Source organism: Aythya ferina (assembly GCF_964211825.1).
Source record: "Aythya ferina genome assembly, chromosome: 6".
In the NCBI taxonomy this organism is placed as follows: domain Eukaryota; kingdom Metazoa; phylum Chordata; class Aves; order Anseriformes; family Anatidae; genus Aythya; species Aythya ferina.
Genome location: NC_140303.1, coordinates 20,198,679 through 20,270,767, shown reverse-complemented (window position 1 = coordinate 20,270,767; position 72,089 = coordinate 20,198,679). Strand labels below are relative to the sequence as shown.

At 37.6% G+C, this 72,089-nt stretch overlaps 1 long non-coding RNA gene across 1 annotated transcript; it reads right to left on the bottom strand.

Moving 5' to 3' along the window:
- Positions 1-15,741: 15,741 nt before the first annotated feature.
- Positions 15,742-59,498, bottom strand: LOC311438832. Its single transcript, XR_014694349.1, has 7 exons — positions 59,419-59,498; positions 58,666-58,862; positions 58,496-58,561; positions 20,219-20,397; positions 19,982-20,097; positions 18,596-18,647; positions 15,742-15,812 (listed from the first exon to the last, which is right to left on the bottom strand). It is a non-coding gene; the product is annotated as an uncharacterized lncRNA (long non-coding RNA).
- Between the last annotated feature and the right edge of the window lie 12,591 nt (positions 59,499-72,089).

Sequence of the window (72,089 nt, the reverse complement as noted above, 5' to 3'; positions counted from 1 at the left end):
AAGGTTTTATCATAGGAAATGCTGCATGCCAGGAAAGGTACGCAGCTCACTGTTGGGTACCACTTCTTTCCTTTCATCTTTTTCTACCTCATTTGCAATATGAGCACCCCGCCTCAGCCCCCCCTTCTCATCTGGCAAGGCGGCTGTGGTGTGCAGTGGTTTTGGGCAAGGGTATGGGGGCCAAGCCGCAGCACCACTCCCTGCTCGGATGGAAACCCAGAACAATCAGGTCCTTAATGTGCTACAACCCATTTGCCTAGCCACATTTTTGACTTTCCGTAAATAACGTGCTAAACGGAAAAAAGAAGATACCATTTTTCCTTCTTTCCCCCGAGTTACTGATAACAAAACAAGTTCCTTCCCTTACAGTTTGTGCATATAAATGTGATTAATGTAAAAAAAAAAAAAAAAAAAAAAAAAAAAAAAAAGTGCCAAAATCTCTTTCTCTCTCTCTCTTTTTTTAAAGCATTGCCCTTTTCAAAACAAGGGGAAATTCAGTATAGTTTCAGTGCCACAGTGATCAAACAGTGTCACATCACTATGGCAATTGCTGCCCAGGCCAGGAATACAGATCAGCTTTAATTGTGCAACGCCTTATTGCTGGTGCATGTCAATCAGAACCTATGAATTGAGAAAAATTTGCTCTGTTCATTCTGTTAAATGATGTATCCAATTAAACCTGTTAGAATTCATGATCTTCAGTCAAGGTTAAATGAAAGTAGTTACTCCTGTCAGCTAGGTGATTAAATGCTGCCTACATCAGGCACATTTATGTGCAAAATTAAAATTTTGGTATAAAGCATGAATCTTTATGCATGCCAGTTAATTATCTTGCGGTTCCTCCATTTATTAAATGCCCACTGCATTTCTTCTTAATCATCAGCTTCCTTTCAAAACTTATTTCATCCTCTACACTATACCAAATTTCAATGTTTAAAATGAAACGCTTTCTCAGTGAAAACTTCCTCTTTTCAAAGGTTTGGCTGTTGCTACATTACTGAAGATGGCCATTAACAGTTTTTTGAGTCATTATGCAGAAGGCCGACTTGTGTTGTTTTGTTCTGCTCCGAGAGCACGCGATAGGAGCCCCCAGAGCTGCCGCCAGCCATCCCCTCCTTCACAGAACTCTGAGTTTTGCTGCATGTCAGCCAACTTCAGCACACAGCCGGGCAGCAGGAAATCGAGCAGCGGTCACACTCCTCCAGCTGCCTCACGCTGGAATGGAAGGGCGAGGAGACAGCAGGGTGTGGGCACCCACAGGCACTGGGTCCCTGCTCCAGCACAGCTGGGGCCAGCCCACAGACACCAGAGCCACCATGACGTGGGCTCCAAGGGCTGGCCCCTGCCTGCTGCCAGCCTTCACCTGCATTCCCTTCGGTTTGGCAATGTGATGTGTCCCGTTTGCCCTAGGTAGCTACCATATTGCAATATCATACTTTAATTAGAAGGAAAATAATGTGTTGCATGCTTAAAATTAAATTAAATTGCATATTTATATTTATAAGACACAGTATTGGCAGGACCTAAATGCTGTATGAATTGAGGAACCAGAATACAGGTGTATTATAGTGATTTCTAGCTGAAACAGTTGCTACAAAAGCATACGAAACAGAGCAGCACCAAATGTTAATTTAATACCCTAAGACAAGGCTCTGTGCTCATACAAGCACAATTTCACATATTCTATGTGAGCATTTATCCCCTTTCATTATGAAAAGGTATTAAGAACCTTTGTTACAAACAAGCAACATAAAAATGTCATACCACTTCATGACTACTAATGAATAATATCATTTAAAACAGACTGGGAAATAAACTAGTATAACACATTCAACTAAACTAGTACTATAAATATGCACAAAGTTGTTATTAAAGATAAATGCACACAGTAATTTTCTACTTGTAGGTTTTACAGGTATAATTTTGAATCACATGATATTTTTTAAAACACATCACAGAGATGGGAGCCAACAGAAAGCCTGACTGGCAGTGATTCCCCATGATCAATATGTGATGTCTCCATCTGTCTTTGAGGGCCCACATAAATTACCCCGTGGCAGCGTGAACCTGCAAGATGGGTGATGCGATTGTTGCGTTCAGGGTCACAACAGGCAGTGCCCAATCAGGTGAGGTTTCCCCTGTGGCACTGTGGTAGAGCGGCCGCATTCACAGAGCTGGACAGGGGCCAGCGGGTGCCCCGGGCAGTGTGGCCAGGGGCATGGTGAACCAAGCTCCCCTCAAATCCCCGCTCCTGTGGAGCAGCTCATTTTCTCGCTGTTCTGTGAGTTTTTTAGTGGCTGGGATCAGGTCAGCAGCATGGAGAGGCCATGCACAGATTGGCCTTGCCCGTGGGCCTCCCTGGGAATCCACAGAGCAGGGAGCATCAGTGCCTGCTCTCGCCTTTCCGCTGGCAGCAGCCTCCTCTCTGAGCCCTGGGCAGCAGCAAGTGAATGAGCTTTCTTCTCTTGCTCCCATCAGCTGCAGATAACAGAAAAGCAGGTATTATTTTCCTTTTCTGTTCAGCAACTGTAAGCCCAATCTCTCTAGATACCTCGACAAAAGAGGAATAAAAGGCAACCTTCACTGTCAGAGAGAATAATTCCTCCGGGCCTCTTGCAGGAGATGGTGTTGCACCAGGAAGGTAGATGCACAATAAGCCTCTTTGGAGGTTGCTGGGATGTCTACTGCTGAACTGCTTCAACCTGCTTGGACCATCTAGAATTTAGATGGTCCTGCTCTTCTTTCTCCAAGTATTCTCTCACTCTGATCCTTTAAAACCAGGTATCATAAGCTGTGAACACCAGGCCCAATGTACCATAACGTTACCTCATGAAAAGATACCAGCAGGACAATTTATTTCTACTCAAAAAAAACCCAACAATTTCCCCATCTAAAAATTGCGATTGTTAGGCTAGCATCCCATTGAGATGAGAGGAGAAAAGAGCTGCAGCATCAGGTTGTGTCTCAAATTTTAAGGAAGGCGAGCTGCACTGATTTACCCTCAGCACACTGCTTTATATCTGTAAGAGCAAAACATTTCTTTTTAGTGGTGATTAAATTGTGCAGAAACTGACTGACACTGATAAGGCAAACACTGCAGTCTGCTTAAACAGACTGAGAGCTGCACATCAAAGGCTGCTTGGTCACAAGAATGTAAGTGTACACACACAGGTTTATTTGATTTCACAGGCAATTTTATCTTTGATATACATATAAGGCAATATACAAAGATAAAATAAAATTGGCATTGAATTATCTATTTTTAGTAGATAGATTTACAAAGAATTTGTGGTTTAGATTATAGTCATTTTCAGGCAAAACTTAGAAAGTAATTAAACATTTTATCCATTAATTTGTATTTGTTGTTTTGCATTGTGCAGCTGAAACAAAACTAAAAACTATGGAATGGAAGGATTTTTTTTTTTTCCCCTGAATATTATAAATGAATAGAACAAGGGTTGTTAATGTTTGTCATTTTCCTTATCTGTACACATGAATATGTTATATGCTCATTTCCATTGCAAATAGAACATCAGAATGATCATTGCAAACTGAAATATACTGTACATTTCATTACTTCATTTCTTTGAAAATACCACTAACAAAAATAATCAATTGCTAGTATTCTTGTACTAAAGCTTTGCAACTCAATGAAAATTGACTGGATTAATGGCGTCTGTCCAGAATAAAGCAGGCACCATACTCTGGAGGGTCATTATTATTCACTGCTGGAGAAAAGTCAGCCTATGGAGCCCTGAATCATGACAAGGCAACTGTGCAAGGCACTGCACATCCATGCAGTTGCTCAGTTTCTGGCACACCTTTCCTCCGCCCTCCTCACGTGTAATGCAACAACATGAGGGCAGAGAGGAGACATGACTCCCTACTACAGCCACATCTGTGAGCAAACTTTGAAGAGGGAGAAGATCTGTTTGACTTAAAGGATAAGGCCTTCATAAGAACATACGTGCATGAGCTAGTTGTGAATGTATTCCGATTCACAACTAGGAGGTTTTTATCCGTCTTAGCAGCGAGGTTCTGGAGATGCATTCCTACAGCAGCTGTAGGGCATGAGATGCCTCCCCAGGGTTAGGGAGAAACTTGTTTTGGTTCAGAATTGGATTGTAGGCATGACTGGCAGCGATTCCCCGTGAACAATATGTGATATCTCCATCTGTCTTTGAGGGTCCACATAAATTACCCTGTGGCGGTGTGAACCTGCTTTCTGTCCACTACTCTGTTTACTGCAAAATGTCTCATTCTCATTTGGTCATAGAGAGTTTAAAAATGTACCAATGAATTAAAAAATATAGCAAGATACAGTTTCTAGTCCAAAATGGATCTTTTGTTATAGAAAATGGAACCAGAGGAAGAAAGAGGCATAAGAGCAAGGATTAGTTCAGAGCTCAGAATGACATTGCATGATACAGTAAAAAATTGCTCTAGATGGAAGGAGGACAGGGACTGTTCACAACATGATGAAGCTCTGTCAGTCAGAAAACAAAAATAATGTAGAATAACTGCACAGGAATAAAATCATAGGAGATACAACAGGAAGGTAAACTGCATCCTTCTGAACTGAGTGGAACTCACAACCATGTACGCTTCGTCTTACTGCTAATGGGACAAAAGGTCATACCCTGAAAACCCTTACTTATGCAAGTAATCCCACTAAAATCAATGGTAACCCATGACTGTAATGACTGCTTCCTTGTCTCCGTTAGGGATTGCAAGGTCAGGTCCATTTTCTGTGCAATATTGGATGAATGGTAGAAAATCAATAGCTCTATTGAGACTTCTTCTTCTGGAGTAAAAATAAACCTGGATCATTTTAAGTTCAAATGCTCATTGTTCCTGGGTGTTCTTATAAATTCCTTTTGAAAACAAAATGGCCAAATCAAAATGGAGCGAAATGCTCACCTTTTTGGTGCATTTTACAGCTTGTTTTTATAACCAACTTTGTAATGCTGTAAAGGGCAAAGGCAACTTCATCATTTCTTTGTATTTTTTCTGTATCAATTAAAATTGACATAAGCTCAAGTTTGCAGTTTTATAATATTTCTATTTAAGCAATTCCCTATGTTCAAGTGACTCGGGGAGAGGTGGAAGAAAGAGAATTGCAGAGCCTGTTGTTTCAGGAGTATTGCTATATTATGGAAAATGTCCTGGTCTTTTTTTTGCAACAGAGAATTCAAAGGAAGGAGTTTCTTTTTTAATGAAAAGATTTTAGTGCAGTTGTAGAAATAAAACTCGTTGTGGAGTATTGCTTTGGTACCATGGAAAAATTTACTCAATCCTGTTCACATTGCAGGTTATTATTGTACTTGAGGGACTGTGGAGCACCTTCAGCTATTGTTTATTTTAAAATGCCTAAACCTATCTTGGTATTTTTGTTCTTAGTTTACTAATAATCTACAATTATACCTACTTGTGATTGTGTACAAATTGACTTTTCATACTGAAATATGCTAAATCTCTGTGTTTAGATGCGTTATACTTCACTCATGGTGGGTGACAAGGAAATAATGATTAATCCAAGGCATACCAAAAAGTATTCTAAGCTTTTTCTAATAGCTCCAAGTTTGTCTCAGCAAGCAATGGTGAGCCCTCGTTGACTTGAATGGAAGTTTAAGACCTATTTAATTATGGTGTAGATGCGAAGTGGTCAGCCTCATGTCTGGCATGAAGAGTAGGCTGTGTCAAACAGTAGTTACAAAAGAGGTAAACTCACAGAAAATAATGGCTAATTCCTCTAACCTTGATTATTATCAAAAGAGCTTAGAAATGTAAAGTCTGCCATTTAAGAAAATGAATTAATGAATAGGAATAGGCGTGTTTTCTCTCATAGAGAGTTCTTTAAAATTTTGGAGAAAAATTCTGCTTTCACAGAATGCTAAACCTGAAACACTTGGTTGACCTAGTTCAAATATTTTTTCCCAATACATTTTCCCATGTATTACGTGAAGTATGAGTCCAGCTTAATGGGAATTTTGGATGAGCAGGAAATAAAACTGCTTTGGTGCCCAGGGTTCATCTGAGGCGGTTGCATTATTCTTGAGTCCCATATGTAAGTATGGACTTCTAGGATTCCAGCACACCTATATTTATTGGTATTCTGGGGAGCAAATCCAAGGATGTATTCATTTGTCACACCCTTTTACCTAACTCTTCACAGTGTGTTTTCCACCTGCTGTGTGACACATCAGCCATAACTTCTTCCGGTCTTGCACCACTGATTGTAGTTTGACTCTATGACTGCTAGCAGCATTATTCACAAAGCTATGTAAAACAATAAACTGTTCTAACACATTTTAGCTAATAATGTATACTTTTCAGATACACCACACTTGCACTTTTTTCATAGCTGTATTGTTTACACAACAAGTTTAGTAGTACTAACATTCTTAGTAGTATGAAAAATGTAACTGAAAATCCAGGAGAAAAATTGGGACCATTAAAACCTCACACAAGCACAGCACAATACTACATCAAGTGATCCTCAGTGTCTTCATTGCATCCCTAATTTACTTCATTGTTTTGGTTGTTTTGTTTTTAATGCAAAAAAAAAAAAAAAAAAAAAAAAAAAAACACCACTAACCCAGAACAGTGAACAACATGATACAGTGTTTTTTAACTAACTGTACTGAATACCGTGTAAGAACAAAAATATTCCAGTTCTTGGAACAGTATAAAAATTAGGCATCAAAACAGGTCAGAGACTTACATATATCTTTTTGATGTGCTCATATGATAGGAGAGCAGATTGATAAAGGACAGAAGAAATGCTAAATATGCACCATGACAAACAGTGAAAAATTAAGTATTATAACTAACATTAATTACACTCTAGTAAGATGAATAGGCTGCTCATCATTAATGAGAATGTACACCTTTGTCTAAGTTTCACATCTACCTGTGATAAATGTGCTAATGGCGATAAAATACATCATAGTAACATTTGAATTAACAGCACGCTAATAGATTGACATACAAGTATGAATAAAGCATTTAATCATAAACACTGTACCACACCCAATGGCAAATTTTCTTTTATGCTTTTATCAAGCAAAATGGATAAACATTACAATCTTGTTTTAGTTTATGCTGAGATAATCTAACAGTATGACCCCACGCTAACCCAATATTTGCAGTCCAAATTTTTAGATACTTACAGAGAGTTTTGGGAGACATTCAGTCAGTTTAGCTGAACTGTAAGGGGAACTTCTGAATAGAAAGGGTGGGGCTGGATCTCAGTACAAACTACTCACTGACTCTTGTCCATGAGTCAGGGATGGAATATTCAAGCAATCTTCATGACAGACCAACTTCAACACCTATTAGAAGACTGGCTTTAATTTATTCTTAATGACAAATCAAAGCAAGGCCACAAGTCTTCGGTGCTTATCTGTATCATTGGGAGCCTTTCTCTCCTGTGTTCCCAATGCCTCTTTCCCAGCAGAAAGGCAAAGGGGTGACCGAACCAGGCATGGAGAGCGAATGGCCAACACTGCCTCCTGTGCCTGCAGAGCACAGAGCCAAGGAGCTGCAGGCTCCTCATTTAGAGAAGCTGGCACAGGCAGCTGCTGGGCTGTGCCCTGTGCCTCCACAGCAGCCTTACAGGGAAGTTCCTGGTGGTGGCTAAGGTCAGTCCTCTCCTAAGGGACATTTCTCTGTTCACCCATTGCCCTGCTGAATGCCCCACAGCTCCTGAGACACCTGGACCTGGAAGGTACTTCTGTCTATCTGAGAAGGCCACCTTGCAATAGGGCTACAGGATCTCAGCTGGCACGCAGATTTCTGGGGGTCTGCCTTGGCAAGGCACTAAGTAGTTTCTGATCCATGCCACAACTTCAGCTGTAAGGGAGAAGGAGAGAGATCCTCCTGATGGTGGGGTGGGAATAAGACTGGGGTCTTGCTTACTGAAATTTTAATAATCAAATAAAGGGAAGAAAATGAGTCTCTGTTAGAGAAAGAGAGAGGGACATCAATATTGGCACCTCCTGCAAGAATCCACTTGCGCCCCCCAAACATGACCAGTAGCAGCCGTGCATATTTTCCAGAGTTCATCATTCTTACCACCCACTAGAGAAGTCACAAGCACCCGCTGTTGCTCTTCCAGATCATTTCCAAGCAGTGTTTTTAAGTGCTTGTGCCCTGGTACAGGGTCTCAGATGAGGGACAGTAGAAGCTGCCAGCTGACGTGATGGAAGAGGCAGGTGGAAGTGAAGATTTGTTAAACTGCTCCAGCTGGACTCCGAAGACAACATCTCACCATTCTATGCTGGTAGAGGAGACTTTGGTCCTTCGGCTGACAAGTGATTTATGGTGGGCACCAAGCCAGAGTGTACAGGCAGTAACTGGCACAAGCTTTCCTCCTTGTCCAGGCCTGAAGCTCAAAGATTGTCTGGGAAAGAAGAGGGATGGATTTTCCTGCCCAGCTCCTTCTCTCATGTGCTGGTCCCAAAGTCTCCACTTTCATGAAGAGCTCGGCAGGCAGTGATGAGAAAGCAGAAGGAACAAGGCAACTGTGAGCCCAGTAGTAGGAAGCAGGGCTCTGGTACATGGAGTACTAACAAAAGGTATGAGGACCTGCTGTAATTCACAGTGCAAACATTGTGAATTAGTTAAACATTGCCAAGGAGAAATTGTTTTAGCCAAATAGTTTCCTGAAGACCATTCAGACAGTGCAAGATCATCAGGGTATTTTTAATGCAATTAAACAGATGGCTTAAAATATTTTATTTAGGACTCACCTAAACTGCACAGTAGATGATGCTGTGCCTGTGCAGTACCTGTTACAGAATCCTGAGAGACATTATACAAGTTAGGTACACTACTCAGGCACAATTTGTTCACTTGTCTGGACCACAAAAAGATTCTGCAGATGGTCAGCAGCCATACAGAGAAAAGCAGAGTATCAGACCTACTGCCATCCTTGTAAACCACACCGTGCCAAGATGATCCATGCTGGATTTGCACAAGAGGAGGCTACAGTAACATCTGAAAGGAAAGGAAGTCCTCATATGCAGAACAAGGCAAGCACACATGGTCAAAACATTCCACCTTTCCTATTCTGTCTATACTGACAGGTCTCTCCAGAAAATCTAAATGATTTCCTACTAAAATGAATGTAGGGATTTCAGACTGTTTATACATTTTATACCATTCCACACCAGCACAAGCAAGCAAGTCAGCATTGCAATACAGTGTGACTGCACTGGTAGCCACCATACTCACATTGAAAACACATATTTTATTCTTTCTTTATTACACTAAGTGGTACATTACCTTAGTGCTGTTTTCCTTTGCATTCCAGTTGGCAACTTATTGATTAGGGGAACACTTCTGAGCTTCATCCTCCCATGCAATAATCTTTATAATTTCACATTTCTAAATGCTGAAAGTGCACTAATGCAAGTGGGAAGAATTTCCTCTGCTATTTCACATACTTAAGAAGATGTTATCGATTCATATGCTCTGCTCTGAAAGTGCTTTGCAAAGGCTGTAAGTATTATTATTTTCATTTTAGCAAGAAGGAAAATGGCACACAGATTGTGCAAGGTCACCCTGCAGATCAGTAAGAGAACCAGGATTAACATCAGCCCTTCTGGGTCCCTGTGCAGACACCATTCTGCTGAGCTATTTTTGGAAGGTCAGAACCCTCCAACTGAAGCACAGACCTGATACACAACCCAGTCTCACAGTATAAGAATAATTTGTGACATCTATTGCATTTTTTCTTTGGTACCTTTTAATGGCTATAAGCTTAAAGTGAGTTCTTTGCATTAACAAAAGAAGAGCTGAAAGAAGAAAAAATTTTAAATCTAAAGCTGAAGAAATTTATACCAGTTTAACTCCTACCTGCTGCACTCTAATGATGTTAATAACCCAAGCACTGTGTCCAGCAGCAGGTGAAATTTTGCTTGCACAAACTTTGAACTGAACTCTGGGTCACTGAGATAATTTTACAGTTTTAACAATAATGTATTCCTTATCAAAATTAATATGCTTTTGGAGAAATTCATCTACCTACAGAAAAAAAAAAAAAAAAAAGAAATTTATTAGATTTACTAATCATATAATCAAGTTTGAAGCTTGTAGACATCTGAATATGCGCCAAAAAAAAATACCAGCCTGTGAAGTTGTGGCTTAGTGTGGAAAAGCATTTTCTCTTCTGTATTCAATATTTGGAGAAGGCAAGATGACAGTATTATGTTCACATTACAGCTACAAAGGGAAGCAAAATAGAATTTAATGACAAACGTAAGAGGACTATTCAAGGGCACTTAGCAGAAATTCTTATTCACAAAATACCAGCAGTGGTAAAAGATGGTTCAAATCCACTTCCATTAACCATTCAAAACATTAACTGGCATAGTTCTTCTGTCACTTATCTGTTCTTCTTTCCAAACTTTCCCTTCACTGAAGTTCCTTGTGACCTGAAAATGCAGGTCTTTACCAATAAACTGCCTCCCACTACTTTTTCCATATCTCCCTCATACAGTAGTATACTGTATGACTGTATACTGTAGTAGTATACTGTATGATACTCCCTAAGTACAGTACACAGAAGTTTAACTGCTGAAACTTAAATATGCATTAATATGAAGAAAATGAAATAAAAGAACTCACATAGAAATCAAAACACAGTTTTGCGTATTTCATGATTTGTAATATTTGTTAAAAGAAAATGAATTACAAAATTTAAAGAACTACCTGAGGGTATATTACAGTTTTACCTCATTAAAACTGCCAATATATATTATGTAATACTCAATTCTGGCCTTTATTTTGCATGAGCAACTCTCACTAACATCAGCATGTTCCGATGGACTGCAGGATACTATTTTCCCATGGCTCCTATTGCTATTTTCAAATGGATAATGCTGCTTTTTTAAGCCCACAGTGCTGGGTATCTTTGGTATTAGGCATGACCTTCTTATGCAGGTTTGTTCTCTGATCTCAACAAGTCTTCTGGGTAATCTAGCAATTTGCTAGCAACAGCCTCATAAAGAAAAATAACACAAAGCTTTCATTGTAAATGCAAACTATGCAAATATTGTACATCTCAATAATGTGTTTTGCAATTATAGTTTTAAATGTCTGTGATCCTGGGGATATTCTAGCTCGTCCAGGATATGGGAAGCATTTCATCTCTGGAGATGAACATTATTTAATTGGGCTAATGACTGATTTACTAACAGGAACTCCACTTGAAACATGCAATAATTTATTTCTTTTATTCACCAGGGACTGTTGTTTTTCTGGAACAGATCAGTAAGAAACCAAAGTAACAAAATAGTTCAGATTCATTACTTTGCAGAAATGTAACTTTTAAATATTTAATCTAAATGGGGCATTAACTCCAGTAGGTCAATCATTAACTTAACTAACAACTTGATATTTCTTATTTTATTATCTGATCAGTGGATCAAAGTGTGTCTTCCAAGTACTGTTGTGACTAATCCCTGTGATAGAACTGAGTACAAAACTATTAATGATTAATAACCCAGGATAAACTAAAACTCCACATATGAGGTAGTCAAGATATGATATTCATACAGGGTTTCCTGGCATGCCTTGGCTTCACACATGGGAATCTTGCAGAAAGATGTTTTCAGCATGTAAGACCAAGAGCTGAAAAGCTCACACCCCTTTAAGACTTTCACCAGTTTTGTTACAGAACAGTCAGATAAGAAGGCCAGTTATTTCACCTTTAAGTTCAGAATGATGTTACTTTGTATGGCCATGAATAAATTTCCAGTCACTCTTTTTACTGGTAGACTGGGGTTATATTCTCAAAGATACAGAGTGACATCTGGAGAGGCTGAAACCTAAATTTGGGTTCCCCCAAGCCTAAGTCTCAATTTTAAACCAGTAAGGACCAGTATCACAAAACCTATTTTCCACTGAATCAAGGGGGATAGAGCAATCTGCAAAGTGTGTAGTATCAGTATATTCTTCACCTCAGAATTGTCAATCATATTTTTGTAACTGCTCTGTCCTTTACAAGTTCCCAAAGTAAAGAGGCACAGCTGTCATGTTTGCTTCTTAAGTCAGCACTAAATTCTGTAGTATAGTGTAACAGGAAGGTGTTTGTTTGTTTTTCCCCTGACATGTATTTTGAACTCTCTTTATTTAGACTTTTCAGCCATTTACCTTTAGATAACCTGGGCTAGGCAGTGCATAACTGGAGAAGAGAGTGGAGACTGGAGGCTGGAACACAGCCTTGACATTGTAAGTTTGCTATACTATGACTGCAGTGTTGCTGCTGAGGACTGTCACAACACTACTCACTGTTCCTTCACCCACCTGAAGGCATCCAGTGCATCATCTAGTCTTGTTCTCAGCCTAACCAGTCTGCAGGGGTTGTGCAGTTACACCACTGCTGGCAATTAGAAAAGAAATGCACAGTATTTTTCCTCCCAGGAAAACTTCTGGAAACATTTGCACTTTCCCCTTCAGGGATGTGGGGCATAACGAACATCATTTATCTTCCAGGAAATTTAGTGCCCGTATGTTAAAGATCCAATTAGCATTAATTGAAAAAGAACCCCTTTTCTCTCCACAATTAGCAGTTATTGACATACATATATAAACTGTAAGGCTTTGGGGCCTTACTCTAATTTGTATCTCATCAGAGCTACTACAGACTGACTGAGGAGTGGGACCTGATACAGAGTAGGTAGGATTCCACCTACCCATGCCATCCAACTGGACCTCAGAGCTTTAAGAGCTGCAAAGGATGCAATGCTGAAACTAAACTTTTTGTGCTTGACACTATCAGCTACATGAAATTCATCAACATGATAAGTGTTCCCCTCATGCAGTATCAATAGCCATCCTTCTTACATGGTATGAAATTAATCCTTCCCTTGAAGCAACTTCCTCTTGGTCACTATATCTTATTTCTCGGTGACAAATGGACTGAATGTGCCACAGAGGAATCCAGCATGAAGGAGATAAGGCAATGTAAACAGGCATGCTGCACACCTCCCACTACCTACCTCTTTGGGATGTCAGCACTGCTGTCACCCGCTGCTCAGCAGAATGCTGAAAGTTAATATTTCCCAAGCCTCAAGCAGAGCAAACAGGAGCTTTTTTTTTTTTTTTTTTCCCCTTTCACACATGGACATTATTTGTGAATTGTAGCCTCCAAGGCACAGCAAGAACAGTGTACATGCTGGCTAGGTGTTAGTGCTTCCTCCTATGACTGCCTGCCTGGGGTTGTCTGACGTTGTCCAGGTGGAACAAGTCTGATAATGACAGCCCTCAAGAGCTGCCACAGAATTGCATTAATAGTATATATCAGACTGAAATTTCTCAGGCTTCTTAGAAGAAAATTTTCTATGGCACTCATCTGGGGAATCTTAGTTTTTGTCATACATCTTGCAGTCTTTATGTTTCCTAAAAACTTACTGACATTTAAGAAGCATATTCTTTGGCAATGTTTAAATATGTCACATTTTGCAGAAATAAAATGGCAAAGGGGATTGCAATTAGCTTGAGAACATTTTTGGAATTTTACAAGCTCCTGCCATTTCTGTGATCTTTGGTATTTTCTTGAAATATCACGAGAAAACCTATGCCTAGCAATAAAATCTCATTTATTTGGACTGTTCAAATAAATCAGATTTCTTAAATGTGCTCACACCAATTTTTCAATTACCTTCTCCAGGTACATCTTTGCAATTTTGCAGCCTCAATCCTCTGGACTTTTCTCCCTGGCCCCACAAGGCCCCATGCTGCTGTGTCACATTGGTTACAACACGAGTAGATTCAGGGCAGTTCTCAATTCTGTCAGGTTTCCCTGAAGCCTGACAAGACTACAAAGCTCAGTTGTAAAAAGTATAGATCCAGAACTCACAACCTGTGGAAAAAAAAATCAAATTAAGAGCAGAGTCAGTTTAGACAAGGTCATGTTCAGACTCTTGTTCCTGTTCCTGTTCCTGCCATTTCTGCCTGACTAGCAACACCCTGGAAAGTTTCACACCTGCATTTTCACACCTACTGTGGTCATGCTGCACGGCAAACAATGACTGGAAGCAAATGTATTTACAGCCCAATAAAACCAACCTATTTACAACCTAGTCCAGCTCAGGAAACCCCTCAACTTCAAATTCAATTGCACAGGTGCAAATGACAGCCTATTTAACACTTGATTTAAATTTCAAGGTTTTACAAATTAAATAAGCTTATTATATATTCCATACTTCTACCTCTGAAGGATACCACTCCTACAGGAAAGCTACAAGATTCGTGAGTAGTCTATGTGGTTAAATAAAAACATAATTTTGACATCCTAAAATTTAAGTGTTATCACTCTAGAAAAAATTGAGGCATACAAAGTGTCAGTCACAAATAGGATGAATTTGTATATTTGCAAATGAACAGGTTATTTGTTAATTCAATAAGGCAAGTATGTGAAATCTGTAACATACTGCATTCTCTAATATTTTGCATCTCTTATTTCCATTAACACTCAATGAATACACAATCTGAAAGCACAGAGAAGTGCTATGAAGATGGCTGTCACCAGCATCAGTAATTCTAACAAACGTCTGGCATTTCAATCAAAAGGAATGCATGCGCTGGACAGAATGAAGCAGAATTGGTTCCCAACCAGACACTCTGCCAAATCACTTGAATTTATGCCCAGTGGAAATTGTGCAATAGCTGGAAGTTTGGATGCACATCCTTCATTGTGAGTATGGTCATACTAAAAAGGGTGAATTAAATCAACGCAAAGCTGCTTTCAGTTGGATGTGGAGGCTAACAGAAATGTGCTCTAGCTCAAAGCAGAGGACCAGACAGCGACACTTGTTACTAAACACTGGCTGGCAAACATGACACAAAGACAAGACCTGAGGCAGCAGTCTCCATGTTGATGGGGTCTTTATCGCTGACGGAGGAAGTCAAGAAGCTACCCTAGATTATTTTCTAGATTCCTCATCTTGGCAGCAAAGGCAAACCTACAGGGAGATGGGTAGAATCTCAAGGCAGAGAAGCCATATGCTCTACTCTGTGCTTTACCTTTAATGCAAAGAGAGATGACATTGCTGGGGTCTTTGGACAAACAGATACAACAGTATGGGTGGAGAATCTTCAGTAAATCAGTCTAAAGAAATAGGTTTGACTATGCAACATTTGCTGTACATTGCTTAACAGGTGCTTTACAGGGGGTACAAAGCCAAGGCCCTCCCTCCTGACCTCATGCCTCTAATTCAAACATACAGTTGCCACTATACCTGTTTCTAACAGCTATGGATAAGAGATTATCTTGTTCTGAAATGTAGCCTTAAAAATAAGCATGGATCTATTAGCATTCAAACAGTAGAAAAACATTAAATGTGCCCACTCCAAATATTGTCTAAACTTTGTGGCCAGGCCAGCTTTGAATTTAGAGCTACTCACTTTTACAGCTGCCCCCAGCAGCCATCACCTTCCTGACTGAGAACAGCTGGGGAACAGGGACTGAGAATGAAAGCACTGGTCCCTTGAGTACCCTCTGGGTGGATACCAGTTTGAGCTACATCAGTATGAATGAATAAATTACCACATATACATACACATATTTGTGTATATGTATATTTAGGTGTACACATATTACCATCATAAAAGACATCAGCTCAGTTTCACTTCACGTGGATGTTAATAGATATATGTATATTCTATTCATCATCTACAGTGGCATTTCCTTTACCAAGCTTTTATGTGCACTGTCCTGTTTTGTCAATCTGTACCTTGGTGTCTTTGTTTCTCTGATGAAGTTCTCTCTCTCAAACAGCAAGCTTAGACCTCAGATCTTCCACCTAAATTATTACAGAAGAGAATTGGTAATTAAGTTTTAACAAGATTTAAATGATATTAAAAACAGACAGTTAAAAGGAGACACTGCCTTGGGCTTTGTTATAAATTTGTATAATTATTTTTAGTTCTCTGGAGGATGCATAATTATGTTTCTGTATTTATAAAAATACAGCCCTGGAGGCACACCAAAACGAATTTTATAGTCCACTGATTTGCATATTAATGTTAGTCTTGTGGTGTCAAATGTACTTTTTAGCAAATAAACGTCCATGACAATTTTCAAAATGTCCAAAGAATTTTATAGTGTTCTTGATCTGGATTATTTAATTTTGAAAAAAGATATGGTCTAAAGATAAGTAAGAAAAACAGCACAGGGATAAACATAGTTTAAAACCTCAGGAAAGAGGTGAATCAGATGAACTAAACAAAACCTTAAGTTGTTGTTTTGTGTTTTTTTTTTTTTTTTTTTTTTTTTTAACAGTTTTTGGTCTGCTAAGGAAAAGCTTATGGTCTGATGCAAAGCTCTTTGAAGACAGTTTGACTGAAGATTTTTAACAATTCAGTTCTGTACATTTGCCTCCCTACAAAAACATATCACTGTGAAAAATCCTTCTTTTGACCAAGTGTCCTTGGATACTTTTCAGAATGAGAGTAAAACTCAGGGATAAAAGACATTAGTTGATACAGCCCAAAATGATAATCAAAGACTGGAGCTGTATTAGCCAAAGTTTGCATCACCAGTAGCAAAGACTTCAGTTTAACAGTGGAAGATCATGGACACAGAGCCATCTCATGGACATACAGCCATCTCTTCTGGGTTTCTGCATACAGGAAATAGTTGTTATGTAAAGACTTGTTGCTCCCACTTATTTATCTATCCTGTAAAATCCTAATAGATGCACAATTGGTTTTATTCCTTATTTGTCTTGCAGTTTGTTATTTTTTAAAGGCATTTTCAAAGCCAGAAGCCCTACTCTTACAGTGCTAAGGTACACACTTTTTGTACTTGTTTAGACAATTGCATAATAACAACAATAAAGATATCAAACTAATTTAGGATTCAATCTGGTTATATATGTATATGGAGAGGAAACTCTTACTAGCACTCAGTCAAAAGACAATGAAATCAATGGGAGATTTCTTTGCGCATGGATGGAAAAATTACAGTCACAGTTAACAGTATTCCATTTTGTTATCATGATAAATCCACTGGCCTTGCAGTTTATCTCCATATGGAGCTAATGTATTGTCAGCTGAAATGTGTTATTATCAGTGCAATAATTAACACTGTAATAATCTTAAACAATTATTTCGATTAGAAACTTGTCTTATTGTCCAAGTTTGTAACAAGAGTAAAATACAAATTCTGTGATTATCCATGCATAGAATAGAGCTGGGACATTTGTTATGTGCCAAAAATGAAAAGAGAAAGTCAAATCTCAGTGTCTAATAGTAGCAGGTAAGTTGCATTTTACAAAAAAGGTTGTGTCAGTCAACTGCTGTCTCAGGGCAACACTTGTTAGACCATAAATGAGCTGATTGCATGTTCCGAGCTACAATTTCCATGAAGTCTCATTCAAGGAGATATTAATGATCATCACTTAACTGTGACAAAATGGTGTCAAAGAGGGAACGTACACCTGACACGCTACTGGTCCCATGAAAGCCAAACTCCCAATGTGTCATCTTTTGTTCTATATACTCTTTAGCCAGAATGTTTAAAGGAAAAGCAAAAATATCTTAAAAATAAGAATAAAATAAAAGACAAGCAGCCAAGACTGAGTAAAATGTTCCTGTGACGCTTCAAGGTTGATTGCCAATCATGTATATAATCTTGGGGATGAAATGAGGTGGTCTGAAAAAAGCAAGAACAGAAAAATCTTGTGTTTCTGTTTTATAATGCAGAAATCTTTGGTGGTTTACTGAGATGATTTGCACTTGGAATTATATACCCATAATCAACTGCAGGAAATAAATTACAGATGTTACTCACTGGAATTTGCCCTTGCAAAGTGCTAAGCATTGGCTTTAAGATGAAAAGGCAGGGGTTGATAATACTCAGCTCTCTGGAGTACTGAGAATGAAGGGAACTGCCAAGGTATGAGATCTGAGCACACAACCATGCTTCTGCTGGGTAAGTCATAGTACTTGACACAACATTTATGCTGTCCTTATGGCGTCTGTGAAAGGATAGGCTGTGAAACTACCTGATCCAATATAAATCATGCCAGGAAAAGTGTCTCTCAAAAATCTTTGATTACATTTAAGCCAGCAGTATGAGTTTTACTGTTATTGACCATTTTGTAAATGAGGTTGGAATGTTTTTGACTCTGAATCACATGCCACAAAACTATATTTAATGTCTTTATATTTAATGTCTTGTAGTACCATGATTTATAATGTCTGACTACGGACAGAAAAGTATACTTACTTTTAGGAAAATATACTTAGCCCTTGTTTTAAACCTCCCATAACTAGAAAGTAAAGTTTGAGGGCAGGATCTGTTTATTTTCAGGGGTTGCCATTGATATAATGAGGTTTACATATACAAAGTTATAGAGCAGTCTACAAAGACAATGACAACAACAACAAAAGAAACAAAAAATAAACAGAAGTATTTGGAAGAGCTACAGGTAGAAATGTACTTCACAGCTTTAAAAAAATAATCTTGTCTTTACACTTCTTTGTCTTACAAGCAGAATTTGATAGATTTTCATTTGTTACAGAAAGCTCTAGAGTGTTGTTTAGTGAAAGTGATTTTATTCTGCTGGAACTTGATGCTTACTTCATTAACAGTCATACGTGCCAAGGCAGTGAAGTGGCTGATGGACCTGAGGCTAAAAGTAAATTCAAGGAAATGTTATTTTTACACATACACAAACCTGTTTTATCAAGGAGATAGAGTTTTATAGGCAGACATGTTCAGAATTGCTACCCGTTCCAATAATTTTCTTTTTTAATTCAGAATAACTGGGGACCAGTTATTGCTTGGCTTGACTCTTTGGCAGAGGAAAAGGAACAGAGAGGGGATGAAGAGACTGCTAAAGGAGTCTTCCTCCCCTTCAGTCAACCTGCAGGAAAAGTCAGTCACAACTGCAGCCCTCTGGGCCAGCTTATTTTGCACCTGCGGGACATAATACTCCTGTCAAGGGCAAAGGCGAGGAGCACTGGCATTGCTTCAGATGAGCTCAGATAGTCTCAGTTTACTGGAAGAGTGGCATCCGAGTGGCTCTAACAGTGCTCCAAACTGAGGAAGAATCCCAACTCAATGAATTTCTTGAGACAGTGTAACTCTGCCCTGTCTCTTGTTCTGGGTTGCTTGCATTGTGAATTGTTTGGTTGTAAGAGAAGTGAAGGTAAAACTGCTGCTAGGGTTATCTTTGATCTGCACAAAAGCAGAATCACAAAGAGGCACTGGAAATCAGATTACACACAACAGTGTCTGTGCATACCCGTCTAACCACACTGCTAATGTAATACTATAGAAAGCTGATTTATTACCAACATCTTGTTCCAGGAGTTTGCAGCCCTGTTTAGTACTTGGAATGCCTCATTATACAGAGTCTGCACCTCTGGACTCTTTCTTTTCTGGGTAGTGTCATTTTGAAGTAATACATTATCAGTTTCCATAGGCCAGTGATGCATTACCAGAACACATCAGAAAAACAGCTGGCTCAGTCTCTCAATCCTTGGCGTCCAGCAACAGCTGACTGTGATGATGTATTACATGAACTCTTCAGTCTATCATTGTAATACATCAAAACAAGGCACTGGTCTGAAGGTGTATTACTCAAGGGAAGGCAAAGCTGAGTGAACCTGTCCAGAAGGGGGGTTCTGGTTTAATTATGCAAAAGAAGTTACAGTACACTGCTCAAAGAAGGTTTGTTAGCTTCAAATTTTTGGTGCACTGATAAAATACAATTTGCATTCACACAGATGATATAACAGGAGAAGGTCATGTTGTTACTTGGTTTAGAGACAAACACCTCGACAACAAGTGTTCTGTCAAAATGTTGCAGTGTGTTGTGCATCACAGAGGTTGCACAATATAATTGAGCCAGGGGGGATCTGAGTTCAATTAATAAACATATGCACCCTTCTGTCCCCTCTCCCCGCTTTAAAAATTATTTATGGAAAAACAGATGAGAACCAGGTATTTGAGTGTAGTAACCAAAAGAGCGTATCGGTGAGTTTTCCTTGCTGCCTCTTTTGGAGGAAGTCTCAGCAGGCTCCAGCTGATGCTGTGACTCTCAGGAAAAGCAGCAGCACAGAAGACGTCCTGAGGCACTGCAGGTAGAGATGGAGATGAAAAAGAAATATCAGAAATTGAGACAATCTCCAACAAATAAGTACAGAAGCTGAATTAATTGGAGACTTCATAAGAGCTTAATTTACTGCACTTACTTACACTACAATTCATGACATCGAATGAACAAAAATCTCCCATTGACCAGGACTGCAGACTTGCCATAGCAGTGTCTTGGGATGTTTAAATTGGTGCTAAACCTGTTTCCTCTTCTTGCATCACAAGGATTACAGTAAGGAGAATGTCTGCATTTCTCACTCCATTTAACCAGGGCTTCTATTCTGCTCAAAATACAGGAAATGTTGCTATAATGTCCGCTTTGGATTGGATTCACACAAAGAGCACGAGCTGCATTTTTCGTCTACAGGCAGATTGTGATATGCAGTACAACTAGTTAAAACTAAGCAGCAAAAAGCTTATTTGTCTCTAATGCCAGAAGTATTATTTTCCAGTATTGTTTCAAAGACTTGGCTTCCTCACCATTGTTTTGCCTATGTCAAGTTCCAGCTTCTTTTTAATGGGGCTCAGGATTGCTCTTTCAGTGTTTACTGCTGACTTCATAGCCTACTGTTTCCCCTACGTCCCTGCAATATTAGCCTGCATGATCCTTTCTTTCTCCTGCCTGTCATGCTGCTATGCTTTCATACTTCCAGCAATGTCCTTAGAATTGAACACCCTTTTGACCACTGTTTCTGTAACCTTACTTCAGTCCCTCTCCATCCCGTTGCCTTAATTACATTGGTTTGGATGCAGATAAACATACAGTAAAACTAGGTCAATAACATATACTTTAATCTGTATGTTTTCCCCTTTCTCTGCTATTCTTCATTGATTTCTCTCTACGAGTTGGAGAAAACTTTTTGAGAGAGAGTTGCAGTGCCTGAATTTATTTTACTTGCAGAAAAAATAGATTAATTTTATGGTGAATTGGGAAATTTAGGGACATGCATTTTTCTGCTACGTATTTCTGTCTAGTAGAAGCAGCCAATATCTAATGTTCTGTAGCAAGTATTTGAGAACACAAGCTGGTCTGAGATGGGGACAACACAACAGGCAGCGGTTGGTTTAGATCACTCAGTACATTATAAGCATTGTGAATCAAAGACACACCTGAGAGTGTGCATTTCACCAGTATGCCGGACTCATTAGGACAATTTTAGCTCTGTGTTATTTACAAAAAGATCTAAACAGTCTTATAGTTACAAAAGAGACAGCTCACAGCGATATGACAAGAGGGCATGACCAGAAGTCCTGAATAAAACATGCAGCAAGAACAGATCAAAAGTGCGATCAGTAGTTAATGAGAATGGACTAACAGCCATTTTTGTAAGCCTTGAAAATGGTTCAGTGTGTTATAGATTTAGTTGTGAATGCAGATGACATGCCCTTCACTGCAGTATCTCACTGTATTGGTGTTGTGGGAGGGTGTGAGTAAGGATTAAGGACAACAGAGACATGGGATGACGTGTGTAAACACCGGTTACAAAATAGCAGGAAGGACAGGAATTGATTAATGAATTATGTCCTGTACGGATGCCTCAGTGAAGGGACAGGTGAGACAGATGCTGAGATAAAGAGTGCCTCAATGGAAGGATCTTCTTTCACCAGCTTGCTTGTTTTTAGAATATCGAAGTCCTGCAGAATTCCCTTTTTCAGAAGAAGGGGAAAGAGCAGCTCCCTAGCAGCACGGCTGCCTGGAGTATGTGTCCTCTGTCACATGACTTGGGAACTACTGTGACCTCCCCTCATTTTCCTTACTGAAGCAGCAGGTCCACCTGTCCCAGTGGATAAGAACTTAGATTTTGTCAAGAGAATACAGCAATGCAAGTACACTTAAGAGTCAGACATGCTGTGCCATTAGCCATTTCCCCGTCACCTTCCTGGTAGTGAAAGGACAGAGTACTGCTTAAGCACATTCTTCAAGGAAAATTAGCAGCTATGAGCAACTATGGTTGCCCTTGAAGTATGTATCTTTGTTCAGTGGGAATACAACTAAGCTGTAACCTGTAGATATTGACTGAAAGCGCTGGATTTGTTTGTGACGCATGACTCAGGCCCACTGTGATGCACCAAGTCATGTCGAGCAGTGCCTGGTGGAAACCTCAAACAGAATCATGAAGCAAAGCTGGGCGGAACCAGCAGTGGAACCGCTAACCTTCATCCCTAACCTTGTGCTTCACCCTATGAATTCTGAAGGGAATAATCTGGAAAAAAAACACAAGCTGCTGAAAAGTATATGGCTCTTCAGTCAAATAAGGCAAAGTGTCTATGTTGAAGCATTTCAACCTACCTTAGACAGGGCAGGAAAAGGCAGACAGAAGACTACCTGACATAAGCTTTAGGAAGAAGGAATTCATTGCTCTATCTCTTTGGCAGAATACTTTACCAAAGAATTACCTGGGATGGGTGTTACTGGAGCATATGGAACAAATGATGTTTTGATAAATTCTTATGTCTATACTCAGTGGTATTTTTAACCTGAAAGAAGTGTACCAAACAGCCTGTGAACTCCATGGAGGATTTAACATGTAAAAGTGAATTATACAGGAAGCTCCTCTGTATCGTGATGTATTTTTGTTACAGTCTTTTCATGTTTCCTCTGTTTTACGTGACTTCAGGGTATATTGGTCCATTGCCTGAACTGATGCATAATACTCAAAGTTTTCCAGAACATAAATTTTCTGCTTCTAAGGATCATGCCCCACCAACACAGCAATATTAATAATAGTTACAGCACTTACCTGTTCACACATAAATATAAAGAAACCCATTCCAATGAGATGAATGAACTCATTCACTAGCCTCAGGCATACCCACACCACAGGTCATTTTAGAGAGGCATACAGAATAAGATATGATATAATCAGTAAAAAAGCTCATACAACTGAATTTTGTCCAGACTTACTAGCCAGCAAGTTCTAGACAAAAATAAACAAATCAAGGCAGACTAACTTGTGTATCTTCTTTCTTCCAGGTACTCAGAGCAATAAACCCTTCAGAGAAGGTCACTATTTTTTTTTAATCTCATCTAGGAATGTACTTCAGGTTAGTGTAGCACTTGATTCTGACACTCTCTGCAATATCAATGCTCCATTATTATTTAGTATTTGGCCAGCTTAGTTACTATATTGTTCTGTTTCTATGAAAATAATTTATTGCATTGACTATACTTATTCTTTTCCTCTTCATTTCTAAACTATAAATCAACTTATGCTCATCAGGGATATTATTAGTAACTTGTTACGTTTGTCAACGTACATTTGAATACCAGTATTCCCCAGCCACAAGTGTCAGCATATTAAGAGCTGTTCAGACATTTGAACATAATATACTCTGTTTCTATGGCTTCCGTTGTATTACTAGTATGATAATTATTACAGCAAATGATAAAATACAGCAAAATTGTTTTCTCCCCCCTTAATAACATAAATAAAAGGAGCAATTAATTTCCTACAATAAAAACAGGCAATACAATAACGTACAAATGTGGAGTTTCTTCATTATTGCATCAAATTGCAAAACGGAAACATATAATTTCAAAAGGCTCATAAGCAAAAATGGAAACACAGCTGATGTTGCGTCAGCATGTAGTACAAAACTGTGAAGCTTGCACAGCTCACAGCTAGTCTCCTCAAATGAACCAGTTAACATTTGTAAATGAAAATATGTAACACAAAGAATCTTCTCCCTTTTTTTTGCCTTCCTTCCAGAACATTAGGTAGTTTTTCAGGATGTTACCTCTATATATCCATCCAATACAATAAGCTTATAGCATCACTAGTTATTTTAAACCTTGATATCATGCATAGCTACAGCTATAGCTTTATCAACACGTCTTATGACAGATGACAATAGTGTTTTCAAATGGAATCAACATACTTTGAACTGATACATCTCCCACTATAACCCATATATATGCCAGATGTGTTTTAAGCCCTCTTTTGTTCACTGGTATTTTGGTTGCTTTGGTTTTAGGTTGCTGAGAAAAGGTAACACATTTTCTTTGACATCTCATACAATTTTACAAGTATTCAGGGCACATTCCCTGCTTTGCATGGAAAATGTATTTGCACAGTTGTCAGAATGATGGACAGGGGGAGAATGATAGGAAGGAGCACTGATCTTTGCTTGTTATTACATACAATAGCCCAGTAGGAATCATGATGTGTTGGTGAGACAAACTGTGTCCCATTCTGGAACATATTAAGTTTGTCTCCAGGACACACATGACTTCACTAGGGTGTCTAACCTCATTCATAATAGATGCTAATCTTTTCAGGGCTGACTGATGACAGCACTTCCTGCCCTTCACGGAATTAGAGCTGGGTTTTATCAAAGGACTCAAACTGCCTGCTAATTAGACTAATTCCCTTCATCATGAATTATTTATTTCCATTGGTAACCGATCACTGTGACATTAATGGGTTCTGCTCAACTTAGTTTCATACTAATATACACTATAAGTTAAATGTTTAAAAACTCCTGATACTTCACTCCAGGTCAAGTGTGTCTTCATATAACTCTTGATGTTTTCAATAAAGTTTTGATAATTAAAGACTGTTAGAATAAAGTCTCATTACTAAGCCAAAAAGAAAAAAAAAAAAAAAAAAAGAAAAAGAAAACGAAAAATAATTTTTAAGTTATTAAATAATTCCCCCCCCCCAAAAAAAAAAAAAAAAATAGAGGTAATATATACAAATTAATTTAGGATTAGGAAGAAGAACCCTCTACTGCACTGATGACAGGGTTTCATGACAATTCACAGAACTGAATACATTCCCTCAGCCAGAATGTGTAGTGCCTGTAAATTCAAAATTCTTACCCAGTGCAAGAAGCTGTGGGGTTCTAGTATCAAGACTAAGTCCTTTACTTAGGTAGCAAGTATAAAATATGCAAATACAAAATAAAGAATACCTGGACAACAGACAGCAGCACTGCAGCCCAGAATCAGGTGAAGAATGCCAAAGGCAGTGTGCAGGTCACCAGTGAGACATAAATGGGAAAATATAAAACAGTAAATCTAGGATATCTTAGCAGCAGGATCTGAGCAGGACACCAGAGGTCATCCACACAATACTTAGAAGGTTCCAGCATGAAAACTGATGACCAGGTTTTGGCATCACCGTTCAAAAGTTGTATTGACCACTGAGAGAAAATTCATAGGAGAACAACAAAAAGAGCAATTCTGAAAACATGACCGATGGGGAAAGACTGAAAAATAATGGTTACAAAATAGATGAGGTTAGTGATCAGTTTTCTCCATGTCCACCACAAGCAGAACAAAAACCAATAATTTCAGCCTGAAGCCATGAAGATTTATCTGAGAAATTGCAAAAAGGATTCCTAGCTGTAAGGACAGAGAAACACATGGTCAGCCTAAATAAAAAGTGGTGAAATTCCCACCACTAAAGAGATTTTGGCCCTGACTAGGTAGGCTAGATTGTCATGGAAGGTTTAGGTGTATGTGGAATCACCTCTGTCACAAAATTATTTTACGTCACAAAGAAATGTCAGCTCAATTACCATAGAATGTTTCTTCAAAATTTTTGCTGTTTCTGAAGAAAAAATTCCTACTGGAACATTGTGATTATTTGAATATTTCTCAATAATAAGACTGTCTATTTTATGAATATTATATATAGGATAACATTTTTTTATAATTCAAATGTTGACCTTTCCCACTGTCATCATAGTAGACAGTGAACTTATACTATGCCTTTGATGCAATTAATTCATGTAGTTTTTCTGACACAAGCACAGGATAGTACAGTTCAGGCTGTGCATTTTACAATGGCACTCTTTACCTGAAATCTGTAGAAATCAAGTCTGAGAGAGACAACACACTACTTGGTCACTGATTTCACCTTTGAACCTTCTGTGTTTGAGCAAAACGTGAAGACATACTGCATGTTACAGAGTTGGGCTCAATTCTGTACATACTCATGAATAAATAGTGCAGATTCTCACGCATTTCACAAAACAGGTTTTATTCTGTCTGTGAAATATGAAAAAAATGGATACAACACAGAAGAATCGATAAGAGGCTTGTTTGGGGTAATTTTTGCACCGATAAGGTGAATTTAAAGTAATAAACAGCATAAGACAGCTGGACAGAATAGTCTATATTCCTTAGGCTAATGAAGACTTGGACTACAGTATATTTGACAAATAGTTTTTCACGTGATAGCCATAAAAGAACACATATCTTTCTAATCCATAGTGATAACAAAGAAGTTAGGTAAAAATGAACAGATGCTATTCAATAAGCACATGTACATTTCTATCACAGTGTGATATACTTTGGCTGTGAAAATAAAGGTGCTATTTTTCCACTGTTGAAATAATACAGAATCAATAAGAGGCAACTGCGAGCCTCAATGGCATCAAGGGGTTTCTGTTGACATTCACAAATCAAATGAGCAAAGCTCTGCTGGATTGAGATGTCATCAGAAACCCCAAGATGGCATTACAGCCTTGTTTTTCTAAGTTGTGTTTTTTTTTTGTTTTTTTTTTTTTGTGTGTGTGTGTGTGTGTGTGTGTTTTTTTTCTTCAGTAAACACATCCAACTGACTTCTTATTTTAAATAAAAGATCGTATTTTCATTTCTTTCCTTTTTCTCTCATCATCTTTTTTTTTTTTTTCTTTTTTTTTTTTCCCCAGGTTATCTGCCCTGCTCTGCCTTACTTCTTCCTTTTCACCCCTTCTCCTCCTGCCTGCCCCAACCATCCTTGTCTTACCTTTCTCTCTTTTCTCATGTACCTTCTTTCTTTCCTGGTTCTCTAACTCCCCAAATCAAAACATTTCTTGAATGGGTGACTCTGCTCAGTGTGTGAGCAGCGCTCCCTAATGTCATTTCAACAGTACAAACCACTCCTACAGCACTGTCGATAGACTATCCTATTAAGACAAGATAAAAATCACTTGTGTACCGCTCGTTATTTGTATAGAATAAGAGACTTCAAGTAGCTCCTGATGCAGCAATATATAATAGCTTTCATTTCAGACCTAATAATACCTGATACTTGAACAGATACTTCCATTTGATGTTCTAAAACTGTTTCTTAGACATTAATGAATTATATCTCACAAGTGTGCTCTGACAAACAGGCTATTCCCATTTCACAGATGGAGATAACTGAGGAGGAACGAGAAGGGCAATTTGTTTTTACAATGTCTCTCAGGGCCCAATTCTTCACTGTCACATTTAAAGTTTTTATTGTTGGCTTCAAGCCAACAGTGAGTAAATAACATCAAAGAGCATTCAGATGTTCCAAATCTTGGTCCTTTAATAATGAGAGATTCCTTCTCTTTATATGACAGAGCAAATTCTCCTTGCAAGCCAGTATACAGACACCTTCTGGGACATTTCATTTCATATTTCTTATGAATAAATTACCAAGGAAAGTGAGATTTTGCACCAAATTGCACTAGCATCATAAATTAAAGCCACCCATTATTCTTTATCAGCCCCATGTGGGAGTGGGGGTTCTTGAGGAGGAATATTTTCTAAAATGTGACCTGAAAAGTATATTGTTGTAAAAAAAACAACCAACCAACCAACCAACCAACCAAAAAAAAACAGCAACAGTGTGAACATAATCTTTCAGCATCACGAACACCAGCTATGATCACAAAATAAGAGGACAATGGGCAGAAAGTCCTTACAGAATACATGTTAAAGAATTTGCAAATTTGCATAGATTTTTAACTATGATTTGCTTGCATTAACACTAATGGGTGTATGAAGTGTTACTCAAACTGTTCCTGAGCAGTACTCATCAGAATTAACTTATATCATGAGATGTGATAAAAAGATGTCACTCATATCCTCTATAAAGGGGCAGTTATTCATAGTTTTTTTTTTTAAGGTTTCTGCTCATTTGACAAATTGATAGAAGAAAAATGAGATGAAAATATATTTAGAGATATTTTTATATAGAACATATAGGTGCAGAATGAGCACTGAAGAGCTACCATGAAAGGCCAAAGAAAAGCAGAATAGATGAGGCCATCAAGGACCCTGTCTGAAAACAACAACAACAAAACAAAACAAAACAAACAAACAAAAAAAAAAAAACAACAACAAAGTTTTCACTGTGCTTATGTGCTACAGAAAACCTATGTAATTAAAACTGCTCTTGAGCAAAGTTGAAAGCTCAAATAGTTGCCCTAGTTCCTAAAACTAAGCACAGTAGGAAAAAAATGAAGAATCTTGCACAGATTTTACAAGATTTTTTGTTTTGTTTTTATAATCCTAGTCACTGAAGAATCAAGTAAGCATAAGATAAATCTGCATAGAGGGCTGAGGTTGTCAGGGGGTATTGCATGGGACTGAGTGAATAATTGTGTGGGATGCTAGAGCAGTGGAGCAGAACCAGACAGACAGGTTATTCTGAGAGGCAAAGAGAGCAGGAGAAAGTTAGTATTGTGGGTCTGGAAATCAGATGTGAGGGACAAAGAGGGACAAGAAAGCAGAAAAAAATAATCAGGTAGGTTGAGCAGCCACTCATCCTGATGTGCTACAGGACAGCAATGGAGGATCACTGGAGTGAGAACAAGGGGATCTGCATTGGACTGGGCACTCCTGGCAGCTGAAGAACATAATTTGTTCCTTGATTTTTAACAGTGTTGTTACACTTGTGGCATGTAAATCAACCTCATTTAGGAAGGGAATTTATCTCTCCCCTTCTTCATGGATAGCATCTTGAAGGCAATGCTGACTGAATCACTCTCCTATTATGACAGAGTCTACATCTTGTGGTAAATGTATAAATAGAACAGAATAAAGTTCCTTGCAGATATGAGGTGCTATACCACAATACACAGAAATCATCCACTAAAATAAAATAATTTTCTCTGGTACCAGCCTGCAAGCAAACCTTCATATGAACCCTCATCCAACCCTAACACAACCAGCCATAAATATAAATAATATTTATATTAATTATATATAAACATAAACAGAAATAAACATAAATAAATCTAACAAAACATAATAAACATAAATATAAATAAACATATACAGAAATACACAAAGAGAAAAGCACAGAGAACCTCGTGCTATTAATAATGCTTTTGTGTTTCCCATCTATCTAGAGGAACATTCCCATTCAAATTCCCAGCTAATCCATATCCATACCTTCTAAACCAGCTGGAGAGAAAGCAAGTATTTCAGGAGAAGCATACTATTTTCCAACTCTTAGCTTATTTTCCAGCTGGAATCAATAATACATTTCCATTTCTCCTCACACTTCTTTCACACATCTCACAGTCCAACCTTCTGTGTTCTTGCTACCTGTGATTTATAAACACATAAGGACTTCCTGGTTAAGTGGTCATTTCACTTCAAGAGTTTGTGGTCCAGTGACAACATCCTCACTGGACACATAATAATACCTTTATATTATTCCTTCGCCATGCTTTCATGAGGATCAAGCATAATACTGAGCTGTTCAGAGCAGCATCCATGAAGAGGCTATGACAGTATTCTCCGATAACCAATTATTCACACTATCTATCTAAACATTGATAGAAAATATCCACAGAAAATGGACCTGAAGTGACTTCTAGTATTTAAGATGTAAAATTTAAAGGTAACCAAAGTCCTGATTTCTCCCAAGTCTTGCAGTGAGTTTACCTACCCCCTCAGGAAAACTGCTCTCCTCTTTGAAGCTGATAAGTTGGGGCTTATAGACACCTGCCTAACTACAACATCCAGCTGCTGCTTTAGAAATAAAAGAACAAGTCTATGATTTGTTACAAGCCACCCACATGCCTAAAAGACACCCCCGCAAATTCTGTCGGTGTTAAATTCTTTGCAGAACCTTGCTTTAAAATCAGCCTCAGTGCTAAAATGAACAATTAGACAGTTCCCACAAAACCTGCATCATTTTGGTTCCACATCTGCCCCATTACCCACTAGAATGGAGCCCACATTTCACTGGACTTTTTGGATATTATTAAAACAACCCCATTGTGCAACAGGATCAATAAGAGAGAGCTGGGATCATTAATTTTGTATTCTACTGTACAGAGCACTGCCAGCCACAGACATGGTTTGGAGGCAGCAACACATTTCCAAATTGTCTTCATATGTGGTCATATGAAGAGCAGAGGCAACTGACAAACCTTCACAGGGAACTAGCTGATGGTATAGTGTCCGTTAGCGTAGTATTTAAGCTCACCGGGAGTCCATTGCTCATAATGTATACTACTTTAGCCTGATAATTTACGTGGACGGTGAATTTGAAAGTATATATATTGTGGTTTTGGAGACAAAAGATCTCTTCTCAGCTAAAGTTATGCCTCTGATAGTCCCAAAGGTAAAGTGAAGATTAAGCACATAATGAGTACTTTAAACAAATGTCCATAGGTAAATACAGAAAATGGAAATGAAAATCCCCCTTTCAATTCCCAGAACTTTCCAGTTCCAGGAAGCTAAAAGCAGGAGATACCTGCTTTGTTTCATAATCTCCAAAGCATCTACTACTATTTCTGGAGATACTGGCCTGTGAGAATTACTCTTTCAGTACGAAGGAACAAACAAAAAATACCCCAACAGTAAAACTTTTGATATTTATGCATGAGAAGATTTTTGAACCACTCAGTGAGTCATTTTATGGAGCAATTAACGTTCCTTTTTATGTAGATATTTTTTCTTCGTCTGCCACCTTTTTAATAGTTCTTTGCATAAATTGGTAAAATAATTTCTCATTCCCTCAGAAACAACAGCTGCATTGTGAACTCCTGAATTGGCATGTCTTAGGAATATATTATAATAATTCAGAAACTGCTGCCATTTCTGTCAAGCTTTCATTCATACGAAGGTTGCCTCGAACATCCCCTCCTCCCTTCCCCTTTCATTGCTATTGCTGATCTCAGTCAGATTGTCCAGCCACCTCCCCTGCTCTCCCAGCTCCCTCTCCCGCCCCCAGTCTCAGCCCCCCTCTCTCAAGCTCTTGACACAAATCTTCTTCCCTTGCCCCTCCCTAAGTCTGGCTCTCTGTAGCCTTCTCAGTCGAATTAGACACAAATGACTTGTCTTGACTTTCAAAGCCCTTTGTGGCCTATCCGCTCACCACTGACCCTCTTATATTCAATATCAAAAGGTCAGCTCTTGCTCCCAATTAGTCTATGAGCCAAGGTACCTTCCTCTGACTACAATGTTTTCAAACAAGCCCAGTCTTTCCTCTGTTTCCCCTCATATTTGGAGAAGGAATTGTCTATTGGTGTCTGCAAAGCCTTCATGTTCTTCCTTTTCAGATTTCCCCTCAGAACTTCACTTTCCCTTCAGAAGCTGCAGCAAGGGCCAGTGTGGGTGCCAGGCCAATGCTAGCCAACCCAACAGGAGGGCTTCTTGAGGGTTTCCCCTTGTTTGTACCTCACTAGTGCCAGTCTTTCACAGCAAGATGTAATTATTTTCCCCATTCTTTGCAGTACATCACTGAGGTGGTTCTGGCTGTTAATTAGAACTTCTAGGTCCTGCAAAGATGCAAAAGATAATGAACAAGAGAGGCAACAATAAGAATCATTGGTTTCGAAGGGCCAGGCTTGGCCACCAGAACACTCAGTTCAACTGAGAACTGGTACTGAACAAAAAGCCCTGGTTTGTCACTACAACTTCAGGGTAGACCTCTCATGTTTCAGAGCTGTGAGTCTGGCAAAGCTACACACAGCTCACGTGCTTCTAAAATAGCTAAATTTGGGTAGAATTTCACAGATTTGGCAAAAAGCTTGGTGTTTTGATCAACTTCAGAGCCCTGCACAACTGAAAATTCTTAGATTCTCAGATAAACAGTCACCAGTGTATAACTTGAGTAAATTCACATTCCTTGCCTCAGCAATTCTGATGAAAATAGCTGAAATGCTTTGGTGGCAATTTTCCCAAAATTTCAGACTGAGTTAAACATGTAGGAAAAAATCATTTGGATAAAGGTTATAAGTAATTGAAATTCTATCAAATATCTGAAATTCATTCATATGAATAACTGAAAACAGGGCCATTCAATGGGAAGTTTAAGGCAAACTGATAGATGATGCTCTGAGCTCCATTATTATAAACATAGTGGTTTATTATAAAGATAATTGTGGGTTGTTCAAGTGTAGGATGGAGATGTGTGTGGGAAGTAGTAGAATGGAGGTAGCCAAGTGAGTAGAGTGCAGGTGAACAGCTGAATGGCTTAACTGTTAATTTCCTTTTTTATTTTTTTAAAAAGATTTACATTAATATGCAGAGAAGTAGGACCTAAGTCTAAGAACTTTTCTGAGCAGGGACATAACGTGTACATACCCATATGAAGTACAGAAACACTATGTATTGGATTACATAATTTACTTGAAATTAGTAGCTTGTTGACAGAAAGGCCCTGCTGGGTTTCATAACCTGAGAACGTAGCTTTCATGAAGCAAATTATTCTTCAAGAAATGAGTAACAATGCCAGTTGCTTCATACCTCTGACACAATATTTAGCTCTGTCATTTAAATATAATTGCTCTATTTTTACATTAGTGCTATTGATAAATGTAGATTGTAAGGAATAAGTAAATTCTTTCATAGTAATAAAGTGATTGTTTATTAAAAAAATAAGAAAGCTGACACTTTTTCCATCTTGTAGATTAAAAAAAAAAAAGTTACCATTATTACGGTAGCTTAGTTATAGAAATGGTTCAAAGTTTTTGTGGTCTAGTATTTTTAATACTCCAGTGTAATCTACTCCAGTCATCCTTGACAGAGAATAAAGACAGGTTTTCAAGGATCACAGTTTTCAAGCTGTGTGGAAATGCCCATTTCCTGTCTTGAGAGTAATCACACACACACAGAAAAAGACAATGATATTTTGAGTGATGTTTATAAACTGAATCTAGGACAAAGTGCATGCTTCTGCTGAAGAACAGTTTTTCATGGCTAAATTCACTGTGTATCCAGAAATCTCATAGTGTATGTTAAATTGCCATCTTTAGTGGGCATTTCATTCCTCTGGCAACAACTGCTGCCTTTTGCACTGACATGAAGCTATCACTTAAAAACAGCTTGTCATTTTCCTGTGAATACAAAATTTATACTGTTCTACAAAGTGGAAAAAAAAAAATCCAAAAACCTCTAGCACATTTCATGAATAATATGTCAATATATGTATATGTCTATTTAAACAGATACAACGTGTGAAGACTTTTGGCTCCACAGTTTACATCCTTTCCTTCATGATGAAATTCTTTCCATGACTGCCTGAAATGCTGGATTTCAAACTCACACTTCAAACTGGGAACACAGTCTTGACATCTGAGTTCAAACAATCATTCCCAACTGACTGGAAGCAAGAATATAAGCTTATGACATCTCCCTCAACTACACTTTCTATATCATTTGTACCTGGTGTTCATTTTGTTTGCAGAGGACAAAGACCTGATGAGATGAGGTAACAGAAGATTCTGCAGCAGCAGCCAGAGGCCTGAAACCTGTTTTTTTGGTTTTTTGTTTTTTTTTTTTTTTTTTCCTCCTCATGTGGTGCTGGTCCACAATCTTGCCTTCTCTAGATGTGCCTTCTCTCTACAATCATGAGGTCTCAGTTGGTGCAATCTAGGGAGGATGGCTTATTCCAGCATTGAGGTACAAGTTGGGTCTTACAGATGAGAAACCAGGAAGTCCTGCTGGTATCTATGCCTGCTACACATTCCACTGAAAACCTGAACTGGCCTTAAAATAATGAAGTAAAGAAGTGTTTTGTTTTGTTTGTTTGTTTGTTTGTTTTTTGTTTCCTTAACACTTAATACAGAACATGCTTTAAAACTTTCCTCTGCAGCCCTGGAAGCATGAACATTGTTAGAGAGAAAAAGAGAGAAAGGAGAAAAAACAGAAGGGAAAAGGAAAAGGAAGAACAGAAAAAAAAAAAAAGCTAAAATTTCCAAATAATCCCTTGGTTCTAGGAATTAAGGCTATTAGGACTAATTAAGAACCTACATTATAAATAGCACAAATCTCAGTATCACAAAATCCAATTAAGTTGTTTTGCCTTACTCTCTACTCTTCGTTTGGCACTTTTCAAAAGGATGAAACAGAAAACTGAACAAATCAAACAGAAATCCTACTGACCTAGGAATATTTTTCACAAGTTGTTTTGCATTGCTGTGCTGCATTATATTTAGCAACATTCAAACTATTCAGCTTTTGGCTGAAGCTCTTAACATGTATAATTTTAACAGATAGCTCAAAAGAATTCCAAATAGCACAATACTGGGAGAGGGTAGAAAATTATATTAACACATGAAATTATATTTCATGTATATATCTGAGAATTATATTAACATACGTCAAATAAGTCTACCTTCTCAATGACACAGTCTCCAAGTCTCCTAGGTGCCACACATGAGTCACTCAAAGGCTGAGAAGAGTTCACCACTACTGAAAGTTGTTTTTATTTTAAAAGCCACACAGCCAGGAGAGACTGCTAGCTGCTGTTTCCCACTCCCCAGTACCAGAGAGGTGCTTCAGGAGTTTATCTTGATTTTGAAGAACTTTATCTGAAGGAAAAATACATTTTCTTAGTCAAAATATTTTACTTTGACTATTTAGAAATTAAATTGTTTGGGTTTCTATTTTAAAAAGTGTAACTATATTTAACAGTTTAAAAACACAACTATCAGCATTTCCTTTGACTCAAGAAAACATTTCCTTCAATTTGAAAATGTGCTAAAATACATCAGAAAGCATATATGTAGAAGTATGTAATTATACAGAAAAAGTTACTACCTTTTCTAAGAAGCCCTTCATAACAAGTCCTTTCTAAACACTACCAGAGAACAGAGGAACACTGACTTTTAACAAGCAAGCCTTGAAAGAAAATTGTCTGGAGACAATATGCTAAAAATTAGAACACATGCTCCATCAGAAACTTGTTTCTGTTTTTTATTTGTTGTGTTCTAAAGTGAATGTGAAGAAGCTATACAGACAAGGTCCTTTTAAAATAAAGATCACTTCAACAGGTCTTATAGACCCTGGTACCAACATGTGTTCTCAACTAAATTATTATTATAAATAAAAATTATTATTATTATTATAAATAAAAAATTTAAATAAACTATTTAATTATTATAAATTAAATATTATAATAAATTATTATAAATAAAAATTCAGACATATTTATAACACGCTGTTGATCAATTTTGTGTTCTTCATAAGATATTGGTGCAATTTTATCCATCTGAGACTAAGATCTAGTCATAAATACTTCATGACTCTACTATACAGGCCAACCCATGATGCATCCAAGCATGTGCACAGCTGGGTACAAATATAAACAATGTGAAGCATAAAGCAAAATAACAGAAATAGCTCTACAAATTGATGTGGGTTAAATAGATTTGAAATTAAATCAAAACACATTTTAATAGGTAGTTAATAATGATATTTTAGAGACTAATTTTGGAGGTGTTGTGGAAGTCTGGTGCTTATTTAAAATTATTCACTTTTTTTTTTCAGGCTTGTCAGCTTCAACATAGACAGCAACCTCCTCCTAGCTACTAACCAGCACCTAGGCAATTCCAGCAGCCTCTCTGCTGGAAGCTGGATGCTGTTGAAGTCAGATTTAGCATCATTTGGTCAGTGCCCACTCCCTTAAAAAATAAGAATTGCTCATTATTTCACTTTCCTTAAGTTCAAAATAGCACTGTATGTTGACTCTAACTCAAAGCACAAGGAGGTATATTCTACCCTATGTTTTATTATGACTGCCTATATGGCAGGGAACAGATCTGCCTTTATTTTTCTTGCTTCTACAAAGTAAAATGGGGAATCGTGAGGCTTTCTGTGGGATTATGAAAAATTCCCCTGAAGATCTCTCTCATCTCTGACCCTGTGTGAGTCACTTTGGAGCACCAGAAAGCAAGCTTCAGACCAGACTTATATTATTTGGGCAGTAAATACCTTATTTTCTCACTTAGGCATCTCCTATAAGTACTTAACCACTTAGTCACGTGAAAGTAACCTGTTGGAAAGGGCTGGATCACACTTGAAACTAGGTCAAGTACAGATTACAGAAACGCAGAAGTGGATCAAATAACACCCAGCTGGTGAAGCATTGTGGAACTCTACAAGAGGTCAGAATTCCAAACGTCTCAGGTTTATTTTGTTTTGTTTCCTCTATTTCAGGAAATCTAAATGAATTAACAAGAGAATCTACCAGGACTTTCTTTAACCATTTGGTAATAGGCATGGTTTCTGCATGACGTCTGAAGAACTCTGGTATGAAGGTCAAGTGCTTGGAGAATTTGATGGTAGACAGGACAACAACGTAGATTACAGAGTTATCCAAAGCTATCCATCCGAATAAAGGAAAAGCAGTAGGTATTGATCAGTTCTCTGGAGAAAGGTTGAAAGAGGGTGGGAAGGTCAAGACAGGGATGTTTTACTGGATCTTGGAAAGGTAGGAAATCAAGATCAAATGACAAAGGCGGGACAAACAGATGCTCTAGAGGTGTGCTACGCACAATATCTATTTTGTAGGACAGCTCAAGGGAAATTTCATAATGTTTACATACACATTAATATACCATGGAAATACATCGTATGTTAAAAAGAAGAGGCATAGGAATGTCAAAATATTACCTGGAACAGGGCAGTGGGAAAATACGAATAATGGAACACATACAGTGGTACAAAAGGCAGTTGTATCTGGGACCTGTTTGTTGCAAGTCTCCAATTTCTATCACTTATTGAATACAATAACAAAAGCTGAATATACAAAACATGAAGAAACGTACTCGTTAAGGCACACACACTTATCTAATTTCAGTTTACAAAACTTTTTGCTCCATTTGTGAAGTGCTCCTGATTATCTTTTCCATGGCACCTGAACTAAAATTGCTGAGACTGGCACCTCTTGGTTCTAGCTACCTGTACTCATCCCAGCACATCACAGAGAAAAATATCAAGCACTAGCTGTTATGCAAGTGTGCTCCATTACATGGGTCCTCCTGTTGTAAATACCATACTATCTTATCTGATTCAAGCAGAAAAAAAAACACTGTGATGTCAAAACTCAAATAATTTGAGAGAATAAATCCAACCACATAGCAGAAATAATCAAACAAAGGCTTGAAAAGTGGCTTAAGCCAAGCTGGAAATCTTGAGGCAAAAAAAAAATCTTGAGGCAAAAAAAAAACACTTTGGCAAAATTATGAAGGATTAGGTTATGCTTAAAACCACATGAAACGAGCTGAGTTTATGTTCTTCTATAATTAAGCTGTATTTTAAAGAACACATGTTACTCAAAAGCCTGAAAAAAAAAAATATATATTTCTGGAAAAATACAGGAAATTCTGTACATGCAACATTAACTCATATGAATTTTATTTCCTCCTATCATTAAAGGAAAACAAACCATGAAGAATGCCATTTATTCCCATTACTAATGTTATTGCAAACATCAAGTTTAGTCCAGTCATCTCTATCTTTACTTAAACCAACAACATAGGTGAAAAAGCATTTGGCAGAGATTCTAGGTTACTCTATATCTTAAATTACTGTTTTACAACTGACACCTACTGGGAGAATTGTAACAAATAGGTCAAGCATTTCCACTGAACACTCTCTTCAGCATCATCTCATAGTGACTCTCACCATGATTCTAATTGGCAAAATAAATCTGGTTGGTGGAAGTAGAGCCAACTAAAACCAAGCTATCATTTCTTTTGCTTGGTTTTTCCAGTCCAAGAAAAAATAGTGTTGTGCATGTTTGCTCCATGCTGAAAGCCCAGGAAACGGCACATGCCCAGAAAGGATGCACAAACTCTGTGCCACAAGTGTTTGGACTGCTTTCAGCAAATAATAGCACAAATACAGGACATGGTTTAGTGGCTGATAATTGGTGGTAGGGGGATGGTTGGACCAGATGATCTTGGAGGTTTTTTCCAACCTTAACAGTTCTATGAGTCTATGACAATAGGAGACTGTAAATGTTTTCTGGATGTTTTCTTTCCCCCTCCTTTATACTTTCTTTACACTTCTGTAACTCACACTACTTCAGTGCATTTACACTAAAAAAAAAAAAAAAAAAAAAAGTAGAACTAGTCCCATATATTTGATCACTTCCTTCCTAAGAGTGGTTTTATTTCTGCTAGTCAGAAGTGGTTGCATTCGACTCTACTTCACCCCAAATGTCAAATTTGTCATTTGACAAATCTGCCAAATAATATCCTACAACTTCCATAAGTACGCTAGGGAATGCGTCAGCATGGGTTACTTCAGAAACAACACTGGAGTCATGTGGGAACTTGGAGATGAAAAGGAGGATAGTTCAAATATTTTTCCAGTGTCTTTGGGAAGTATAATCAAAAAATGGAAAACATCACTCAACTCAAATTAGCCTTCTGACATCACTTATTAATTCAAGCTGACAAGAAAAATCTAACCTTTTCTCTTGCCCTGCAGAAGGATACCCTGCTCAGGACTACTGAGCTTTTTACAATTACTTAGCTTACTCAGGTGAGCTATTGCAGTAAGTCAGTGGGAGTTATGGTGGGATTTACAGTGGGAAGCCAGTGACTAAATTTACTGATATGAACTAGCTGTCTCAGATGCACACTTTTTCTTTTTAGCCCAACTTGAAGCTGTGGGAGCTATTCTTAAGTACTCTTCAAAATCAATAGGAACATGATTTTGCCATTTCTGCCATTCAAGCTTTTTCTTCAGAAGCAAGAGAGAATGAAACACGATGATCTGAAGTGTAGTTTCCTTAATTTAGTCTTATCTTGCAGGTAATATGAAGATTAAAAGGATGATTTTATGAGGCATCCAATAACTGGATTCTGCACATAAAAAGAATTAATCAATACATGGATTTTTCCTTACTAACAAAGATAATTTACCACAAACACTGTATTTATTACAATTCATCCTGCTGTATTTTTGCCTGGTGAAGTTATTTGTCAACTGTAAAAGGAAAAAATGCTCTCATTCCCATTTATTGTCCTTCCTCACCTTTAACTGTTGACAAATTCTGTCAATAAAAAAATTGCCAGCTGTTCTCTCTTGAACCTGCCTGGTCAAGCCCTTGTAATTCCATGCTTGTGGAAGAAATGATGCTCTCTGCTTCACTTTTGCTAAGCAATATGAATATAACCAGAAAGTACAAGTATTATTGTTTACAATATAACACCACTACATAGAATTCAGAGTCTACTTTGTAAATTCACACCCTATTGCTTACAGGGATGTTAATTAACAGGGAAGAGTATCAAGAGCTTCCAAAGGTTTTAGCACTTCTCATTTCAGAATCTCATAATACTTTACAAAAAATAGTAAATTCTGCCTCACAAGGTTATTACAAATTAAATTTTCATCTGTAAGACAAAATTATGGAAAAAGAAAAAAAGTAAGGGCCATATTATGAACCTGTTCTTGCCTTCATTCAGAAATGATTTGCACAGATCTCTGCATTGAAATTAATTGGGCTATTTCAGCAAGTAGCTGTATACCAGTGGGGATAAGCAGCTCACAATTTAACTGCAATGACACCCGAAGTTCCACACAACATCCCTTAAAGAGCTAGTGTGGTGTAATGAGAAAGATATTGGCTGGCTTGAAATCAGAAGACAGACTCACTTTTTTCCCAATCAGAAAATGTTGTGCTAGAAAGAACATAAAAAGATAATGTAGTCCAGCCTCATTGCCAAGACAGATAATTATGCAAGACAAGTATTTATCTAGTTTCCAGTAAATATTTTCCAATGTCCTTAGATAGCCTGGGATAATATCAAGCTGCATAGGAAAACATCACGTTTTTATATAATTTCCAGCATAAAATTTTGCTGAAAATCATATTAACTTTTGTTCTTTCTCCTACCTTTTATGTATTTGTATTTTTAAAAATCACAATTTTTTTGAGCAGTAGCTGCCTCTGATTATGCTTATACAATAACTCTTAGAACCTTCCAGATTATAATATAGAACAAATAATCCTAGTGACCTTTATTCCTAGCTTTCTGCTCTAGACAAATTTTCACTTTTTAATCACATTGAAAACAATCAGCCCTAGTCCCAGTTTGCTCTGTAACAATATTCTCACCATGATTTCCTGCCATATTTTGTACATTATCGCCATCCCTTTCACAAGACACTACCGAGCAAAACTGCAAGACTCTTTTATCTTACCAAAACATCAAGAAAATGAAGAAGGATTCTTCTTCACTTTTATTTATTTATTTATTTTTAACAGGTGCTTTTGATTCACTAAAAGCTTTCCATCTGCTCATCCTCTTGCCTTTTTTTTTTTTTTTTCTTTTTTTTTTTTTTTTTTTTTTCCCCTCTTCAGGCTTATTCTCATCTGAACAGGCACTTTCAATGTTCTTTCACTACTTCAATCAGACTGATGGTGGCACTGACTTAGAGTTACTCACTCTCCTTGGCTTGGATAGCAGTTACTTTCTTGCTTTTATCCAGAATTTCACCACAGGTACCTCATCTGCTCAGTTCATCTTCTGCAAAGTTCTTTCTCCAGTGATCATAACTAGCACATTTTACCTCAAATATGAATGCAAACAATGACCCCTGAACTAGAGAGAGCACAAGAGGAGGTGAGCACGTACAATGGTGAAAAACATTAATTCTGTTTCTTTCACGACATCTTTATCTCTAACACTTACAACTGAAACGTAAAAGGTCTGGTTATCACCCACAGGCCACAGCTGGAGACAAAACATCTCCCTCTGCAATGATAGCCATGACTGACACTTGTCTCAGGGTCAGGAATGAATTCAAAGATTGTTTTTGTTTTAAAATGCCTTTTCATCATTTACTTTTTGCTCAGAAATACAAAAATACAAACTAGAAAACTTGTTTGTTTCCCCTGTGCAAACCTTGTGGATTATTATTATTATTATGGGTTTTTTTTAGAGAAAAATGTCATTGTGTGCATTTTAATCTATGCTTTTTATTCACTTGTGTGACTTTTTGCAAGCGCAGTTCCTTCCTCCTTCCCAATTGAAGTGCACTTGTGATATATTTAGTTTTTTTTCACTTGTGGAAATTTTTAGATTGTCAAAATTATGCTTGAGCTCTTTCTAGCACACTTTTTTTTTTTTGAAGGTGGTGCAGATTTGGATTGTTTGAGTGTTGGGGAGAAGAGTGAGGAAGTAGCAAAAAGAGTGAAAGGCAAGAAAAGAAAACTAAAATTTTGAAATTTGGGTTGTATAGAAGTGGAAACTAAAATGTTTGTGTTTTTTTTTTTATTATTATTATTATTATTATTAATTACTATTAGAGATCACTCATTGAAAAAGAGCCTAGAAAAACAACAGAATTTTTAGAGGAGTGGGAATATTTCTCTTAAGACATGTTTAAGAGCAGTAATTGCAACAAATCTAGAGCAAATGACTTCCAAATTGTCATTTTTCTGTTTTTCATTCTCTACTTCCAGGTTTCTCACTCTCATCTTTTCCTATGACTTCCTTTCGTGCACTTGCTCCCTTCTTCGTTAAAGAAATAGCTTTAACCTTATGCTTCTCAACTCCATGAGCTTTTAGAAAATCTCTCTCTACAATACACTCCATACCTTGCTCCATCTTTGCTTCTCTTTGTTTCATTCTTTCTTCCATACCCTTGTGTTAGTTCCCTAATTCCCTCAACACTCATTCAGTCTCCCCTAGCTATGTGCTCAGTAGTAACCAGTGATATCCATTCCTAGTGGGATTGCCTTTCTTCTGTCACCCATAATCCAAATCTAAATATTTATGCCCGGGAGGGTGGCGAGAAGAGAATAGGAAGCTCTTTCTCTGTGTTTGCAACTCATTGATCTGTGTCTACTCTTTTTCAAACTCAAACTTGCTCTGACATGGTAGAGAGCAAGCAAAACACTGAAGTGTAACACTGCTGGCAGCCCCTGGTCTAGCTGTGGTGTTGCCGAAGCACAAGCTACTCGAACTGATGCTTGCATTCTCCTGCTCAGAAATCATCACAAAACCTCCAACAGCACAGAACATAACCTGAATGATGTATGTAGGGTTGTTTCCAACTGAAGATGCTTTGCATCACACTGTGCTTCATCTCCATCTGGGTGACAAGATCTACCTTTGCTGCTTCCCAGCTAGGGTTCCTTGGCAGTAAATCTCAGGTTATACTACCTGATTAGCTAAGAAGTTAATTTCCAAGACCAGGAATAGATTTGTTTGAATTACTAAAGGGAACAATATGAAACCTTTCATTTCCATGGTCAGTATGTATGAGAAAGCAGAATAAATTACTATGTAAGGATCTTCATTTTTCATGGTTTTCTTCCCTGCAGAGGATTTTCATTCTATATTTCATTTTAAGTGATAAGGGAGTCAATCTTGATGTCAATGATCTCAGGTTGGCAACATGGGACCCATCTCAGTCAGTGTCTCTAGGTACAGAACAAATAATAAGTAATGATCTTGGCAATACCCAAATTTCTGAGAGAATTTTTGGAAATAGTATCACCAAGATTAAATGCTACTTCTAATTTTTTAATCAGTTTCTCACAGACAGAAATGCACAGGTGCCTTGACCTTAAACTTAGGTAATTATTATAATTAAAGAGCTAATACTCCATTCACAAACGTCTGCTGCTCTCTCTCTATTGTCTAAAATCCATTATTCTACATGTAGCTCCTTTTCTGTTCCCTGTTTCTCTGGACCTCTTCCAAGATTTGCTCAGTTATTGTTTAAAGCCTTTCTCAGTATGTTAGCATGTTGGTATTTTGTGCTCTGCATCCTGTGACTTATGGATTATTCCAATTTTGGAGAGATACTTTCCATATCCATTCATGGACATTATTCATCCCGTATCCAGCAAATACAATACCCATCTAATCAATCATTGCTGCTATCCCCCCACCCTCCCAAATAAAACCATCCTTTCTTTATTATGTTAAGCAAATTAGTCAAATGAATGTTTTGTAAAACTTGCTGCCTTTTTCGGTCTCTTTGGCTCCCAGCCTGTCTCTCTCCTCCTCCTCTGCCACCCTCTCCCCTTCCTATTTCCTTTATTACTCATATACCTCTGCTATATTTACAGGACTACTTGGTCTTACTAATTTTGTCACCTGAATGAAGTCTACACAAACGAAACGCTTTCAGTGTGGCTGCCAAATTACAATAAACATATCCTTTTCCAACCCTAAATGTCTGTCCAAATTGATTTTAAATGTTTTTGTCTGGGGGGTGATGTACAAACACTGGAGATAATTATTTAATTTCAATTTCAGACATTTCAAAGAAAACTAATGTATCAACACACACAAAAGCAGTGTCTCTCCTGCCTTACCCTACAGGTCATCTCAGACTGAAGAAAGATTGGTTCAATTCACTCTTCTGCCTGAGGGGTTTTGAACCGCACCTCCTGGAAGAATGTTTAACTACCATATTACTGAGTTTTTGTATTCTGGGATAAAGACTCTCTCAATCTCTCCTGCTGGTGCTATTCGACTTGGTTTAATATACTTAAATATTCTGAGAGATCGTGCAAATGACTCAATATCCTAAGGTTCAGGGTACTCATGTGGAAAATGGGACTTCAGGGTTCAAGTTCTTGCTTCAATAAATATCTAAATATTTTTAAACAAAGCACAATTTTAACAGAGAAAAATGAAGAAACTTAAACCAAAATATCACATAACACATTGGTCAAGGCATTCTTGTGGACAGTAATAACTGCTGAGAAGGAGAGAAAGGCCTTCAAATGCTAAAGCACATGACGAAGGATGGGGATTCACCAGTTTTAAGAAACTCGTGTGAACAACTGTTTTTCTCATTTGAGAACTGTTCAGTCACTACATAGTGACTGCTAATCATTTTGGTGTGATAGTGAATGTATTTTGGGTTTAAAAACTTGCAAAAATATTAATCAAACCCTTGTTATACTTCATTTTGGCTAATCACAACAACAGTAAAATGTTGTAACTAGATTACTTTAAGGTCCCTTTCACTCCAAAACATTCAATGATCTTGTATGTCCTTACATTAAAACAATAAAACAAAACAAACCACCTTGGAGAAAGAAAGGGAGATTATCTCTGCTGAATTATATAATTGGATGTTAGAGTTCATCAGATTTTGTTAACATAGAATACCAATGTGGGATGGTAGACAGTACAAGAAAAGAACAGAAATGGAATTATGGGACTTATAAATATACAACCACATACATAATTGACATAATTCTTCAAAAATAAGTATTGTTGCTTAACATCTCTATTGCTGTTCTGTGAGTGCCCATTTTGGAGATATAACCTCAAGTTCCGTTCCCTAAGAAGTACAGATCTTTAGGTGAAAATATTTTTATTTTTTTTTACATAACCCATGTATATAGAAACTTTGCAAAATGGCACTCTGTAGCATTTCTGTGTAAAAACAAAAACATGCAGAAATCTGCTTCTGCTTCCTAACAGCTTAAGGACTTCCTTCAGTTACACGCTTAAGGATATACCTAACTTAAAGCATGGATACAGTCCACAAAGACACAGACTTATAAAGCTTGCTGAAGAACAAATTATGTGCACTACTCCATGGGAGAAACAGTGTAAATAACACCAAATCAGTCTGTTAAAAATTTACTTCTGTTCCTGAATGTTCCTCCCTCAAAATATGGGTGCCTTTTAAAAAAGAAATCCTGTATATTTTAAGAAATTATGTTTTCTTTTATTCATAAAATGATCATTAATGAAAGCAACCCAATATTGTCAGCAGAGATGCATCTGTTAATCTTAGGAGTCTCCAGGATAAATCCTGTTTTGGTGACGTCTGTTTTACTATTGTCCTAATGGAGCAAATGGCTAAAGACTGAGTTCTTTCTGATGTATTTGTGTTATATATGCAATTAAGTCTTGCTATAGTGAAGAATCACCGTAGGCAGAGATTATTTTAATGGATGTACAGTATTACTTTAAACCAAGTCTTCACCATCTGTTCATCTTAATTATAAATGCAAAACCAACATATCTTACATTAGCATCAGAAAATGGGGAAATATCAGTGACTGAAATGTCCATATATACTCTTTGTGCAATACTGCATGCATCTGTGCCATTTTTCTTCTCCCCTTCCAAGCAATGCAAATTGGGAGGGGGGTGGGGGGAGTGCTTATTCCTCACAGATAATTTCCTGGCATGGTTAAATATTTTTTTCTGGCAAACATGAATTCATTGTAGAAGATTTCAATATATTATGCCTGAGAATGCTTTCTGAAAGTACGTATTCTACTTGCACTCATACTTCATTCTAGCTTTTTCTGACTGCCAGATAAGCAGGGAAAATGAAAGAAAGAGCCAAACACTCTGATGCCATAAATCAAATCACCAAAAAGCAAATAAAAATGCAGAGATATTTTGAGCTTAACCAAAATAATACATAATGAGGAAGTAAAATTTTAAAATTACAGCTCTAAATTTCTGACACTGTACTGCTTTTTATGGACCAGGTGGACTTCTGTTTGAGAAAACAAAAGTACGAGTGAGAGTACAGCCTCAGTGGTGGAAATCCATGTCTATAATCTGCGGCAATTTGCTAGCATGCTAGCGGATGTTTGGTCCTACAAATGTGCATCACTATCAGAATCAGCATTACAACAGTTAAGGCTGAGTTAAATTTGCTGATTTTTAAATACTTTGCCATCCCCTTGCTGACTCAGATTGTCTGGAAATTGTGGGGGCCACAGTTAAAATCAGCAATCTGATTTTAAGGGTGCTTGATGAACAGTCCCGACATATATCAGCATATGATATATGGCTTCAGGCTAACTGATGAGCCATAGAAGGAGTGTGCACGTACTGGTATCAGTATGAGTGGGTTGGCTCAAGATAATTTACTGCAGTATATTATGAAATTTGTATATAAATCATTATTCTGAAGTTAGCAGCTTTCTGCAAATTTGATTTCGTAGATAGCACAACAGCAATAATATACATAGATTAACTCTATATTGTAATATAAGATCTGACATACAACTATGTCTGAATTTAGCCGAAATAATCCCATTGAAATCAGCTACAGTATAACACTGAAGAAAGATAGTGATAAATAAGGCCTCAGATTCCTAATCCTGCCTATTCTGAGATCCCATCCTTTGCAGTGCTGGAATTTGATATTATAGATTAGTTTTGTTTTCTGCCAGAGGCCTAACACATTAGGTTCTACTCTCTCCCCTCTGGCTATTTCCAGATACTTTGAGTTCTACCTCTTGCACCCATAGAACCAGATGGCATCCAGACATTTTCACTGAGAAACTCTGGCCCAGTTCCATTTGTAAAACACTTTCCAGATTTGTACTGAAATTAGGAGCTTGCTTTCTCAGGCAATCTAGACATCACTCACGGTGGCTGGACAAGAACGTGTATCCTCATGGGATTATGGCCAAGCATGAAGGAAAATTCAGGAAAAATGATAAACTAGTATCTTGCAAGGTATTAATGCGCCAAAATCTTGTGCAAAAACCTGGCAAGATTCTATCAGCTGCTGTTTTTCAAGCTAGGCCTCACCAAACAGGAGAGTCAACTTCTAATCATCTTGCAACCAACTTGGATCTGAACACATTCATCCTGAGGTAGTCCATATTATGACATAAACATGTGAGAAAAAAAAGTGATGCAGGTCTCCACTTGGTGTGTAAGCAAATATGCACTGAATGGTCCAAGTCCAAATGGAAGAGACAAAATTATTATGCAATCTCTTTTTGCAGAGTCTTATCACTAAGTGATAAGCACTTCAAAGAGATGGCTGGTATTGTGTGGTTAAGAAGGATAACCAAACTCAAACAGCAGTGTATGATGCAGGACTAGTTCATATATAAAAGCTGTATCCCTTGCAAATGTCTACAATTACAGCATAACGAAAAACTTCTATGCAAGTCTTTAAATATATTAGTGAAAATAGGTTTGGAGAGGTATTTCCCAACAATTTTTTACTTTGAAAGTTGTCAGGAAAAGCACCACAAATCATTAATGCTGATAATTTGTACTGGTGAAATAAGTATGGCTTTACATTACACCATCTTACATAACAATATAAAATATGAAAATCAAAAACGTTTTATAATAAACAGCAGTTTTACTGATTGCACATGATTATGTTAAGCAGCTTCTTCTAACAGTGTCACAGAGGTGATTTAATAGCTCCTATAACTAATCTTCCCAGATGACCTCTCCCCTCTGCTGATGAAGCCTATTCAAAACCTACTGCCCTTTGCTCATTTTGCCTTCTTGTATTTATGAACTGTTTTGATCATAAATACATTTGGCAAAATTCTTCTTTCCTCTGATCAGATTTTCTGTGGACAACTCATCTCACCTATGAGTGAAGTAAAAAGGAAACTTGTCATTGTTCTCGTTATTATTATTATTAAACTGAAACTGCCACGTCATTAACTGTAAGAAATCACTCTTCAGGTATTTGACATCTGTGTAAAGCACTGCTGTTCCCATCTTCTCCCTTTCAGCACGGAAGCAAAATTTGGCTCCGAGAAATTTACACAGCTTATTTTTACAAATGGAATGTGGACAAACATTGAAAATAAAACCTATCCCCTAGAAATATCAGAAGGAAAAAATGTTTTAAAATGTTATCATCCTATTCAAATAATGTAAATAATATTTTATATATAAAACCTAATATGCATGCACTCTAAATACACAAAATGTACAAAGCAAACCACAGATATTAACAGTCTACTTAAAAATAATCAACCAACCACCACCAGCAACAAACTCTAACCTGGAAGGAGTTAAAAAGCAACTCATATCACCACAGCTGGAAAAGGAAGAAATGCGAAGTTATTATCAAGGTCAAAAAACGCAAAGAGGAGAGAAGTGCAAATTCCCTATAAGAAATCTAGACTGTTATAATAAATGGATCCCAAAGGAGCTGCAAGCAGGTTGCCACAAGCAAAACACAAATCCCTAGGGGGCAGTACATAATTAACAATTTGAAGATGCAGCCATTGTCACAAAGACAGGGACTGCTACCCAAAAACGTGAGCAAGCATTTTGTTTTCAGAGCAGCTTGCTGATTGCACTATAAACGCATATTGTTTGCCCTTATATAATAATGAACGACTTTCTATCACAAATATTTTCCTCTAGGATCATTAAGTTTTCTAGTAAAATGCAGGAATAGCAGAATGTATGGACAACAATCACACAGAATGAAAGAAAAGCAGTTAAACAATCTTGTGTGAGGGTGGTGGTGTAGAAAGAAGATGAAACAGGCATTAAAATCAGCTGATTATAATAGTAAAACCTTATTCCGTGTATACATTAAAAAATTATGTATATATAATTTTCAAAAAAGAGTTACTCCAGTTTATAAATCAAATCATTGATATGGTAAGATTTTTCTGATTCAACTCTAGGACTGAATGATATATTTTTTATATGACAGTGTAAATGAGTCAAATTTGTATTTTTGTTGGTAGATAAAAATAATGCTTTATGTATAACGTCTGCCTGCTGAAATGACCAAACAGAGAAGTACCTTTAATCTTCAGTTTTAAAATGAGAGTGATCAGAGCAGGCTCACAAAGACTGGGAGAATCTCTGTGCTATATGGGGGAGTCAGTCAGGAAAGCCCTGGTTTCAACTTTTGAATAACATCAGTGCTAGTATATAGCCAACTTATATTGCCAGCAGTTTTAACAGTTGCCTGTCTACAAGTGTTGATCATGTTTGCCTTTTTTTTTTTTTCCTGGACAATACAGGTATGATAGGAATTCTGGATATCCTAATCATATAGCATGAGAGCTAAAAATACAGCCCATCCATTTATAATTTTCAGCTGCTCATCCTGATCCCAAGTTACAGCTGATAAATAATGTTAATGTTCTTTTGTACTAAAACCATATTTTGGAGGCAAAAAGAAAATAAGGAAATGATTGCAGCTGGATAAGATTTTCTCTCTTCTATGCTTTTTCTTTGTTGATATTGAGGACTAATGCCTTTCTCTAATAGTTTCAACCACAATCTTCCAATTCTGTCCTCTAAGCATGGGGTTTTGCACAAAAGTGCTATCCTGCCATGAAGATTGCCATATTAAAGCCTCTTCTGGAAACTTCACATAAATCATCAGCTTTGCAGGCGTGTGAATCAAAGTTAAAATTTCTGAGACAGGAGGATAAATATAAATTATTCACAGGACAGAGTTTGTCCTTGTTCTTTCTTTGCAGAGATCCATTACAAAATACAGTGGGGGGGTGGAGGGGGGAAGGAGAGTGTTTTGATTAAAATGCACAAACAACCCAGTCTTCTCAGATCAAGTCTTCTGTCCCACTGTAGTTATGTATGAGAGTTTGAGAATCTCCAGTTCCTTACAAGGAACTTCCTTACAAGTCTACTGTGCTTACAGATCTGTAATGCTATTTCAGACGTTTTTAAATTTTTGCTGTTAAGATTTAGAGTTGTTGTTGTTGTTTTTTTTTTTTTTTTTTTTTTTTTTTTCCCCTTTTAAAATCATCTGTGTTCAAAGCTCAAATCCAAGACATAAAATTAAACAGAGGAAAGTCTAACAATAACTCCCATCACCACCTGTCTGAAAACTCATGGACCTGAACTCAGTTCAGGTCCTGAATCATTTAAACTCACAAGAGCAGTACCTTTTACTTAGATCAAGGCAAGGTAGAAAGTCAAGGCTGCAGTTTTGAGAGATTCTGTTCTTCCCAAAGAAAAATTTTGCTTAAGAACAAAAATCATACATTTTCAATCTTTCCAGGAGAACGAGCAGAGTTAGTTTGGGGATAATGAAAATATTTTGAAAAATTCAAAATAATATCAAGCCAAGAAGTTGAGTTATTACCAGTTCTAAAGCAGATCCAATAATCCTAGGGAATCTTAGCTGATATATTCCCAGAAATTCCTCAAAAATGACGTGACATTTTGTTTGCTGTTAGTCTGTTCTGTTTATTTGAGTGAATATTTACTTCACTACAATATATAAAAGCAGCTGCATTTTATGTGAGAGAAACACTGTGAATGTAGCTGTTTGAAACTGAAACTAAAAAATAAGACAAATATGCTAAGAGAAAAGGAGAATCAGTCTTGCGTTCAGCACAATGCTGAGAGACTATCACCCATCAGCCAAACAGGAGTAAGGTTCTTGCTTACAGAATTTTGCTGACAAGAACACCAGCAAATCATTCCTCTGTAGCTTTCATCTCTGACTCCATTGCATAATATTCTTTCATCACTGACTGCATTTTATTATGCACAGTAAATGTAAAATACTTATATTACTTTCTGTAATTATAGACCTATCTCTAGTAAAGGATCCATCTTTGGTGCCTTTCTATTCATGGAAAAAATAAGCATTTAGAAATTTATTCATACCACTACAGTTTTACTGACCATATATTTTGAGAAAGTTGTAATTTTTTATTTTAAGTTGTCAGTCAAAATGGGGTAAATTTCCCATTATTTTCAATGAATTTCCAATAGATTAAACAAAGTTAGCTACCTGTTACTGTATCATACTTGAAGTTAAATTTCTCTGTGATGCAGATCCCACAGACTTGAAGAATTTGATTCTGATGAACATGCTGAGTTAATTAGAAGCAACTTCCTGTCATCTCAGAACAAAAGCTAGTTACAAGTAACCTTGAAATATTATCTATTTCATGAAATGGTGTAAACAAGTTGCTGACAACTTTCAAAGGGCAATTGGGTAGATTACATGTTTCTTTTCTAAATTACAGATAAACTGTGATAGTAGAAACTCAGTAGGAGCCAGGAGACATTGTCTATAAGGCATTTAGGTTTCACCTAGTCAGTTGGCTGGTACCATATTACCTCTCTTATCAGACAGAAGTTTCCCAGCTCATGCTGAGTTTTAGAAAGCCAAAAACCTGGATCTGCGGCTTCTCACAGTGCCACAGCCCTCTCCTCCTGCCTGAGTTGTACATCATTTCACATGGACCCCTGTTCTATATTGGGAACTTGTGTCATGGGTTTCTAGTGCAGATCTAAACTTGGGATAGGTGGCCAACATTTTGCAGCCCCAACATGAACATGAAAGTTAAATTTGCATTCCTTGTAAAGACTGAGAAACAAAGAAAACATCAAATGAGAAAATATGCATACATTTGGTGAGATAATATCAGAACGCAAAAGAAGGCATCAGATGATTATCACTAGAAAGCAATCAAAAGAACACAGCCTACATACGAAACCAGTCAATCCACAGAGCACTATTCCAAGGTCAGAATTTATAGCCCCTGCAACGTCAGGGAAAAGAAACTACAATCTGGTAGTCAGCAATGCTATATGAACTGTTGCAACATAAAAAAAGAATACCACAGCAAACCAAAATCCCTACCCTGAGCATCTTTTTAAGTCTGGTGACGATGAACTTCCATTGAGCTGTGAAAGACTGCTAGCCAGCAGACTCTGCTCAACACTACTTCCAAGACCAATTAAGATAGTATTGCCATAAGGGGGTCTCAGGAATACAGCTCATAAGACATCTATAAAACCAGAAAAAAATTAGAGTATTTATTTTTGCTTGATAGTAGTCAATCCCATGATATTTGATCTATCAACAGTAATGAGCTAGAAAATACTAGTAAAATCTTCACAGACTGATCCAAGCTGCAAAGTTCTGTTCTGAATTTCTGTTTCTTTCCAAGCAGCCAGTCAGGATTAGACTGAAGTTTTGACTGAGTCCCACTCTACATTTTGTGTTAAGTTTTCTAGATGTAGTTTCCATTGCTTCAAACTCATTTGCTTCATTCATATTCAATCACACTTCATGCTTGTCTGTTGACTCAAAGTTGCTAACATTCACTAGCCAGTTGTAATAGCAATTGAAAGAGAGTTAGAGGGCACACAGACATTAAGCGCAACTAAGTTTTGAAAACAAAACAAAAACAATTTGGTAGCTATTTTAACAACAAGAAGATATTTATAATGGCCTGATATTGGAAAGGCTACTGTGTTAAATTACCATTAATTATGTATCTTGAAATTCAAATGGGACTGCAGCCCCAGGGTGCATGTCCAGAGAAAACTCAGATTTGTTTTTTTTCCCCTAGACCTATTTCCCCCCACCCTAGTGGTAAACCTTGGCAAAATTGCTGTTAATTGCTGTCTTCATTTAGCCACATAGAAGACGAGAAATATCAGAACTGTGAAATTGTAGGCTGCATCACAAAGCCCTACTCTCTGTCTTAACAAAACCTAAAGCAAGACAGTTGTCAGCAGCATTCCTGTAGGTTAACCTATTTAGTTTCTGGCCTTTTCTGTTGGTAAGCAACAAGGATATTCTGCTTCTATCCACAATAAACAGATATGAGACAACTTTCCTGTACAGTCAGAAGATGACAGTGGGTTTTGGTTAGCACCAGTGGTTGAGTTTCAACAAGAATGCAGTTCTATTGCCCAATTCTCTGCTCCTGTGGGGTCTGAGATTAAATTAAAAAAAAAAAAAAAAAAAGTTTGCTCATATAAAATAAGCTTTTATAACCATGGAAGGATAAGGATTTCTTATGTCATTTAAATTCCTACCTGAATAATATAATGAGTTCTTCTAGCTACAGTAATTGAGGAGGTTCTCTTCTATTTACAGAGAAGCAGTACAACAAACTTACGCTATCTCAGACTGCATGACATCTGGCCTCAGGCTCAGTTCAGTTTCTACATGCACTGCTTCCTGTCAGAGTAATTAAGTGCATTTTTCTTGATTAACAAAAATCTAAACAAGATAAAAAGCTCATTTGCTTTCTGCTTTTGGTCCCAATGGATGAAGTCTGTACTTATTTCTTGGGAGTTCTTTACCATTTTCACTTTAGTATTGAGATAAATCTAATGACTTTCATGATAATGTTGTAAACTGTAAACATGTAATTTTTGGATGCACCGAGAGTTTTTTGTAAGAAGAGATATTTATTTAAATTGATACTGAAGTCAGTTTAGGCTTGAGGAGCTGAAAGGAAGGAGCTAACGTGAACAGAAATATTTTCTTATTTTTATCTTCCTGTGAAAAGAGAGAGGGGCTGATTTTGAGTTAACACTTGCCAGCAATTCAAAGCTGCTATCAATTTAAATTTGCATGAGAAATAGAGGGTGAAACAATGCATACAAAACAAATCTGACCAAGGCCACTTACTGTTCAAACTATGTGGAATGCACTAAGTGAAAACCCAGAAAGAGCAGTGACTATTTTGTTCTGACAAATGAACTTAGAAATACTTCTATATGCATGATCCTTAAACAACACAGTGACTATCTAGAAAATTTTGTGGAAAAAAAATAATTTAATAAAGAATTAAAATAATTGGAATAAAGAAAATGACAATGGAATGAAACTGCAGCTGAACTTGGTACCTCTGACACAAAAATGGTCTGTATAGGAATGGGCAGTAAAGCCACATTATCAAGCTCTCATCATCCTTAGAAACATGGAAGATATGACTAAGAAACTCCCCTAAAAGTCAGTTTAGCAAATTTACATGTAAATCCCATTCTCTTTCCCCATCTAACCTTTTAGATTTCTTTTTAAAACCCTCCAAATTCTAACTGTATAGAAGTATCTGCTCCTGTATGAGGTGGTCCCTTGGAAAATACAAAAATGATGATAGCCCATCCATCATATAACCCCATTGCAAACTATGGGACTAGCTTAACAGCATTAAATAAATCTCTTTCCTAAAGCTCTGTGTAGGCTTCCAACACGTAGATTTATTTTTTAAATATCTTTCATTTCGTATTCACGTAAAATGTAAAGTGTTTGAAACCACTGTAGCATTGTAATAATGAGTTTTAAAATACCCTGATGGGTCAAACCACTGTCTGCCTCAGTGCTCTATAGCGGATTTGACATGACCAGTAGCGGGTCCATGGGTCACACTGAGAAGAAGCCAACAATTCACAGTGGGTGAAGACTGCTTGGAAGCATTAGAAGAAAAAATGGTTACATTTCATATTAAAACTCTGCTAAATGCCTGGCTTAGCCTGGTCATTTGGGGCACTCAGCATATATCTCTAAAGCAGTGAGGTTATTTTTAATACTCTTGCAGGTCACCTTTAAATGAATTTGCACTTCAATGATTATCTTTGCTAGACCACATATTATACCTACTGAAAGTAAGGAAACTTACTTGTGCTGTATAGCATCCTCAAAAAGAACAAGATTCATTGCAGCATGAAGCTCATTGTAGTGCTCTAATGATTCTGTTAAAATTCTGGTCAGCTTCTCCCAATCAGATACGGGAAAGTAACGAGGTTCTCCAACACCATAGGCAAAGTGGCAGTAAATTAGTGGCTTATGGATAAATACATGCTCATCAACACCCTGGTGGTAACAATATAGAGATATAAACAAGTATTCACCCAGCATATTAACCCTTTATCACAATTTTATCTGTGTGTCTCTGTGTGTGTGCATGTGCACACTTAGAAAAAGCTGCTGGATTCTAAGACTGATCCTGTTAGCTACAGAATCAATATCAGACAGTGTTTCAAATTTTTCCATCAGAATCTGGCAGCATGCTATTTCCAGAAGGCCAGCTCCAAGCCCTGTCGGACTGTGTCTTCTCTCTGGAGACAGCTGAAAAGAGTATAATAATACGTAATGCAGACTTTGGTGATAGCTTTTAATTTAATCTGATCTTTTCTGGAAGGAAATGGGTTCAACCACAAACTACAAGATTATTCTCAGTCATTTTTCCATTTTATGTTATTTATGTATGGCTCATGCAATTTTACTCTGCTTTCCTTACTGTACACTCTACTTGCTTGTATTTGCTACTGACTCCTAATATTCTTATGGTCTTCATCATGGCATGCAACCATAAGGAGGGAGCATCTAAATTGCAAAAAAGGTAAAGAACCTCATTACAAAGAAGAAACTTGAATAAGTATGCTTCAAGTAAGAGAAAAGACAGAATACTTCTTATGACTGCAGTGATTTTGTTTTTATAATCTTTTCTATTATATTGAAATGATGTCCATTCACACCAGGGACAGGAAACAAAACAAAACAAAACAAGATTTCTACAATAAACAATTCATCTGTATACACTTCCAATGTCACAAAATCCTTTTTCATCCCCATGAAATCCTTTTCATTCCCACAATGCTCAAAAATAATATGGCATGAAATGGTGGATACAAACAGATTTTTCCCAGTTACCTCATGTTAAGAATCCCATCTCAGAGTACATTCTATAGTATGGATGAGAATTGCATTAAAATGTTCAGTATCTTTCTTCTCCATATATTAATATGAGCAAATGCAGGATGATTACAAGGATACATTTTTTCCATGATAAATGGATCAAGACAATAGGAACCAATATATTACTGGGGCAGTAAAGTGTTCCTGGCAAACACATTTTCATTCAAACACATTTTTTTCCCCTTCAAACGTGATACTGTCAATCCCTGACTAGAAACTAAAATATTCCAGTCAGTGATATGCATCTTTGGGTCACCAAAACATGAATATTTACTCCCTACAGTATGCATGCTTAATGGCCAATTAATGACCTGTTGTAAAAGAAGTTATATAATGAGGTTGTGTGTTTGCCTTAGGAATGGTGATCGCTTCCTCCTAGCCCTCCTTTGTATGACTTTCATCTTTGTTGTAATCCAGTTTTATTTCTGACACACCCCTTCCTTTCTCTTCAGAAAAAAACTGACCGTATCCTGCTGGAGTCCTGCCTGTCTATTTAAAACTTCCTTTTTCTAGATTGCCTCTTTAGTTCTGTATTCTTCCCAGCTTCACTCCCAATATAGATTACTGTAACACACTGAATACCATTACAAAATGCACATCAGACAAGAGACTGCCTAAGATGCTTTTTCCCTTGATTCTGATATGTGTAGTTCAACTTGACCCTTTTGGGTACCCTTCATAAAATATTACTTGCTACTCCAGTTCTCAATTTTGTCATTGGTTGTTACCAGTCAACATATTCTGGCCTTGGTGAAAGGCAATGAAGGCATTCCTCTTGACTTCACAATGTTATTCAGAGTGCCAGCTCTGACATGGTTTCTTCAAGCGTGGTGCAATAATTTTTAGGAATTGGCAGATTGAAGTCTCTGTCACAAAGCGCTAATACAAATGGACTGGGACTTTTGCAGTATGGAGTTCCCCTGATACTACAACTAAATCCAGCAAGCATATTAATAGATATTTGGTGAGCAGGTGGCTCATACAACGATGCTTTGCCTAACAACTTCATACTCATGTATGAGCTAATTCAGTGTCATTTATCTATTTTTATGCCTAGCACAAGTAACTATTAGGAAATTTCATCTGGAAATTTTCCATCATTGGGATATTTGTTGTGAAAATGTTTCCTTTTTGCATTGACCTTTTGATCCAGCTGTATTATGAGATTCTAAAAACTGACATCCTGCTCTCCTCTTTACTGCTAAACAGATGTTAAATAAGCAACTCTCAGGAACTATGGGTAAAATTCTGACCTCGATCCAAACATGAGCATTTCCAAATGCATTGAAAGGTTGAAATTATTTTTAAAACCTAGAGATAACACACACAAAAGAACCAGATACTGTTGAAGTATAAAAAAAAATAATTGCTCTCAGCAGCACAGTTGTCCTGGTAATAACTCTTAGAACCAGAAAGATTCCTACTATCCTCTTTAGAACATTGATTACCCTTTGCCAACCTCACATGCACTCTTTCAGTCTTCCCAAATCACCGCTGTCTCTCATGCACCTGCTGCTGATGGTTTCAAACTACTGTTCAGTTTTTGCTAGCTTGGTGTGCAATACTAAAAATGTTCCCACTCATATAGAAGGTGGCAGATGAATTTGTTAAAAGCTAACCCAGATAGGTAAGCTAAACAAAAAGCGAAACAGCTTTAAAAATAAAAATAACACCAGGTTTGCTGGCTTGCCAAATTTAACAGTATTTTTTAAATTAAAAAAATAAAGAAATTTAAAAAAATGGATGTTTTGCTCCCACTTATTTCTTTCCTCTACCTCTCACTTTCTGCCTCCAGCACAGAACGAAGAGTACAGGATTTGTGATGACAGCATTTTTTTCCAGAAAGATCCTCCCATGCTTTGTAGACACAAGGCAGCAGAATGAAGTGGAAGAACCATTCATACTTGAGAAGTTAACCACCATGGCAACAGCTGAATGCAAAGGGCCGAGGAAGGAAGTGCAAAGCAATCATCGCCAATGGGAGTCACTTGGACTCCTCAGCACCCTGCCTACTCCTCCCTCCTTGCTGTCTGCTCTGCAAGTAAGTGCAAAGTAACTTTGTGCATGAACCTGCAAGGAGTGAAAGCACAGCACAGCAAAGCTGTGGCATTACAGAACTGAGCAAGAGGAGAAAGACACCTCAACAGTTGTGTTTCATTTTTTGGCTAAAAAAAATAATAATAAAAAAAATGGCAGCTTTAACACATAGTACAAGCCTATCCTTTGCTATGTCAAGCTTCATCTGCTATATGTCTCTTTCATAGAGTAGCAGAGTGAAGAGAGACCACGTAAGCTGACTTCAATAGGGAAACAACCTAGTTATCTGGGAACCAGAACACATTTACCTGACTTCTTTGAGATCAGAGGTTTGTGTGCGGGGACCAAAGGGACTGCAACATTTAGGTTGCTTCTCATAGTTGAGTAGCTTGTTCAAGTTTTGCACTGCATGGCATAGCAGCTTGGTGTGCAGACACGCAGAATAAATGCATTTGGGAGTATTACTATTTGAAGCAACTGTTCACTTTCGATTTTAGAACAGTCTGGGATGTGAACCTTATTTCTTAATCATTTCACAGGTTGTCACGTGTGCCAAAATTTGGAGTTCTCAGAAACCTCTTATTGTATAGCATGTCCATATTTTGCCCTCCACATTGCTGCAAGTCATTTATCATTCATGCTTCTGACTGGATTAGAAGCATGACTCCACTACTCTGCCTCTGAGAAACTGGTGTTACCCTCCCGTTCCTTCTAGTCCTCTCTTCAAGGAGGATGCCTTAGAAAGGCACAAGAAACAAGACCCAGGAGATCTACTAGATCTAGTAAATGTATGTAGTAAACTTTTAACTATAAGCTTCATGTAACTAAAAAAATTCACACTTTGCCAGGAACTTCAGACCTGACTGAATATGGCACAGAGGCATGTGGAACATGGCCAAATTTGTTCTCTTGGTACCTTTTACACTTTAGAGCTTTTAAGATAGCTTTCTGGCTTACAAGAGAGTTTCATCTTAAGAATTTATAAGCACTTCTATCCTGATTCTATCCCAATTCTATCCCGATAATTACAACACTCTATACAACTTACAGCTGAGATCCTCTTTCCAAGAATGCTACTTTTTTTTTTTTTTCCTTTTTTTTTTTTTTTTTCTGGCAGCCAGTGGTTTCACCATTAGAAAATGGTATTACAGAATTAGAAGATGTTCAGGCATGATACTCACTCTGAATATTGACATAGCCAGTACATGTATATTTAGGGAACTCTCCACAGAGTTCAACGTGAGACTCTGAAAAACAAGTGTTACATAAAATCACACAAGAATCTACAATGTATAGTAGAGAGAAAGGGCAATTTATACATACAGGAACTATACAGAAAGACCTGTATTACCTGGAATATATGCATCAAATCTCTTAAATTAAAACCATAATTGAATCCAGTCACTGTGGGTAGAAAGTTCTGGGTCATTTTCTGATGCAGACAGACTGCAGCTTATATGATAGATTTCACTATACTGTAACTGCAGCTCCAGTGCTGGAAAAGGATATTTATGGTCCTGCTCTGTGTAGTGGTTAGAGCATCCATCTCTGGGAAACAGACAGCAAACAGAGAGAAATGTCTCTGAGAGATTAAAAAAAGCATGTGTGAAGAAAAGTATAATTATTTCTTTTAAAATATACCCACATAAATATTTTAATAACACCAAAATCCAGAAATTGAAAGCACAAGTTGAAAAGGTTCTCACAGCCAAAGCACACAGTGTTAAATATCTTATTCACTCCCTGTCTCACTCGATGGAGATCATAATTACTATCAAGTTAGTATGAAACCTGCCAAATAAGCCTGACTTCAGGGCAGTGTGCTCCTTTGCAGCTGTTTTCTTTCCAGAATGCTTAATAAATTGTGTATATTTAATCAAATTGGGATAGTTCAGAGTCTGAATGTTGTTTAAATAAAAAGTAAGGCAGATAGCACCTTAGTGGAGTACCAGGCATAGGGGAACTGTAATAAAGTTGTTAAATTTCTTAGGAAGAGTAGTATATTGATCCTTTATCTTGGATCAATCCAATTATAATTCTATTATTAACACCTCTGTGGTCTTTTTAACAGTCATTTAAAAACCAGAGAATTCAGAAAAATTACCTAAGGATGTTTCTGCCCCCACGATGCAGCTCAAACAGAACTGGTCAAATCACAGAATTCTTCATTTGCAGAACATTTCTGTGTGAAATAAAAAAAAAATATAATCAAAAAATAAACCAAATACCTCCAAATTGGGAAGCTAAAAACATCTTGAAGCTGAACAGAAGCTTGTAAAACACACATATATTTTGAAAAAATTACATTTTTGATCAGTCAGCATTTCCAAATGAAATCCTGTTGTAGAACATTCCTAATCAACCTAAGTGTAAAATATGCTAACATAGGCAGTTTCAGAACCTTGATTCTCTGCAGTGAAACAAAGCAGTATGAGAAACTAGTTGATATAATGTGTTTCTCAAACACTATCTGTTAGCAAAAAAAAATGTTGACAAGTTTAAATAAAATACAGATGACAATGCAAATGCTGGAAAGATGGTTTTAGGTAGATGCACAAGCACAATCTTTTAAAATCTATGCACTTCCAGGTGTGAAAAGATACTAAAACCATGCAGATGAAATCGCTGCTTTATAAAGGTAAAGAAAAAAAAAAAAAAAAAAAGAAAAAAGCATAAAAGCATGCTACACCTATTTCACAGTGATCAGTTCAAATCTAAGAAGTAGATTAAACCAGTTATTCCTTGAATGCTTTTGGACAGATTGATTAGAGTTCTCTAGTCTTTCACAGTTTACAGTCCTTCCTGCTTTCTTTGTTTAAACACAACTTCAGCTTTGTGAATGATTTCCCTTGCTAATTCTAGTAACTTTCATTCCTTTGCTGAGTAGCTATGCTGGCCTCCTTTTACTCTTTCTTGCATCTTTCCCAAAGGATGGGGGATGCTCTGCTGTTGCGTCCTCTGCCCAGATGGAGCATCTTCGTGCTCTCTGGAAGGATTTAATTGGTTTAGTGGCCCATTTTATCTTCTTTTTAGTGAGCTTTCCTGTTTTCACAGAGTTACTCTTTTTTGAAGTTAAGCACACTTGTGGTGGATTCTTTGGCCTTTGTTGCTCCTGTGGAGGGTGCTGAATTGAAGTACATTACAGTCACTGTCACAGAGCAGTGATTCCATTGTGAGATTTTAAACCAGATCCTGCACATCACTCAATACACAAACAAGCTGTCACTCAGTGTGGGCTTGTTGTTTAGGGAACAGCCCTGTCAGCCCCCCTTCCCTGCTTCGCTGTTCAGTTGTTCAGTCCACTCAGCCATAGGTTTGCACTGTTGGAGAATTTGTGCATGGGTTTGTCAGAAACAGTATTAAGGGAACTGAGTTGTTTCCTTTAATAGATTATGCATTTAATAAATATGGTGGAGAAACAAAAGTTTGCAGAAAATCTAGTGCCTGCTCAGGCAAATGTTTGTTACATGCACATTTTAGCAGATGCTTTTTGCCCATGTTTGTGTAGTTCAAACCCTATCTGCACTAAAAATGGAAACCCCCAAACCTGAGCACAGGTAAAGGCAGAAGTAGCTGAGATTTGGCACAAGATAGGAAAAACATTTCTTTTATGAAAGTGCAATAAACAGTATCTTTGATCTGGCAGATGAAACACAGCCAACATATCCTTTCTGAAACCCAGAAACAAATTAATAACAAACTATAAATCCAAAATAAAGTTAACCCTTAAAAACAAAAGTCCCCTCAGGCAGAGTTTTGCTCCCTTCTGTTAACCTCCCATGAAAGACAGAACTCTGAAGTTAACTAAAGGCTTCCATACCTCCTTCCATCCTCTGCATTCTGTGTGGCAGGTTTTCAAGACCAGCCAAGAAAAGTAGCACCATAAACCCGTAAGACCCAAACACACACAAATAGTCCTGCTGGCAATGTGAAGGTTTGAAGACTTCTGCATACTCTTTTGCTGTACTCCTTAGAGAGCCAAAGGACTCCTGAGGAGACCTGGGGTGTCCTATGCATGATTCTTGTTTACAATACAGTGCTTATTCACTCACGTCTGCTCCTGGGGTTGCCACAGCAAATGGTCAAACTGAGGGTTTTCCTACACATTCTGTCCCCGTAGCACCTTTTATCTGGTACTTATAACTGTGCTATTCCATGCCTGCTCTGTGTGAGACAGAGCACCATCTGTCTGCTATGCAAGGCTGTAAAAAAATGTTAGGATGTTCGTTCTCTTTAAATTAAGAACTTGACTGTTACTCTGAGCAAAAACATTTTGTTAAAATATGGCACTTGGTGCACCTACCCAAAGATGCTGATTTACTGAAAAACTTCCAGCAGTGGGATTCATGCATGTGACACACTGACAATCGTGAATTTCTTTTAAAATCAGTTTCTGTCTGTCATACCTATGTAGTTACAAAATAACAAAAGGATAATAAAGCTCAATTGTATATTCACAGTTTGAGATTTCTATTGACAGATCTTCACACTGAATGCTTCTGCAAGAAAGTGTGATTATGTAGCTCTCTGCTAAAAGAACTGAAAACCTCTCCTTTGTTACAACTCTCTTACACACCATTTCTATCATTTGGAATCTTTTAAGGGATGTGTCAAAGTTGACAGGCCCAAATTTGGCCTCCTCTCACCAAATTATATTTGTAGATTTAGAATATCTTCCTTGTAGGACAAAATCCCAGCAGTCAACCTCTCCAAAACAAGGGCTAAGTTCTTTGGCTAGCTCCAGGTCAGGCAATAAGCCATGAACAATATACCCTCTTGTCCTACAAAATGCATGTTTCTGTTCATGTGCTACACCATCCCTCCTCTTACAACCAACATATTAAATTGGTACTGTGATGAAAATCACTCTGCTTACTCATTTACCTATGGGTTAGATGGTTTTATTAGTTCAGCCTGTTGCCTCTAACCTTCCACTACACTGTGGAGAGCTCTATTGTGTTACAGCCATAAAAGCACTTCACCAGAGCTTTATACAAAACTTAGAGAGCTAACGTGCTGGGTTCTCTTCTGTCACACATCATATATGGGATTAACAATAGTAGCTAGCTTAATTTATTGGATCTTTGTTTTCTAGCCTGCAAATTAGGTCAATAGCATTTTCCCCATCCATGGGAAAGCTCAGTGGCTCCTTTAGTTCAAAGGAATCCTAAATCTGTAGCAGATAAAAATAACAAATATTAAAGAAAATGTTCTGTTTTGTTTCACTAAGAATCCAAAATGATTTCAAGATAGATTTACATTTTTGTAAAAAAGCACTGTGAGATATTAAAATGTGAAGTGCAATTTGATAGGACTGCAAGCCTGACTGCTGAGTTTTTCTTGCCAAAAGAAGAATTTCAGGACAAGAAAAAAAAAAAGGAATAAAAAAGGAAAAGCTGTGATACTTGCTTTATCCTCCTGTTCACATAACAACCCAGTAGAAATCCAAACAGCATTCATTTAATATATATGCCTAGAGTAGGCCATCAGACTATAATCTCTCCTTGTCTAGCCATATTAGAGAGCTGTATCCAGAAGCCTAACATTTTGATCCAAGCATTCTAAGGTAATTACTCTAAACTCCTAGTCAGTTTTAACCACACTTCACTCAGTTGCATAAAAGTATTTCATAACAAGTGAAAGAACTGTAAAGAACAGCCTAAGGGCATCTTCTCTGACCCACCTCCCACTTCCCCTATCCTTTTGAAAACTTTAACAGAGTAAGTTTTAAGATGCTGATATGGAGTTCTTGGATATATTATGCTTCAAATCCATTCAAGCAAAAAGGTAGCAAGTCCTGAAGCTAACACAGCTTATTAGTCCACTGGGCTTTTGCGGCAGAAACAGTAATATTCATCTCTTCCTCTTCACTATCATTCACTCAGCCTAAGAATATTTAATATAACCAAAACTATGGCAAAACAAAAACAAAAATATACTATTGCAGTTAGCAGACAGTGTATGTAATCCTCCTAAAGTAAACTGGAAATACATTGCCCTTCACTTGAGAAGGGGCAGGTTATAGAAAGTGAGGAAAAAATGCCTGAAGAAAAGATTTCCCACCCTGAGGCTCTGCTTGTTTCCTTTTCTCACTCAGCCTTAATGTTTTGTCCTAGGTGTACCAGTTATTGTTTAGCATTTCTGGAAATCTGTCAGTACATTAGGGAGGCTTTCTTTAGGGAGCTGGATTAATACAACATAAATATTTAAAATATATTTTGTTCAAACTGCAGGAAGAAGTTGACCTTAATAATTGTCTTGTGTGTTGTTAACATCCCAGTGTCTCCCTAAATCAAATTTACTTTAGTTCTTCCTTTTTGATTGCAACACCCTGATTTCTTAGTGCCAAAGTAAAATGCAAAATGACATAGAACCCTTAGGAAATGACATTTCCCTTTGAGCCCATCTGTTTAGGTCAGTGCATTTCAAACTCCAGTAACAGCAGTTTTTTCCTCAGACACGATGGCTACAACTTTACACACAACAATGTACAAGCACCACTGTCAGTGTCGAGAACTTATCTTTAGATTTCACTTGTTTTCTATGGCAAATCTCCATTATACCCTCATGGGGGTACCCGTTTTGCACACAGGCCTTCCTCCCAGACACTTGCCTCAAAGTTAATTGAGGTCTTCAACTCATTCCTCACTGGTAACAAGATTTGCAGATTCTGGGAGTTAGATATTGCTTTCCCATTGAAACTGATCCTCCTTGTGCACAATTGTTCCATTCATTTTTTTTTTATTTTTTTATTTTTTGCTTCAACAACAGCAGCATATCATGTGCAGGAATCTTGGAAATTAACATTACCAGGCTCAGCCATGGCACTGCGGAATGTACACAAATAATAGTTGTTATTTTTTAAATTTGTCTTTAGCGTGAAGGCAGCAAAAATAAACCAGTGTGACACAGTATTCTCTGTTCATGTCCAGCACCTCAAAATTGAATAACCACTGTGCTAAAACTCCTGTAATTGCAATTATCTCTCCCTTCCTCTTGAAATGTAGGCTACAGAACTAATAGTTTATACCAGGAAAATAGTCATTTAACTTTTCACATTTATGACAATGAATGATAGCTATACTGCATTAAATAACTGATTTGCTCTCCTAAAAACATGTCTATATTTGATCAAGGATAGGTAAAGAGGATGTCAAAAATTCTATCAGAATTGACAGCATTTCTGTTGAAGAGTTAACATTCGCCATTAATTGAGTTAAACAGAGGCTGTGCATGTGCCATGACAACTTTTGTCCTGATTTTTAAATTCTATTTTTCCTACAAGCACTACCCAGAAGTGACTACTTCCCAGAAGTGTTACATAGTACTACTCCACCAGTTCTTCCAGATTTTAAGTGGTACAAAGAAAAGCAGCAAAGCTACAGAAAAGAATCAGGCCTCTTGAAACACAGGAAACATTACAGTTATGGACACTGGAACATGGTGGATACTGCATAGTAACTGAATGGGACTTGGACCATTGCAGAATCTTCCAATAGTTCAGTAACTGTGTCCGACCAAAATAATTCTTTCCCAACTTCTGCCTTTCTTAACCAAGACAATTGACTTCTCTTTCTCCAGATAGACAGCTAGAAAATATTGCAATCAAATTGTCCAGCAATATGAAGGAAGACAGCCTATTTGCAAAGAAAAGATGTAGAAATATTTCTACATTAGTAGCAAAAGAAAGATTATGTTAAACTGTTAGGAGAGTTCAAACTGATATAAATCACTGTAGTTGTATGTTTTTAATATACTAAGCTAACGTGACAAAGTCAAGTAACAGACAAGGTTTAAAAAAGTGAAAATACACAGCATTTATGAATGCACAGACTTGATACTCATCTGAATCTCAATTTTTTGGTAATACTGAAGGATTATTATTTACAGTGCCAAAACTAAAATGCAAACAGGTATTTCAGCAAGATTACACTGTATAGTGTTTGTAACTCTGTGTAGTAGAATACTGCATTTTCTTGTCACTGAAAAGGTAGTGAAATGGAATATTAGAATTATTGCAATATCTATATGCACATTTTCCAATATGAATGGTATGCCATAAACATAACTCATTCTACAACTGCATGATTATCTTGAAATAATATAACTTGGTCATAAATGAAGAGAAATGATATTGAATTGCTTTACCAGCTTGCTGTATTGAATATTATCCAGGAAGATCAGAATTAAAATAGAGACACTTAGTAAATACCGCAGCAATAGTTTTCTTCTTTGAAAAGTCTATGTATGTGAAAATGAAACTGCAGATACACTTTAATATTTATCACACCAGGTACTTCATTCACATTATAGAAAATAGCCGTATCAATGGCAGAAATTAGGTATGAACTTAGCTTGTGTAGTAGATAAAATAATCTGGTGAGGTGGTGGGGAAAGAAAAAAATGCTCTCTGAAAATCTCCAAGTGAAAAATAAAATAATGAGCGTCATAATGCGTTATCATTTAGATGAACCCATGAACTTGAGGAGACAGAGAAAAATAAATATGCTTAATATGTCAGATATATTTTTTGTATTGGAAAACACACTGCATAATTCAGACATATTAGAGTTATCTGGCTGTTTCTATAAAACATATTAAGATAAGCTGTGAGTGAAATATTCATGGATGAGGAAGAAGAATCATCTCAGAGTTAAAACAGGGTTTGGAAAGATGAGGTCAATTAGTTCAATTCTTTTTCTTGCCAGTAACAGATAGTGAATTCTTGGGCAAGTCATTTAACTCAGTTTTATCTCCTTCATCTGCATAACAGATATGCTATTATTAGGTCCCTCACTAGGATGTTGAGGTTTAATAGTCTTAACATTGAGGTCCTTGGGTGTAGGGTTCTACACAAACACAACTATTTTATTATGACAGATGGCAGCACCTTTGAGTTAATACTTTTATTAATTAATTTAATTATTTTCCTTTACAGCTTTGGCTTGGTAAGTGGCCTAGCTTAAAAATAACTTTTTTTAATATTATTATTATTTCATAAATGCATGTGACATTGGATATGTTTTTGTCAATAGAACTGACAAAGGAAGAAAAACAAGGAGGAAAACAAGGTCTCAGAGATCATGCTTATACCACATAACTGAACATGATGCCGAGACTGCAGAATTAATGTCTGCCATGCTGATTACAAAACTAGAAGAAATCCGTCTAAGCTGGCTAGTTAGCCAGCCTTCATGGTGCTGCTCTGAAGACTCTCCAGTCACTGCGAAAATGCATTGTTTCATACCAGCTCATCTGGTACTACCTCAAGGAATCAAACCACTTAAAATAGCATTGACTTGCCTGGTGCATATTATTTAGCAGCAAACCTTCAAACTACCAGCATTACTTCTGCAAATTGAAAGCAAATTGATGGAAATTTCTCTACAAAAAGCCACAAAACATAGTCACTCTCTTTCTAGATGAGACAACACAGGAATACAGAAAATACAACTTGCCAGTGGCCATGCTCTATCGGGACTTCCTTGCAGACCTCTGAGAAGTAAACTATCTTCTCAGATCACATGAAAATCTCTCTTTGATATAATGAAACAGAATATAACTGAAAGGTGCTTAAAATTATCAAATCATTAAACCAAAGCAATTAAAGGCGCTAAAAGATGACAGCATTCTTTCTTACCACCTCATGTGCAAAACTCAAATATTTCAACAGCAACTGAAAAAGTATGAGCATGATCAATCTTATACAACCCACATAAAAACAAACAAACAAACAAAAAACCAAACATTAAGCATTAAAAATGCCTAGTAGTCACCACATGAGTGATATAAATGCAGGCCAGGAGCCAGCTGGATCTTTCAGAACAAAGCACTCATCCAGCAACAAGTGTATCCTATTCATCAAGTAAAGAGACGAATGTTATGTTACAGCCTGATTTTCCCTGCCAAAGAACTTTGCGCTTATCATGCCCTGTAATACTGTCATTTTCCTTCAAAGGAGCTGTCAGGTCCAGGAATAAGACCAGGCAGGAGAGCGGCCTCAAGTGCAAATGAAGGGGGCGAAAAAGGAGCATATGGAATTGGAAAAGTCCATAGTATGCTTAAAATGAAAGAAAATGAATTCTCACCTTCCCTCTTCTCTACAGATCTGAAGAATGAGCTGGTGAGAGATATGCAAGGCCTCTAGAAAGCTCAGTACTGGTAAATAAGGATAACTGTAAATTTCTAATCTGGAGCTTTGATATTCCCTGGCAAAGTTGTTTAGAAACAAGACCATGAGTTGCACCTGTTCAGGGAAAAAATCTTTCATCAGAGTTGAATGAAAGAAACAGAGAAAAACAGTAAGAGAAAGGAACCCTGAGGAAGTACTGATCAGAGTAAAATAAAAATAAGAAGAGATGGATACAGAGTGACAAGTATTTTGTTCTTTAAAAAACAAATCTCACATAAATTAATCCTTGTTGCCATTACAAGTAAATTTCTTTCCAGAGTAAAGATGGAATGCAACACCTCTCTCTCCTAAGAGAAGACTAACTAAAGGTTATCACCTGGCCTTGCTTCTAATATATGGGTCTAGGTTGTAGCCTGATTACATCACATGCTGACAGGCAAGTGCAGCAGCGCCTGGATGCTGCTGGAATACTGCCAGGGGAGAGGAGGAGGCAAAGGGAAAGTGAGAGAAGAGTGCAATCTCTCTTTCTCTTGCCTTGGGGCTATGCCAGCAGTTTTCTCATTATAAGCACAAGCCTAGCAGCACAGCTCACCTGCTCAACAAAGCCTTAAGTACCTATAGGTCATTTAAGGGGATCAGGCTTCACAGAAAAAGGAAAAAAAAAAAAGTAACTGTGTATATGTGCAGTGGCATTTAACTGTCAACATCACGCTCCCTGGTATCTCCAGCACCTGTCATCCAGCTGCCATCCAGCTCTTTTTGTCCTGGATTTCCTCCACAGAACTTTAGGCCATGGCTCCAAGCAAGTGGAATTGAAGTTTGCTCTCATGCAGTCCTGTAGTTTCTCTGCAGACAGAAAGCAACGACATGAGGAAGACAAAGTGGATCAGTGGCAAAGGCTGCAACTGAGTCGCAAGTGGATAGTATCCTGCAGCCTTTGGGTTTGCTGTGCAAGTAATTCGGCTGTTTGATTCCTGCCCACCTCTAAGCCAAGTCTGGCAAGAGCAGAGCGTGTCTGAGGAGAAGACTGGACAAGAAAAGCAGCATAGAGCAGGATGTGGGTACATGCACGCTGTGAGTGGGGGCAGCCTGCACGCACCCCTCCCTTCCGCTTCTTGTGCACTTCCCTGAAAGAGATGTGTGTTTCCCCTTTGCTTCTGCTCTTTCTCTTGGGCGTGCAGGGGGAGGGAAAGGAAGGGGGCACACTACAACGCTGACTCAGTCTGATCCTTGTCATGGCCCAGTATTGTCGTGCTCAGGAGACAGTTTTTCCACAGCAGCACGCTCTACCGGCAGTCTAGAAAGGGTTCAGTCTGGAAAGAAAGGAGCGTGCTTGGCCCTGCCCCTCAACAAAAAGGGTACTGGGACGAAGGCAAAGTGGAAGAGCAGAGATCTACTGTTCAAAGGAGTTGAGAGGGAAGGCTTGGGGCATGAAGAGAAATCCAGAACCACAAACTTCAGTTATATGGTGCCAAGGAAGTGGTGATTTCACCCGTGTGGGAGCCAACTGTTCTGAGACTGCTGCAGAGATTAACACTGGGATGGCTAAAGGCCCTCTGTCACCCGGTAAAGGTTAGTCCTCCTGGAACCCCTGTAGCGTCAGTTCCTAGCGTCCCCTGCAGAGAGATCCTACAGCATTTTTCAGTGATGTCAACCTGAATTCACACACAGGCTTGAAGGTAGCCAATATCCAGCAAGATGCACACTTGGTCCTCCAGTGGATGCTGTAATTGTCAGAGTATTTGGCAAAACAGACCCTACCAAAAAACCCTTATACTTAACTGCTCATGGGAGTCCTCAGAGACTGCAGCTATGTAAGAGTACGGTGGTTCACTCTGAGTTGGGCGGGTTGGACCCACCAAACTCCAGTGGATGGCATGATGACAGAAAACTCAACTGAAACCCAAATGCTGGATAAAGATAATTCCCACTATGAAGCACAAATTCCAAAACAAGCATTCAGTTAGAAAACCACAAGCCACTACAGTCTGAGAAAAAGCGGATATAGTAAAAAGTAATCAAAGGGCCTCATGGGAGAGAAAAGGAATACACTGTTAGACTTGAGAGTATGCTGCATTTTGAAAATGTTGCTGTAGAGCCAGACCATCACTGCTGTGAAGCTTCAACTCATTACCATTCCCAAAACTAGGATCTCTGCTTGGATTTCATCTTCTGTTGGAGTGAATGTGGCATGGCAGCACATGGTAGAAATTAGCAAGGAGACACTAAAGAGAACAAGGCAACCCAGATACAGCTTCTCTGGTAGCAATTTCAAATGTAAATATCTCAGTTTTCTACCAAAGTGTGTGAGTGGGGAGAGGGGGGGGGGTTGCATTTTCACTTTTTTTTTTTTTTTTTTTTAAATAAAAGTTAAAACTGTTGCAGAACCTTTGAAATTAAATAGTTTCTTCAGTTAGAAAACAAACAAACAAACAAACAAACAAACAAAAAAACACCAAAAATAATGTTAGAAAATCCTGGCCCTAGCAGTTGACATATATTTGGATGAAAAATTGAATAGGCCTCTGGGGTTTGAGATTCTCAACATATGTTTGAGATTATACACTAGAGCTTAGATGCTTCTTGAACTTTTTTTTTTCATTGTCCTCATTCACTGATCATTTTGCTTTCTCTTTTTTGAAAAGCAACAGCTGTAATTTTATTAGAATATTAACAGCAAGAGAACTGCCAACAGCACCAAGCAGAACTTCAGACAGGAAAATGCATACAAAATACCAGAGGAAAGAGATATATCTGACCGTGCAGTACTATCTAAAGTAAAGATAATACTTGAATACTTTGAAACTTGCTGTTCTTCTGCTTAAAACTAGAAGTACTAGAAAACGTACCTCTCCTACTGCAACAATGTCACATGGTCATCAGAAGCAGTTCTGCTCTAATTAGGATTTTCTCTGACCTATGGCAAAGGGATCAAACATTAAGCAAAAGCAGTGCAGCCTAATATTTGAAAGCACCCTTCAGCCTCAGCCACTCCACAAAAACCACGTGAACATGTGGCTCTCCGACAGCGCTGCAGGGGCTTATGCAGTGCATGCCACTGACTTACCTTTAAGAGGGAAATGAAGTACTGACAGGCCATGTTTTCTACCTTTCTCTCTTGGAAAAAATACCACAAATCAAATTATTTTCCTTTGCTGTGCAAATCCTCTCACCTCAGCTGAGTAAGCTAATATTTACTAATGTACAGTTCACATCTGAGCTTCCATGTGCCCCTGTTCTTGCTGACTACAAATTGGGTTTTGGCTTTCCAGCACTTTCAGCAAGATGCTATGCTTGCTTCAATTGCAGTAAATGCAAATTTTCCATTTGCCTCCTCCAGTTTGGATTTTAGAGACATATAAATATCTCTGAGAGTTTGGGCACACTGCCCATTTTTCACTGCTTACTTTATGTTAGGAATACAAGTGGTACAGCCAAAATAATGAAATCCAATGATATTCTCTTATAAATTATAGTACTTAGAAAAATAAAATGAGAAAGTAAAATGTAATAAAATAAGCAGTGGTAAGAGACATAAACCATGCAAAACATCAGAAACAACCTAGTGTAAACATTTTGGCCACTAAGTTCTAAATGGTAAAATGCTGATTTCACAGTGAAATTTTTCTTAGTTTATTGCTATTCCCCCTAGGTAGATGAGGGATGCTTGCTGGCCATCCCGAGGTGGGGACCAAAGAGGGGGGATACAGGGGATACAGACATGCCCTGAGAAATGTGGCTTATGGACTTCGGGTACAGGTCCTGGATTGTTCCAAGAATTGTGCCCCTTTTCTTTCATCATTTTCCCTGGCCTGAAACAAGCTGGCAAAGCTTCAGCCCAAATCTTCTCTTTAATGTGCAATTGCCAATGTGACTTTAGAGGAAAAATGATTATTCCAGCATTCTACACTGAAATGTAACTACACCTTTGAAAACAAGAACAATGACTTAAAAGCACACCTCAGCCTCATGCTGAGAGACTTAACGGATGCACAAAAATTTGTATTAACAGCAATGACAGAACGCCTGTATAGATATAGCTCTAGTAGTGGTACATACATTACAGTGACTGTAATGGAAATTTTTACCCCAGAATGGGGAAAAATCCAGCCTGCATAATTTAGGAGGAACAGCAAAACGATACACAAGCATCACCTCAGTCACTTGCTGACTTGTAGTTTCATAGAGGTATGTAAGTCTACTGACAATAGTCAATGAACTCTAATTTAAGCGTCCTTAGGAAAAAATATTCAGTTGTAAACCACATGATGAAGAAGCAGGTCATAGTACTCCCTAGCCCTCCTGGAAACCCTCCTGCTTGCCAGAAGAAAGGCATGGCAAGAATGGTGAGCTCTACCTTACCTACACAGTATGCATAAGCTGGAGCAGCTTCTGCATGCTGGGTCCAGAAAACAAACAATGCTGCAACCTTGGGAACATACAATGGTCAATGACGTCTGCTAAAGTTTGCTGCTGTCATCAATGTGACTGGATTACCTTGTACAAGCTTCACCTTCATTTAGGCCCCAGTAGAAAGAGTATTCTTTCACAAGGCTGAAGCCTAGTCCTACTTGCTCTGCAGGAACATTTACTTGTCTTTTACTTGTCTTTTTCTTTTCACATGGAGAAGTCATAGAACAGAA